At 49.9% G+C, this 70409-nt stretch overlaps 2 long non-coding RNA genes across 8 annotated transcripts; one reads left to right on the forward strand and one right to left on the reverse strand.

Moving 5' to 3' along the window:
• The first annotated feature begins 4804 nt into the window (after positions 1 to 4804).
• On the forward strand, positions 4805 to 18473 carry LOC102546393 (uncharacterized). Of its 5 annotated transcripts, none has more exons than XR_010060510.1 (6): positions 4805 to 6920; positions 7384 to 10562; positions 10640 to 10712; positions 11229 to 11444; positions 14294 to 17635; positions 17902 to 18473. It is a non-coding gene; the product is annotated as an uncharacterized LOC102546393 (long non-coding RNA). The 5 variants fall into 5 exon arrangements; XR_010060511.1 differs by lacking the exon at positions 17902 to 18473 and having other exon boundaries at positions 4865 to 6920; positions 7384 to 9782; positions 10439 to 10562; positions 14294 to 14380; XR_005496934.2 differs by having other exon boundaries at positions 6695 to 6920; positions 7384 to 8310; positions 10657 to 10712; positions 14294 to 14391; positions 17902 to 18395.
• Positions 18474 to 45588: 27115 nt separating this feature from the next.
• LOC102546589 (uncharacterized) lies at positions 45589 to 55546 on the reverse strand. Of its 3 annotated transcripts, none has more exons than XR_010060514.1 (3): positions 55309 to 55499; positions 47498 to 53744; positions 45589 to 45899 (listed from the first exon to the last, which is right to left on the reverse strand). It is a non-coding gene; the product is annotated as an uncharacterized LOC102546589 (long non-coding RNA). The 3 variants fall into 3 exon arrangements; XR_010060513.1 differs by having other exon boundaries at positions 47408 to 53744; XR_005496936.2 differs by lacking the exon at positions 47498 to 53744 and having other exon boundaries at positions 55309 to 55546.
• Between the last annotated feature and the right edge of the window lie 14863 nt (positions 55547 to 70409).

Consider the following 70409-nt stretch of genomic DNA (forward strand, 5'->3'; position numbering starts at 1 on the left):
TAAACTGGTGCAGATTTCATCTTCCTGGGTTTACACTTTAAGGTTTGCTTTTTTTAAAAAAAAGATTTATTTATTACATATTAATATATTGTAGCTGTCTTCAGATACACCAGAAGAGGGCATCAGATCCCATTACAGATGGTTGTGAGCGGCCATGTGGTTGCTGGGATTTGAACTCAGGACCTCTGGAAGAGCAGTCAGTGCTCTTAACTTCTGAGCCATCTCTCCAGCCCAAGGTTTGCTTTTTTTTTTTTTTTCCGGAGCTGGGGACCGAACCCAGGGCCTTCCGCTTGCTAGGCAAGCGCCCTGCCACTGAGCTAAATCCCCAACCCCCCAAGGTTTGCTTTTTTAAAGTGAAAACAGGCTACACTTTTTAATTCCCAATTACCTCTTTAATAAAGTCTGAGCATTGTGCTAAGTGTCTCTGTGCGCCTGCCTGCTCCTGATGGCACCTGTTTCCTCCTTAAGGTTCTGGAGTTGTCTGCATCCCATGGCTCACCTTCTGCACCTTCGAAGCCGGTGATGGCCAGCTGTCCCAGTTAGGGTTTCCATTGCTGTGAACAGGCACCATGAGCACAGCAACTCCTATAAAGGGAAACATTTCACTGGGGCTGATTTACAGTTTCAGAGGCTTAGTCCATAATCCTCATGGGGAGAAGCATGGCAGCATGCAGGCAGACATGGAGCTGAGAGTTCTACATCTTGATCCACAGGCAGCAGGAGACTGTGAGGCACATGGGGCATAGCTCGAGCATCTGAAACCTCAGCCCGCCCCCACAGTGACACACTTCCTCTGACAAGGCCACACCCACTGACAAGGCCACACCCACTTCAACAAGGCCATGCCTCCTAACAGTGCCACTCCCTATGGACCAAGCATTCAAACACATGAGTCTATGGGGGCCAAACCTATTCAAACCACACCACCATCTATACCATTTTTATGTGAAACCACACAACACTGACATTTCTACTGCACTCTGTGCCACCCAGGACTCTTCTCATTAAGGCCCTGGGTCCACCGGAAGTAGTTTTGGGTGCTTATCACCCAATGGTCGGTTGACAGCAGCTTCTATTCGATATGCCTCATGTCCCCTTTGGCCATGAGACCTGTCTGGCCACAGGATCTAGCTTCAGAGGTAGACACTTGGGAGCCTCCCTTTTGCCCCCACCCCCACCCCCACAGACCTCTCTGTCCACGTAACTCCATAGAGGGTCCGAGGGATGCGTGTACTGATCAGAAGCACTTGGGAAGCCCCTGGTGCTGGCTTCTCACTCTCTGGGTTTCTTCCCACGAATTATGTGTGAGGGGAAATTGTACCCTACCTGGTAATCACAAAGAAAAACTGAAAAGTAGTAAAGGCTAGTACTAAGCATGCGTGTGTGCGTGCGTGTGCATTCGTGTGGTGTTTGTGTGTGTGTGTGTGTGTGTGAGAGAGAGAGAGAGAGAGAGAGAGAGAGAGAGAGAGGGAGAGACAGACATACAGACAGACAGACAGAGGCAGAGAGACAGACACAGAGATAGAGACACTGAGAGAGACAGAGACACAGAGAGACACAGAGACATGGAGAGACACAGAGACACAGACACAGAGACACAGAGAGACACAGAGACACTGAGAGAGACAGAGACATGGAGAGAGAGACACTGAGAGGCACAGAGACACAGAGAGAGACAGAGACTGAAGACGGAGATTATTAATCTCCTGACCTCGGTTAGTGGGTTGACATAAAGAACAAGCCTGGGCCCCTGCTCACATCCCTCTGGCTGCCCCGCCTTGCTATGCAAATCTCTTTTGCACAAGCTGCTGCTCTCTGTCATCATCGTTCAGTAAAGTAGGCAGGACGCCCTCCTTCAAGCCAAGCAGTGGCTAACAATGCCTAGACCCCTGGAGCTGTTAGTGAAATGAACCTCTTTCTTTCACGAGTTACCAGCCGCACCCCCAGCCCCAGCTCCAGCCCCCACCCCCAGCCCCCACTCCATCCGGAGCTGTTATCAAAATGAACCTGTTTTTTTTTTTTTTTTTTAAGTGACCAGCCTCCGGTCATTTGGTTAGGTTGTTTGTTTTCTGTCCAGTCAAGTTGGGCTGCCTCCCAACAGAAAGGCCAACCCTTCGGCAGTTGGTCTGATTGCTGTTCGGTCCACTGGACTGTCTCTGCAGTCCCAGAGCATTCCTCATGAGCTGCTGATCTCCAGTTCACACTGCAACCCCAAAGGAGTCAGTTTTAACACTGGCAGAGGAGGACTATCTCAGCAACAGGAACTGCCACCGAGTGAGGGCAAACAGGCCAAAAAGCAAAGGCGGCCTTCTCCGTGCCCTTTTAAGTGGGCCGCCGCCAGATGACATGGCCTAGTTTTAGGGTGGATCATCCCACTTCGAATGACCCAAGCAAGACCCTCACAGGCGGGCCCAGCTGACGATTTTAGTTGATGTCGTCACAAGAACAAGGTGAGCGTCACAGCAGGGGAAACTGCTACATTGTAACTTTCCATGCCCAGACACGATCTTCCGTTCTAAGAAACTTCTGCCGATATAAAAAGTCTATGCAGGCTGGAGGGATGGCTCCGTGGTTAAGAGCACTGGTCCTGAGTTCAAGTCCCAGCAACCACATCTGTAAGGGGATGTGATGCCCTCTTCTGTCATGCAGGCATATGTGCAAATAGAGCATTCATATAAATAAATGAATAAATTAAAAAAAAAGAATGTATTGTTAGGCTTAGCACCTTGTGCAGGCAGCAAAAGCAGGGAAGAATCAGGACTGGGTTGCCTTAAAGCCCCCGCAAGGCTGGGCAGCAGCCTTGGGGCAGGAGGGGCCAGGAGTCCACTGATTCAGCATTTGGGCCCTGATTCCGGAGAAGACATCTCAGCTCAGGGCCAGTCCCTTCCCTTTCTCTTTAGATTTATTTTATTTTATATGTATGACTGTTTTTGCCTACACGTATGTACATGCACTCACATGCATGCCCGGTACCTGTGGAGTCCAGAGGAGGGCATAGGAACCGGAATTACAGACGGTTGTGAGCCACTCTGTGGCTGCTGGGAACTGAACCCAGGTCCTCTGCAAGAGCAGCCAGTGTTCCTGACTGCTGAGCTTTATCTTCAGTGCTGGCTGTTCCCTTTCTGTCTTCATGAAGTGGCCACCATAGGCAGCTCCTTGTTTACCCCCTTCTATGAAGAGTGTTCTGGAACTTCTCCATATATGGCTGAGAACCCCCAGGGTACTTCTTGTACCTGATGGGTACCAGTTATGTGACTCAAACAGTGACTAACACCTGACATCTTACTGGACTCTGTCTTCCCATTTCCAGCATTGTGAGAAGGTTTAGTCCCAGGCTGCTTCTGTGTAGACGTTTAGTGCCCCAAACAGGCAGCTTGTGCCATCTGGAGGCCTAGCTTCCTTCCCCTGGGGACCATCAGCAGCTGAGAAGACCATGACAAAGTGCCCAGGGCAAGATGGAGTTGGTTTTGCTGGCAGCTGTGAGGCCATGCTCCCACCCCGCAGGTTTTGTGACCTGTGAGAATGTGGTTAGAGCTGGGCAAATAGGGAGGATGGGACGGCTGCAGCAGCAGGGGCTGCATTCAGTCACCTAGATACAGGACGTAGTACATGACCATCGACTTGAGACTAAAGTGTGCAAGTTTTGCCATGCATGATGTTGTTTAATCACACATTGGTTTGGGTTCAGCTGTCCAGAAAAAGGCTGAATTCCTCCTCTTTAGGCACCAGACAGAGGCTTAGTTGCAACCTGAACATCTTTCATTGTTGTACCTTTGATAAGAGACACGTCAGAGCAGTTGGATGTCAGAGGGACATAGGCCAGAGGTCACGAGTTCCCCCAAAGCTGGACAACCAGGGAAAGTGAAACAAAAGACATAACTAGAAAGTGGTCGTGGGGAGAAAGATCTCATGCTTACTAAGAGTTGACAGACACCAGGACAGCAGAAGCCAGAGCAGGCATAGTGTGGATCAGGTTAATTCTGCAACATGTGTGGATCAGATTAATTCTGCAACCAGTCAGCTGGAGTTGGCTGGGAAGTGCTCTGGCTAGAGGCTTTCAGGCTCATGTGAGTCAGAGAGCTGGGGGAGGGGGTGGTGAAAGGGTGGCAGACACTGGGGTAGTCTCCTACTTCCTCCTTTCCCCTCCCCACTCTGTGTGTCTGTGTGTCTGTCTGTGTGTCTGTGTGTCTGTCTGTCTGTCTATCTCTGTCCTTCTATCTTCCTGCCTCTCTTTTCTTGTTGAGCAGCAAACCCAATCACTCTCTACTGTTTTCCCAAATGTATTGGGTTCTGGGCTGTGTGAACGTGTTTCAGGCTGGTATAAACTGAGGACCTCGCCCTGTTACTCTCTAGGAAGCAGTGCAATGGGAGAGACGTAACCAAGGTTTACGTTCTAAAACGGTGGGTGGTATCTGGGGAGGTAGACAAGAGGGAGTGAGCTAGCAGGGCAACCTCAGAAAATGCTGTGCACTGGATGGCCTCCGCTGAACTGCAGAGAAGCCTGTGCTTCCAGGGGCCATTCAGAAGAGTGTCACACTGGGCAGATGTGGTTCCAGAGGCCATTCAGAAGAGAGTCACACTGGGCAGAAGCAGCCAGGCATCACATTTGCCTGACCAGAGTCTGGCTGGAGCACTGGGGAGAGTGTGGTATTGGCACCCGGTGCTGCTTTCTCTTGGCAGGAGGTGGGCGGGGCAGGCCTGAGGACCAGACTCACCCGTGGTGACAATAGCAGCCATCCTGTGTCAGCTTTTTGTGTGTGCTCAACCATGCTTTCTGTAATTATTTGATTCTCAAGGCAAATTCAAATTTGTTTTTATTTCTGATACCCGAGTGACCTTTCCAAGTTCAACAATGGCTGGATAGCAGCCGCGCTAGGATTTCATCTAAGTCTATGCAATCATTTAAGACTAGAAACTCACTTTGCATCCTACGAACGGAGGTTACACATCAGCTCGTCCACAGCACCCTAAGCTCCGCAAGTCACAGTGAGCGAGACTCATTGTGGTGGCTACTCTCCTGCAGGGACCAGGCCAGTTTTCCCTGGGACCAATCTGTCAATCTGATGTCTGAGCGCTGGCCTCCACTTCCAGCTGAGCTGCAGGCCTCACGCCACCCCTCAGGTTCCAGAAAGCAAGGGGACATTTGGAGCCACTCGGAATCTGGGGAGCCTGCGCAGCGTCTTTGGAATTCTTTCCTGCCGACATGCTTCCAGCATTTCTCATCACGCAAGAGCCAGGTGGGCGCCCTTACTCTATCCTCGCAAGGCAAATGGCCCACTTGGGCTTACAGATGATCTACAGCACAGATGTTCTCTTCCCAAACATTCAAGGTGGAAATTTGATAGACACTTGGAGAATAGAGGTGACCATTAAAGTTTGAATCCCTTCCCTGTCTTCCTCTGATTCTTCCTGCCCAGTGATGAGAACCAGCAAATCTTTGCCAAGTTCAAGCATGGGTCAATGGCTACGTTCTGTCCAATATGGAGTTCTGGTCCAAATTCCCTCCTCAGGGGCTGTTGTGTTTAGCAGAGCTCAGGGTTGCTTAGAGTGTAGGGAGGACATAAGAGACCGGACCTGGGTCTGATGGGGATTCTAGGGGTGCTCTTCGATTGGGGGTGCTATCAATGATCAGGACATATATGTAAGCAGGAGGTGTTGTCTGACTGAAATTCAGGCTGCATTCTACCTGTGCAGTAGATCTATACATTCTGTTTTTCAAGTCTCTGTTTTCATCAGTAACCTGCCTGGTTGGTTACAAAGGCCAAGCTGAAGAACAGAGAGGCCAGGCCTCAATACGGGGCTCAACTTGCCATCTGTCAGTTCAGCTCTAAGTGTCACCAGCTCATAACTCTACCAGCTCATAGCTCTACCAGCTCATAGCATTGCCAGCTCATAGCTCTACCAGCTCATAGCATTGCCAGCTCATAGCTCTACAAGCTCATAGCATTGCCAGCTCATAGCTCTACCAGCTCATAGCATTGCCAGCTCATAGCTCTACCAGCTCATAGCATTGCCAGCTCAGCCTCGGGGACTTGCGCTCAATGGCAAGTGTTGCCACCCAGAGGAGGCTTCCTGGGGCCCTGTCCTTCAGCAGAAGACAGTCCAGAGGACAGACAGAGTCCCTACTGCCCTCCAATCTGAGGAAGCCAAGGTGAAGCTTGTAGAGTCTGAACTGCTTGCTGTGCCTGCCCCTGGAGCAGTTGACCTCGGGCATTCTGAAGGCAGAAGCTGCAAACTTTGAAGAAAGGAGATAGCAGAATGTAGTGGACCCCAACTACAGACTCATATCCTGCAAAATTCTTCTTCTCATTATGGACAAACAACATGGCTGGGAAATCAAGCCTTATTCTGTCTTAGACCGGAAGGAGGATTCTAGGGACCTGGCCATGGGGCCGATTGCAGAAAACAATGGCGGATGAAGCGAGAGATTTGTTGGAACCAGTAGATGGTCAAGCACTGGCTGCACTAGAACCTACTGAGTAGCTGTGTCAGGGGGCATGCTGGCCACTAGAAAGCCGCAGTGGGTTGGCCTGATACTGTGTATTCTAATGCTACACAGAATGGTTGTCCCAGAGAGGAGAGGAATAGAACCAAGTCACACTGTATGACCTCACTCTAAGCTGTTTCTGATTGGTAAGTAAAGATGCTGAGACAGCCAATAGCTAGGCAGAAGAGACATAGGTGGGGTTTAGGTTTCCCCAGGCTAGGGTGCCAAAGAGAAGAGAGAGAGAGAGAGAGACAGAGAGAGAAAAGAGAGAGAGAGAGAGAGAAACAGAGAGAGAGAGACAGAGAGAGACAGAGAGACAGAGACAAAGAGAGACAGAGAGAGACACACAGAGAGACAGAGACACAGAGACACAGAGAGAGACAGAGAGAGGAGGGAGGAAGAAGAGGAAGAAGAAGAAGTAGAAGTCATTATGGTGAGTCATGAAAACATGGCCCCGAGGGCTGGCCAATTGGGGTTAAGAGCAGCCCAGATGAAACACAGCTAGTAATAACTCAGGGTTATCAGTAGGAAAATAAATTCTAATAGCACAGAGGTAGACATCTGCCCTGCTCTTGTGCTGCTTGAGGCTCATTGTAAATATAAAAGTTGTGTGTGTCTTCGATCCAGGAGCTAAATGGTCAAGACGGGTTATTTAATCCCGGCTTGGGGTTAAATAATTTCAACAACAGGAGCAGCCCAAGGGGTGCTATCATTACCCTTGCTTATGGCTGAAGGAACATGGGCGCACGATATAAGGGCACCCACCCTGGGAACCACAGGAGGACCGAAGCTTCACTGGCTGCTTTGTGTGCCAAGCCTGTGGTCTTGGTGTCTGGGAAGGCTCTGCTCTGGGGTCGCTAGTAACAGAAACCCTCTCTGAAGACCTCTGTGTACAGCACAGGGAGCTTCGACCTACTGCAGCCCCAACACTGCTTACGGATTGATGGAAGAAAACTGCAGCTCTGCGTTCGGAGGACAGCAGCATCTCCCGTCACCCCTGGACACCTTCCATTGCAGAGGCTTCTAACTTCCTGAGCAGTTATGGAGTAAAGGAATACCAGGCCCTGTGCAGATCTGTCGTGAGCCTGATTATACAGCCCTCCTGGGAACCTGTCTTCTTGCTGCTTCATAAAGGCTGGGGCTTCTCTCTTTGTTTCCCATGTAGAGGTGGGGGCTTTGGGGCTGGCCCCTTCTCTGTGAATTATTTGCAACCTTTTCCTGCTCCCCTCACCCCACCTCCACCCTCCGTACTATGACCCTGGGAAGCTGGGAGGGGCTGGAGGGGTGGAAACTGGGATTCTTGGCAGCTCCTCGCTCCAGTGGTATGATCAGGTTGGCCAAGGTAGAGTACACCAGCTATGAGCTCTACCTCCCTGGTGGTAGGTTTGGGGCTGATAAGAACCCTGCTTCCTGCTGCTCTGCTCCCTAGAGCACTCCAGAGGCCCACTGTGCCCCTTAATCCTGTTCTGCGTTTTCAGATAGCTGCCGCTTCGTGACTAAAGGCCCTGAGGCATTTCTTTCCTAAGGGGAAGCTGACTGGCACTGTTAATGCCTCGCACACACACACCACACTGCCACCACCCCCTGGCTACTGTGTGTAGGCTGTCTGTGAAGTATGATAAAAAAAAAATCAATCAGAACCAAAGATAAAGATACAGGAGCAAAGAGGTTTTACTTGGAGAAAGTAGAAACAGAGCAACCTACACGTGTTGCCATCCCCCTCTAAGAAGAAAACCAGCCAGCACTGGTACACCACGCTCTCCTAGAGCTGACCAGACCCATCTTGAAGAAAGATGATGAGAACCAGGCACTGGGACAGCCAGGTAACGTGTATGCACTGCCAAGGGACATGGTGCGCCATTCCTAAACCATCCCTTGTGTGTAGACACCAGCATCCGTTAGGTGGTGTAGAAGAAGAGCAAAAGGAGCAGACCGGGAAGGACAAACATTTGGGGCTGTTGGCGGCTGCACCCATTCAGAATTTCTAGGGACTAAGTTTGTTCCTGTGACCCTGAACACAAAGGGGGCCTCTGTGGGCAGGACGGCTCTGAGCGAAGGAAATTGTTAATCCCACGGATTCAACGGGGGGAGACCTCCAACTGAAACCATGGCCAAATAAATTATTTTTTGTTCCTACATGAGCTGTCTCTCCCTAAAGGTGAAGTTCACAAGATCAGCTTTGGACATGGGCAAGTTCTTTTTTTCCTTTGTTGATATTGTTGTTTGTTTGTTTGTTTGTTTCTTTGAGACAAAGTTTCTCTATGTAGCTTTCCCTGACTGTTATGGAACTCCATCCTTAGACCAGGCTGGCCTCAAACTCACAGAGATCCACTTTCCTCTGCTTCCTGAGTGCTGGCATTAAAGTTGTATGTCACCACTGCCCAGGGTGTTTATAGTTTGGGAATAGGGGTTTTCCAAATGGGGGATTTGGCAGGCAAATAGGCTGGGTTACAGAAGCAGAACCTAAGTCTAACAAATTGGTCATAACGAAGACATGGTGGCTTGGTGGTAGTCATGACAACACAGTTATAACAAGGTGGTCTTGACAACACGGTTATAATAAGGTGGTCATGACAACACGGTTATAGCAAGGTGGTCATGACAACAGGTGGTTATAACAAGGTGGTCATGACAACAGGTGGTCATAATAACTTTGTATCAAAGGTGTGCTTGCTGTTTCCTGTAACAGACAGTACAGAACTATTTGTAGTTGACATAGTCCAATCCTTGAGAAACAGAAATTTAACCATAAACAGGAGTGAGCCTAGTTCGTCTCTACTATAAGATAGCTTTCAAGCCCGAGATGGAGGCAGCAGGTTGGCTTATCAAAACTAACAGCACGAGGTCCAGAAGAACAGGTGCACCATCATAAAAACAAAATCAGACTAGTTAGGAGAGGCTGCCTGTGACTGGGGCGGTTGGGAGCACTGGCTGCTCCTCCAGAGGTCCCGACCACCTTCCAGGCAGTTCCTCCAATGAGTTTTTCTTCCTCTAGGAGTTTTTTTAAATTGAGTCTTGTTACTTTCTTGTGAAGTTTGTGAATTTCCTCGGTTTCTGTGATGGAATTCTTATCTGGAGGAATTAGAGACATGATATCTAGCCCCACTGTCTCTGAGACCCTCAGGCCTGTTTCATCCAGTTTAATGCAGTTCAGCATTGTGGAGCTAGAGTTCAGCTTTGGTAATATTTTGCTTCTTAAAAGAAAAATTTCTTTCTAGGCCATCTGCCCTGTACAATGAAGCCTTGTTTCAAAAAAACAAAACTAAAAACCAGGGGTTGGTGAGATGGCCCCAAGGTAAACAGTGCCTACTGTTCTTCAGAAGGTCAGAAACTTCAAATTCGGGTCCCAGAACACACACTGAGCAGCTCAGAACTGGCTGCAACTTCAGTCCCAAGGAATCTAAAATCATATGTGCACACATGCCCACACACACACACACACACACACACACACACACACACACACATCATTCCACCATTCATTCGCTCTCTCTCTCTCTCTCTCTCTCTCTCTCTCTCTCTCTCCCTCTCCCTCCCCCTCCCCTCTCCCTCTCCCATCTCTCTCAATTCAAATAAGATTAAGAAAACTTTTATATCCAATCTAAGCTATTATAAGGACAAAACAGATTTTAGTTTTGTTTTATCTGTTTTTGATTTTTTTTTTTTTGAAGACAGGGTCTGTATTAGTCAGGGTTCTTTAGAGTCACAGAACTTATGGAATGTCTCTCTACATTGAGGGAATTTATTGTGACGACTTACGGTCTGTATTTCAACTACCCCAACAAGGGTAAGCTGTGAATGGGAAGCCCGAGGATCTAGTAGTCGCTGAGTCCCACAAGGCTAGTTGTTTCAGCTGGCCTTCTGTAGACGTAGCTTCCAACAGATGTGCTGGCACGTAAATACAAGTAGTGAAGACGAACCAATCTTCCTTCTTCCAATGTCCTTATGTAGGCCTGCAGCAGAAGGTGTGGCCCAGATTAAGGTGTAAAACACCACACCTGGATCTGGGACTTGCTTTGTCCCAGACTGACCTTGAACTCAGAGATTTCCTTGCCTCAGTCTCCTGGGATTAAAGGTATGTACTGCTTTGCCTGGACCTAAGCTTTTCATGGCCACTGTGCCTCAAGATCTCCATGCCAAGATCCAGGTCAGAAACTTGTGTCTTCTAGCCTCAAGATCTGGACCACAGGGACATCCGCCAATTCTGGATTGCAGGTCACTCCAGGTATAGTCAAGCTGACAACCATGACAGGGTCTCACTCTTTAACTCAGGCTGGCCCCAAACTTGCAATGACATCTGTCTCTGCCTCCTCGGTGCTGGGATGACAGGTTTGCAGCACCATACTCAGCTGGCCTAACAGCGCAGGTCCTGGTGGCCTTTCTTGACATAATGCTTGCTTCCCAAACCTGAACCCCTTAAGAGCTGGGCTTTACAGAATCCTGGTGGGAAATGTCATGGTGTCAGAAATGTTTGGCTAAGGGTCCTTTGCATCTGGACAGAAGACGCTAAATAGCCAAGAGCAGTGTTGTTATACACCATGTCACTTTCCCACGGGACATTCTGCCCCAACATCTGCTGATTTTATTCCACTCTGGCAACATCTTTCCCTGCACGGGTCCTGCTCCAGCGTTACTCCTCAGCCTCCATGCTCTGGCATTAGGTTCCCGGGTCCCTCAACTTGTGCAGGTGGCTTCTCGTGGCTCAATCGCTGAAAAGCCATCCCTGTCCTGACTGTCGCAGAGGCCAAGAAGCAGCAGCACAGGGGTGAAGTCTGTGACCAGGAGCCTGAGATCAGGGCAGCTCCCAGCCCCATGCCCGACATATGGCCAACAGACACCTGGTTTTAGTCACACCCTGTAAAACCCAGCTGAGACTGAGGGAAACCTGCCACCAGTTCCTGGATTAGAAGAGGGAAGGCTGTGATGTCTATCCAGTGGTTCTCCATATGAGCCTCAGGTATGAACGCTGTTGCCATACTTGTAAGTGGCATGGGCGCTGGGGGGGCATTGCAGGGAGCTGCTGAGGTGTAACTGCAGTAACAAAACTGGGCATTTCTTTAAAAAAAAAGATATTTGTATTCTTTTAAATGTGTGTTTGTGTGTGGGTATGTGGATGTGAGCCCAGGTGCCCACAGAGTTTGGAAGAATGGGGAGGGGGGTGCAGATTGTCTAGAGCTGGATTTCCACTAAGGCAGCTGGTGCTCACGTTGAGCAAGGGTCCCTATCTTAGTTAGGGTTTTACTGCTGCGAGCAGACACCATGACCAAGACAACTCCTATGAGGACAACATTTAATTGGGGCTGGCTTACAGGTTCAGAGATTCAGTCCATTATCATCAAGGCGGGAACATGGCAGCATCCAGGCAGGCATGGTGCAGGAGGAGCTGAGAGTCTACATCTTCATCTGAAGGATGCTAAGAGAAGACTGGCTTCCAAGGAGCTAGGATGAGGGCTTTAAAGCCCCTGCCCACAGAGACACATCTATTCCAACAAGGCCACACCTCCAAATCGTACCATTCCCTGGGCCAAGCACATTCAAACCATGACAGTCCCTTTGCCTCTGTCCTTAACCATTTAGTAGCCATCTGTTTACCCCAAGGTGGTCTCTTCCGATTTAGCGCCTTTTACTTTCTCAAACATAAGATAAGAAAGGCAGCACAGTCTAACCCACCATACAAGGAATGGAAGCAGGAAGGTCAGAGAGGGTAAAGTCAGCCTATGGGGTGAGTTCAGCCTTGGTTACATTAGATTTCATATATATAAAAACAAAAACAAAACATTTTTCCAAGTCTTGGTGAGTTTTTTTTTTTTTAACTAATTTGCTCACCGTTTTCAGAGAATGAGGCACATTTTTATTTTTGGCTCATGTCAAATGTAACATATTAACTCATCATCACAGTTTCAATTTTAGATGTATTTACACATTGCGATGGGAAAGTGTGAAATTTCTAAATAAGAGAAATCACAGAAGTTATTCTCTCCCGATATGTGGGGCCGTTGCCTCTTTTGAGGCATGCATTTATATGTTTATGGATTTAAAAGCAAAATAAAATGTGCGTTAAGTCCAATGGCAAAGTCCATCAGTCAGAGAAAACCCTACAAGAATAACAACACAGTATCAGTTTGTTTGGGTTCAGTTTAACCAGTATTTGCTGGTTGTTTCTTCCAGCTACATAAATTTCTGTTTTCTTTTTTTTATTTTTCCTCTCTTTTTCTCCTTCACCTTTGGCCTAAACAAGTTGCTATGTAGCTAGGGCAGGCCTCAACTCTGTGGCAATCCTCCTGCCGCAGTCTTCTGAGTGCTAGGCTAGGACTACAGGTGTACTCATCCTATGTGGGAAGGCACAGTTCTAGCCATTATAAACTCAAAGGACAAGAAGTCCACTCTTAGGAAGTCACTTTCCCCTGTGACAGGAAGCTGGGTGTCTTAGTCAGGGTTTCTATTCCCGCACAAACATCATGACCAAGAAGCAAGTTGGGGAGGAAAGGGTTCATTCAGCTTACACTTCCACATGGCTGTTTCATCACCAAAGAAGTCAGGACTGGAACTCAAGCAGGTCAGGAAGCAGGAGCTGAGGCAGAGGCCATGAAAGGATGTTACTTACTGGCTTGCTTCCCCTGGCTTGCTCAGCTTGCTTTCTTATAGAACCCAAGACCACCAGCCTAGGGGATGGCACCACCCACAATGGGCTGGGCCCTCCCCACTTGATCACTAATTAAGAAAATGCCTTACAGCTGGGTCTCATGGAGGTATTCCCCAACCGAGGCTCCTTTTTCTGTGATAACTCCAGTTTGTGTCAAGTTGACACACAAAATTAGCCAGTACACTGGGTGTGGCTTCCAGCACAGAGTGGAGCATACAGGACTGGCTGCAGGTGCCTTGAAGTGCTTTAAAATCTAGTGGCTGCTCACCTATCCTCTTTGGGCTGCTAGGTGTTACCCAAGGACCAAGAACACATTCTCATTGTCCTTTACCATAACAATGCAGTCCTCAACCTCTGTTTTTGTAGCAAGGGAGGGAGGAAAGGGAGGAGGAAGGATAGAAGATGTTGCAAAGCAAATTGTGTCCCTCAAACTCTTATGTTAGAATCTTAACCTAGCGTCTCAGAATGTGATCGGATTTGGAAGTTTTAAGTAGTAACGTTAAAATTAGGTCATTAGGGCAGGCCCAAATCCAGTCCCACCGGTGCCTTTGCAGGAGGAAATCAGGGCACAGTCACATACAGAAGGACAACCGTGTAAGGACAAAGCAAGAAAAGCAACCTGTCCTCACAGGATTGTGAGGTCGATTTCTGGGTCCAGGCAGCCCCACCCATAGCATCTGCAACGGCAAACCCCAGAAGATTACAGCAGAGACTAAGAGATGGTTCTCGAGCAAGACACCAGAGATGGAAGGGGGGCATGATTGTTTTGACAGGAATAGAGAAGGAACGAGATTGGGCTGAGCCAGGCAGGGCTGCCCAAGCTCACCACTTGAGGAAGAAAGGGGATGCAGGATGGAGTGGGCCTTATATAGGGAACTGGGAATATAAAAACTACATCCGTCCTGGCTGTGGAAGGAGAACCCCTGGATGACAAGGAAGGACTGACTGGACATGGGGACCTGGTTGGAAAAGACCAGGTGTAGACCAAGCAGGCTGTGGGCAGACACAGCTGGTATAGAATGTGGGCGGAGCCAGGCACATTGGCCAAAGGGGAAGAAACAAGGAAGGTTTGCACCAGGGTTCCTCACAGTGGGCCAGACAGATGTCTGAGCTGGAGCCTTGAGAATGTACAGCTGAGCTTTTCTTTCTTTTCTTTTCAACAGGGTCTCTTCTTAAAGCCTGGGCTGGCTACAAAACAATTCCCCTGCCTCAGTCCCTGAGTGTTGGCGTTATAGATATTTGCTACCATACTTGGCCTCAGGTGAGATTGTGTGTCACTCTGGGCAGAGTTCAGGAATGGCTGACCCTAGTCGGAGCATCAATTCATAGAACACCTAGTCTCAGAGTCACCAAGGGTCAGAATCCCCAAGATAGAAGCATACCACCACGAGGAATGAGAGTACCACATGAGATTTGAACTGTGACAGAAGAGACACTGTGGGTTTAGATACCGAAAGGGGTCTGGCGCGGGATAGCGTCTTCTGGCGGAAGTCTCAGGCAGTGTGTGCCAGCGCATGCGTCACGCAGATTGCCTATCCCACCTCTGTCATAAGTTACAAAGAGACGTACAGGCTGTAGCTCAGCACAGCCCTTCCACACCGAGAGCAGAAGCCTGGCCTCAGCTTCCCCAGGAAGGATCAGGCTCTGCTAGCACACAACAGCAAATATGAGGGGGGTGGCTGGCTCACTAATGAATTCACTTCTTAATCACATTGTATACTTCTTGCAAGCTGAACACACTGCCCTGTGGTGCTGTTGCCTCCAGGGTCCAGTTCTCCAGCAGCCATTGAACACTCACCATGACCTTGGGAAGCGAGCGTATATCAAAACAAAGCTGCTCTATATTAAAACCCCGCCCACAGGGCCCCGCCCCAACCAAGGTCCAACTCCACCCACAGGGCTCAGCCCCGCTCACAGGGCCCAGCTCTGCCCACAGGCCCCTTGCCCCACCCAGAGGACTCAGCCCCGCCCATAGGGCTCAGCCCCGCCCATAGGGCTCAGCACTACCCACAGGGCTCAGCCCAGCCAACAGGGCCCGGACCGGTCCACAGGACTCAGCCCCGCCCACAGAGCCCAGGGACAGCAGCCCTCCTGAGAAAAGATTCCATCGAGGCAAATGAAGGAGGATGACAACCCTTGGCCTCAGTGCTACCCTCCGTGTGGGAGCAGGGGCCACCTGTTAAAGTTAGGTCCGTTTCTTCCTCCCAGCTCCATGCTCCCAGAAATAAGACTCAGACTCAAAATAATTTACGAATACCTAGGTCACATAGCTAGGTTCCTCTCTGACTACGCCATAACTTAAAATAACCCACTTACTTTAACCTCGGTTCTGCCACGTAGCTGGTTACCTGCACTCAGGTGCCATGCGTCCGACTTGGCACATCTTCCAGTGAGAATTTCCAGCACCTGGCTCTATCATGGAATTCTTTCTGCCTCCCGGATGTCCCGCCTTTGATTTTACCCTTTCCTATAGGCCATAGACTTTTTAAATTGACAGGTGATGAATCCGTACAACACACAAGATATTCTCTCTACAGCTACCAGGGAGACCGGGGGCAGGGAGATGCCTGAAAGCTCCTCCTGGCCACTAACTAACCAAGGCTGATTTCTTCTGTGAGTCAGTTGGGAGCAAGCAGTATATAGGATGAGAGGGTGCTTGACTCAGTGGTCTTCCCCAAGTCCATGTCCTAGCTTGTGCCCAAGAAAAACAGAAAACTCCAGTTGAAGCACATTTTAAAAACATCTTCTCAGGACCCCCTCAAAACTGTCCAGATCACCCCCACAAACAAGGCAAGTCTGAGAAGTGGTCACAGACCCTAGGAAACGAAGGTCATGGGGACCCCGAAGGGACCCTGCAATGTAAGAACGACATCAGGGGGCTAGTGAGGGCTGATGCCGTGTGGACTCCTTCAGCAGTGACATACTCAAGTGACTTTGAACATGTGGCTCCGTGTTGTGAAATATTAACATAGAGGGTAGCTGGGGGTGGGGGTGGGGTCCAGAGGCTGTGCGTTCTCTTTGCTGCTTTTCTGACGAGTTTTTAAATGTGAGAAGCTTATTTAAATCAAGAAGGAAAAAGATCCGTAGTATTCCCACTCACAGAAGGATCCCATGGGCTCAGAGCTTCTCGTCCACGGGAGACTCTCTTGCTCAGTCTTACCACAAACATGACAAACGAAATCAGGCCTGCATTTCACAGGTAAGCAAAGTGGGCATCAGCTCCCATTACAGATGGTTGTGAGCCACCGTGTGGTTGCTGGAAATTGAACTTGGGACCTCTGGAAGAGCAGTCAGTGCTCTTAACACACCAGTTGCTCTCAGTCCAATCCAGTTCCTGGATCATCCTAGGGTATAAAAATGCCTTCTTGGGAATTGTGTTCCTGCCAAGTCTACACTGGAAAGACATAACATCTGGGGTGTGACATAAAAGGCCCCTACAGTTTGATAGAAGTGAGGGGTGAGGGTGAACTGAGTATATATCTAAGGCCAGACTCTGTCTTTAGGGGCAGTCCCAGTAGACCTGAGGCTTGAGTCAGGACTCTTGGTAGACACAACGGAAGACATGGTGCTGCCCTGCGTTCAGTAAGGAACCAAGCTTCACCAGATGAGAGGCTGCCTCCTTCTAGGACCGGGTCTTTTTTTTTTTTTTTTCTTTTTTTCGGAGCTGGGGACCAAACCCAGGGCCTTTACCACTGAGCTAAATCCCCAACTCCTTCTAGGACGGGGTCTTATGATAGTGTTCAAGGGGTCAGGAACCAGAATCTGAAAGAGTCTGCGGCGTTCCTCTTCCTATGAGCTCCCTGGAATGAAGCAAGACCTGCCAAGGTGAATGGCAGACAAGAGTGACCTCTGAGCTCCAGATGCAGTGGCCATGCTGCTTCCAGAGCTCTCTGCAGAGTGTTCAGTGGTGTCTTTCCCCTCGTCTGATCCTCTCTCAAGCCGTTCGCTGCCCATGTTCCCTTCTTCAGCCTGTGGCTCTCTGGCCACTTCTGCCTTCAACAATTAGCAGCCAGACTTGGTACCACCCTGTGCAAGGCATGCGATGTTTGCAGTGACCGAGTCAGTGTGGCCAGTGGCACAGAGACGGTCTTGTTGTTAGATCCTGCTACTCCCCTGGCCTCCAGCGTGGCCTCCATTGGGATTTGGGTTTCTTAGGGAAAGTTACCGAGTTGGATTCTTTATCACGAGGATGTAGGCACTTGGTCAAAGAGAAGCAGTGCCTAGCTAATCAGTGACTAAGGCTGGGACACATCCTCCCTCGGTTCTGTCACCTAAACCTGGCATCTTCAAGTTATGTCCACAAGCAGTCATCCGGCAGCCTCCTCTGTGGGAAGACATTGCTTTTCTCCGTGAGTGACTGCCTGAGAGCCACCCATGGCTGGTGTAGCGCCTCACTCCCCAACAAAGGTTTTTATAGCATCTGTGGGATCCCTTGCGACTGAGCACATCAGTCAGGCGCCGAGTGGGACATGGAGGTGACAAGAAGGCACACCGGCACTTGGCTGGTAAATCTCAGACGTCTCATTTCCCCGGCAGTCTGATTTTGCTTTGCTTTTGAAAACATTAGCATATGTGATTCAATTTGCTGTTCCTCCTCGTTAGATGAGAAGTTAATGAATTGCATTGCTATTTGATCTGGCCACAGGCTATTTCATTAGCTAAATACCGCTCCCATTAGTTTTATTGGCCTGGAGATTATAGCATTTGAGGACTAGAGCCGATGTTTAAATGGACAGTCCCCACCCATTCACTTCAGCTTCTGTTTCTCTAGAGAGGCCGCACGGCCCTTCGGGTCTCACCCTGACTAGACCGTGTCTTCGCTGTCTGGCTGTTCAAGGATAAGCAAGGACATTTCCTCATGGGAGGCTCCTGCGACTTAAGGGAGCTGAGGCTCCAGACAAAACCATCAGGGGTCTGAGGAATCCACTGGGACTCGATGGATGAATGAGCTGGCTCCTCCAACATTTGTTTTGCATAAAGGCCATTATTCAACTACACTTAAGATGCAAGCCGTTCTTTACTCCCCCTGCTGTAGCTTTAAGACGAATGGAAGAAATAATTGTTCTAACAGGCATATGAATTATGTGCTGAAACTTAAATTTGATTACTGCTTCATAGTTTGTTTTTGTTTGTTTTTCTTTTTTCTTTTTTTTTCGGAGCTGGGGACCGAACCCAGGGCCTTGCGCTTGCTTGGCAAGCGCTCTACCACTGAGCTAAATCCCCAACCCCTGCTTTATAGTTTTAAAACTTTTGAAATAAGGGCCGGTGAGAGAGGTCAGTGGGCAAAGGTGACCGCTACAGAGCCTGACAACCTGAGTTTGATCGGAACTCACATGGTGGACACGGGACCTGACTCCTGAAAATTGTCCTCTGCCCTACACACACACACACACACACACACACACACACACACACTCGCGATTTGATTGACAGGTATTAGCAATGTGGATTGCTCTCACTAAACATAATATGGATGAAAATAATCCAGGCCGAGAAGATACCTACTGTGTGATTGTCTTCGAATAATAATTTCCTAAACAAAGCATGGGCACAACTGCATCGCACAGTAGAAGGTGAATCAGGTTAGAGATGGGTGAGAGGGGAGTCAGACCTGGCCTGTGCAATCAGGTTCTGGGTAGAGTCATAATGAGCTATGTACTCTTTTGAATAAACAATTTGTATCTTTAGAGCTAAATTTAAGTGAACAAAAGCAGAGCAAATCACTCATGCACATGTATATTAACACATAACTATATACATAAATACACACCTACACATACATATACACACATACACATAAATATACATATACACATAAACATAAGTGCACACATACACATATATACACATTCACATGCATACACAACCACAGTATTTTTATGTGAATTATTTTATTTAACAAGATGAATTCTTGCACAGGCAAGTACACAGCCATGCCCTGCAGGTGCTAAGGGATCCTACAGAGCCACTACTCATGGCCGCCTGTGTCCTGAGACACGACCAGAGTCCCCTGTCCCCCGTACGTGGTGCACTGTGTCATCATCAGAAAAATCCAGGAAGCCGGAGGGAGACAGAGATCTCTTGGTGCTGAGGCTGATCAGGGGAAGTGAAAGGCTTGAGTGACCTCATCCCAAATCAGAACCGAGACATTGAATGTTGAGCCTGCAGCTGCCATGGATGCCCTCTCTAACTACACTGTAACCTGGGGGTGGTCACAGAAGCACAGGAGAAGATTCAGGGAGACATCCAGTCTTTGGAAACCGTCCCCATCCTGGGGAGGTGTGGGGATGAGCCTAAAGAGAAGAACCTGCTCTCTTCAAGGCTAAGTCTGGGAGTCTTGGAGAGCCCACTACAGCGAACAAATATCCATCCCTGATTGCCTCCCTGACCACACTGTGTGAATGACCCACTTCTACCAAGGTGTATTGCTTACTTTGCTGGTCGCCCCCAAAAATACTCAAGAAAAACAACTTATGGGAGGGCTTTTTAAAGCTCAGAATCTGACAGTGAAGTCCATGGTTGGAGACGGCGCAGGCCGCAGAGCTGCGTAATCCTGAAGTTAATATCAATTCTATATTCACACGCTGACGGGGCGGGAGGCATCTGGTTACGTTCTCCCTGAAGCAGAAAGCGAGGCACGCTTAGTGCCCGCAACACTTTCTCCTTCGCCCTGCATATTCAGTCTGAGACCCCAGCCTGGGCGATGCTGCTGCCTATACTCAGAACGAGCCTTCTCTCCTTAGTTAAACCGTTCTGGAGAAACTAGACACAGACAGACAGACAGACAGACAGACAGACAGACAGACACACACACACAGAGAGAGAGAGAGAGAGAGAGAGAGAGAGAGAGAGAGAGAGAGAGAGAAATGTCTTTCCATTGTGATCTTAAGTCCAGTAAAGTTGACAGTGAAGGCTAAGCCTGAGAGGAGAAGAGCCAATGTAGGTTTTTACCACTCACTTCCTGTCATTCAGAGCTTTGGAATTTCGGCTCTACTGCTCTGACGCCTGAGGACAGGCTAGCTAGAGCACATTATGGTTCTTTTTTGAGGCTGGGACTGCCCTCCCATTCCTCAGATGTGATAGAGCTTTGACACACACACTACACACTTCTACAGGATTCCATTTAAACTCAGAAGTGTGGCCATAAAAGGGTACCTAAGGGTACCAGTCATCCTGGGCAGACCCCTAGTGCCAACCCCAGCACGCGGCTCCAGACAAGCACCAACACCTCTTAGCTAGCAGACAGTCTTGGCTGGGCGTGCACACAAACACCTCTGTGGAAAAGAAAGGTCAGATTCAGGAGGCTGAGGCAAGATGAGAAGTTCGAGGCACCCAGGGCTGGGTAGGAAGACCCTGTTTCAAAACAAAAGAACAGGAAAGAAACAAACTAGCAAACAACTTGAAGTGAGAGACAAGGGGAAAATCTAGGAAGCAACACTGGGAGATAGGAGTTGGTATTCAAGAGCCGGAGATGTGGTTTAGCGATTAAGAGCATTGGCTGCTCTTACAGGGGACCGGGGTTCAGTTCCCAGCACCCACACAGTGGGCTCACAACCATCTGTACCTCTAGTTCCAGGGTATCTGATCCCCTCTTCTGGCCTTCTCAGGCACCAGGCACACACAGGCATGGAAGCGAAACGAAACACTCAGACACATGTTGCCAATAAACAAGTACATTTCTAAAAAGGAAAGTGTTTGTATCAATGCGACAGGGGCATAGGACTCTTTTGGAAAGCGTCAGAGGATAAGTAACATTTTAAAATTAAATATGACGGCAGAAGCACAAACTCAGAAGAGTGTGTTTGGTTGTTACCAGAACAGGGTTATTGGGAGACATCAGCAAAGCTAAGCCAAACGGGTTTCAGTGAGGATAAGGGCAAGGCACTCACGTCAAAGGTCCTGGCACAGCCAGGTCACACATGAGCCACAGTTAGGTGAGCACCCTAGTGACCACTGAAAACTCTGACACCTAACAGGGAGCCACAAATGCACTGGTTTAAACAGGCTGACATATACCGTTCTGACAGAACCTGGCTTAGGCATCTCTGAGCCAACCCAGCCTCTGCAGGATTTCATTCCTTCCTGGATGCTCAGAAGTCTGCCTCTTTGAGTGTCCAGCATTCGGGGCCTTGAGATGGCAGGGCCTTGTTTACTCGATGACAGTCAGCTGCTCCATTGTGTGGTACACCACAGCTCTGCCCGGATCACCCTAAGATCTTTTCCTGGGGTTTTCAAAGACAAAGGAATCTCTGATTGGTGTTTACTCCTGGATTAATCAGTTTTGTGACCCTAGGCAAACCTGGGTCTGTGCCCCGCTTAGATTTAGCTTTCTTTCCACACCTTGACTTAAGGATTTGATTCAAGGTCTAGCTGGCTCAGAGCTGTCAACATAAAGCAGACATCGTTGGGGGAAAACCCCACCCTCCTTCTCCAGCAGGTAGCTCAACTCACGCTATGCTGCTGCTCTTAAAAACATAACACAAGGGGCTGGGGATTTAGCTCAGTGGTAGAGCGCTTACCTAGGAAGCGCAAGGCCCTGGGTTTGGTCCCCAGCTCCGAAAAAAAGAACCAAAAAAAAAAAAAACAAAAAAAAAACGTAACACAAACCCCACATGATGTAAAGTTGCATTTAGTGGTTCTCTAACCACGTGCCTGGGAGGTCACAGGGCTCACAGAGCTTGACTGCACACCTACGAGTCCTAACTCAGGAAGGGTGCAACACAATTCATGTCTACCCCACACAAGTGTGGGAAAGCCTGGTACTGACTCCTGGGCAGCTTGGAGCTGATGCTTTTGCTCTATGCCACCTCCTAAAAAATGCATTACTAGATGAGATGGAGTGTTTCCAGAAACTCCCTCCCTGCCCAGGGACACCAATCAGGGATGTGTTCACGGAAGTGCGGAGACCCCAGGTCGATGGCTCACTGTAAATGGCAAGCTAAAAGTGGCACCAAACAGAGCTCAGAACCAGAGAAACTGAAGGATAAAGGGGTGGAGAGAGAGTGGGAGAGCACAAGCAGGTCACATGCACATGGAGCCACCAAGACGAAACACTGTCAGAAAATAACCCGGACACGCAACTGTGGAGCGTCTGTTGGGGAGAGGCCAGACTTGAGTGTTTCAGCATATCCAGTGCGAAGCCTGACCAGGAATGCTCACCCATCCCAGTGCAGGCCGTGCCCTCTGTGCTGAGACGCTTACTAAGGAAGATCACACAGAGAACAGTAGGCTCCTCAAGATGCTCTGCCTACAGAGGCTGTCTTCTGAGTTACCTGAAAACAATTACCAGATTACAGGGTCATATTACAAGAACAAAAAACGATGTTTTTCTCCACAGAAAGCCTGCCTTGTCTTCTACACAAGTGACCTTGTCAGGTGAGCGGCCTTCCTCCCTAATGTCAGCACCCCCTCCACCCTCCCCAGGATGCTGGAATCTACCATAGAAGTTCCCACTAAGGGTACAACCCAAGAACTTCTTCATGTGTGTCTGTATTCTCTGTGTGGACTACGTATGGATGTGTGTGTCAGTGCATGTACGTGTAACTTTAATTCTTTTCAAACCTTATTTTTAATGATGGTTCTTAAACGCTTTAACCTCCCTTGTAGCCCCCCAACCCACCAGAGATAATAGAAAAGAAAGGATACGGGGGTGGGGAGGAAAGTTTAGAAAGGTTCTTTGGAGCAGCTCCCATCTGTGTTGTCAGGACATCAGCAGTTCAGTTCACAGGTCAGCAGCGGCAGCTCAATCCACTCGCACGCACTTCACAGATACCAGCAGTCCAGTTCAGTAGAGTCAGAATAGCAGACACTTAGTGGTGGCACAGTCTAGCAAAGACAGCCAGGCCTCAGCCTCAGCACAAGTCAGCAGGAGGGGCCAGGAGGAATGCCAGGAAAAGTTCTCGGCTATGCCTCTCTCAGGGAAGAGATCAGTGAAGACCAACAAGTGTTGCTGCTAGCTATACCAGCAAGCCAAGTCCAGCCTCCCTCACTGTCCATAGAGTTCTTTTTACACGCCCTCCAAGCATCACGTGTCCTCCACAGGTCTCACCCCAGCGTGCACATCCGTCTCAGCTGACATCACTTTGCCAATCAGCTCAAGTCCTTGGAAGCTGGAGGAAACTGCATTGCACCACCAGAAGTTTCTTGGAGCATTTCTCCCTATGGAGTCCCAACAAATGGAGCTCAACTATGCGATGCAATACACGTGTGTCGTTAGCAAAGGCTCCTTCATCACGTGTCCTTTCACATACTTGCTTCAGCAGAATACCCTTTCTCCCGTGTCTGCTTCAGCGGAACGTTCCTTCACGACTCTGCCTTAGCCTTTCACACCCGTGTCCACTTCAATGAAACTACCGTCACGTGTTCGCCTTAGCCAAACATCATCCAACACAGCTGACTTTCCAAAGAACCCTTAAGTTTCCACTTCATGTATGTAAAGTGGGACTGCATCGTATATGTAGGAGTGTGTGTAGTGTGGGTGTGTGCTCTGTGTGTGACTGCATGTATTGTGTGTGACTGTATAATCTGCCTGTTTGTGCTTGTGTGTGGTATATAAGCTTATGAATTTGTACATTCATGTGTGCTACATGAACACACATTCACTATGAGTGTGTGTGTGTGTGTGTGTGTGTGTGTTCCCTGGGCGTGGTACATGTGTGCTCCATGTTGTCATTCTCTAGAGTGCAAGAGGAGTCTACTAAGCACTGCACTCTTCCTACCCAGGCCTGGGTCCTGCCCAGAGGAGGTCCCCAGGCTCCTCTATCAGGGGCTGAGGTGCTCTCTCATCTTGTCCAGGGATGAGGTTGGGAAGCTGAGGGAAAAAGAATTCTACTTTTCACTTTGACCATAGTGAGGAGGAGACTGGGAAGCTAGGCAGCTGAGCCGGATGCCTTCGTTAATACCTGGTCTAGGGTGTAACAGGTCCATCCTAAGACTGGAAAAGTCCACTCTCTCACTTCCCTCCTCTCCACTGTCTGCCCAGCTAACTGGCTCCCCAAGGTGTAGCCACCCCCCAAGCCTCCAACCCCTAACCCTCTCCGCCCCCACCCATGAACTCCATATTCCTTTGTGGCCTCAGGACTCTACTCGTGTCCTTAGAGGTCCTTGCATTCTTCCAGTCTTGCACAGGGATCAGCCTCTAGCAGGGCTTCTCTTCTCCCTTGAGCTGCAGTGCTGGAGCAGGCTAGCTCAACCTGCTCGCTCACACAGCACAAGAGTTTCTCCAGGCTTGCCTACCTGGACCTCGGGACCACAGCATGCTTCACCCTCATCTCTGACCACCACTAATGGAATCAGTTGGATAGCTGACCACCCCACCATCCAACACATGCACACACACACGTGCACATGCACACATGCACACACACGTATGCACACACACACATATACACACGCACGTACACGCACATGCGCCCACACCCACGCCCTTGTCTTCTCAGGTATCAGTCTCTCTGTTTTTGTTCTCTTAGATCCTTGCTCCCCATCTGAGCCTCAGCCCATCTCATTTTCATCAAGCAAGGTCCAGAGATCTCTTCAGAGTCACCGTGGCCAGGGCTAAGGCTCTCCCACGCCGAGTTAGCAGACCAGGCATTTGCTGTATGTATAGCCGTCATGCCTGGCCCTGAACTTGGACCTGAGCTCTGTCTCTACCTCTCCAGCCCTCTCCATCTCCTCTCCCAATCCCAAGGGCTCCAGGAGCTCTGATAGGTGCCAACAAATCCGGGTGTGAGGGACAGTGTAGCTACCATACAGCTTTATACCAAGTTTGGGATGTGATGGGGGAGGGTGTTGCCTGCCTCCTAGGTCTCCTCTATGCTCTAAGGTCCAGCTTCTCTCGAACCCAACCTCCTACAGGCTGGCCTCTCATCTTGTCTCCCTACCACAAGAAATAAAATCCCTCAGTTTGAGACAACATGAAAATCTGCCCAGAACCGCCGCACCTCATATTCATCCATGTATAGCAATCTTGGCTGCTCTGTTTTTCCTGTCTCTGACCTTCCACACAACTAGAACCTCAGCCGTTTCCCTAGAGGACAGACAGCTCCTTCCCCCAGAGGCACACTCCTGTGAACTCGGACTAAAGGTTCTCCCCACAGGCCAGAGTCAGGGACTCGGTCAGCTGCTGGAGCTACTGGGCTGAGTCCTGTCAGAGACTGTGAAATAGCAATAACTTCACAGCGCTCAACATAAAACAAATGCAGACGCCTAGATGATGAGTTCATCTGGATTATTTAGGGAAAATAGTTCCTATGACCGAACAAAAAGAACTTCATCAATAACGCAAATTATGCTTTTCCATGGCCAGTATAAGCCTTAAGGATACAAGGCCACTTAATTAGCCCAAGAAATGGCCTAAGAGTTGGAGTTCTAGGGAAATCTCTGAGATGAGGAGTCAGACTAAAGAGGAGGCATGGCGTGGGATTTCTCCCTCTCACTGAGCGTCGTGGTGCAGGGTGAGAAGGCAAGTGGGGACTGTGAAATCTGCAAGTTCTTGGAGTCAGAGGGAGAACAACGGCCCACACAGTTGCAGCTTCTTCTGCCAGCCCCACCGGCAACATCCCACGGACTTCACATATATCCCCCTGCATCTTGGCTGGTTCTACATCAGCAGACTCAACCCACCATGGATGGAAAACACCCGAAGAAACAATGTATCTGTGTTGAGCAGGTACAGACCTTACCTTGTCATTATCCCCCCAAGAATACAATGTAACATCTGCTCAGATGGCATTGTCCCAGGGATGGCTAGTCAAACAGGTGGTTTAAAAAATGTTGGGGCTGGGGATTTAGCTCAGTGGTAGAGCGCTTACCTAGGAAGCGCAAGGCCCTGGGTTCGGTCCCCAGCTCCGAAAAAAAGAACCAAAAAAAAAAAAAATGTTGAAGGATTTGCATAGGATACAAGCAAACACTGTGACATTTTATCTAAGGGACTTGAATAGTCACAGATCTTGGTTTTACAGGCATGGGGCAGTGTTGTCTTGGTTTCCACAGGCAGTGCAGGGAGAGGTGTTCCAGAACCATTTTCCACAGCTGCTGAGAGAGGCATGGCTCTTCTGAGGAAAGGAGCAAGGTTGGCTGAGCCAGGTCTTAACTTTTATATGTATGCTAAGTAGCGAAGTTCGAATCCCCTCGTGTTGTGTTTCCCACCCCTGTTCATTCTCTCTGGTAACACCCAAAGGGTCCAGCCTTGGGCTCATCTAGGGGTCATTCACTCTCTGGATAACGCTGACCTTCTGGGCCTCAGTAGGTGGTTGGTCACAGAGGCTGAGGAAGCAGCAGCTGTAAGCTCTCGAGCTTCCTCCCTTTCTGTACTTAGTGGACATCCTCATGCCCAGCCTGTTATGTAAGTGATGAGTCCTTGGCATGTTCACAGCGTGCCGGTTTCCAAACCAAGTACCGGAAACTTGCAAGTTTATAGGAAGCTGTCATGTTTTTGAGGCACTCACTTGCCGGGCCTGAGACAAGGGTCCTGTTGAGAAAGACCTTGAAACATCCTTTTCAGGAGTCCAGGCTCCATTCTGGATGCAACGGGACCTGGATCTACAGGCAATTTCAGCCACTTTGGAGTTTTGGTGCTAGGGTCCTGTGTGATTAATGTGGGAAAAGGCTGTGTAGAGGGCCTTCCTTGGAGGTTATGGGATATGACTGAAGGCACTGAAGACATCCTTCAATAGAACCCACCTGCTACGATGGGTTACAGGAAAAGGGAGGCTAAGAGTGGTCTGAGGAGGTTAGCTGAACAGCTGGGCAGGAGGAAAGGAGGCCCAGGAGTAGATGTGTCTGAACAGGAGCCTTTAAGCACCCCTCAGATGACCTTGGAGCTTGCTTCCCAAGAATGTTTTTCTGTGCTGCCTCCCAGAGCCCCACCCACAGAGCCTACAGCCTGCTCTGGGGTGCATTTGTAGCTCATGCCTGCCTCTGCTGGGGTCTTCCAAAGACTGTCCCTGTGGACATGGCCCCACATGCCCTCCACTCCCAGGCTTTTAGCTGCTGTCTAACCCTGCTCTTTCCTTTCCTGTGTCCTACTTGGGCTTCCAGAGCCCTACCCAGAGGCTCTGCTTGTCCGGATAAATAGGAAGATTAATGGACAGGAAAGAAGAGAAGAAAATCCTTTTTGACATGTTGGGCTCCAAGAGTGTGTGGGGCATCTCCGCGGATACCTCCACAGGGCAGATGGAGGGAGGTGTGGGGGAGGGGAGGGAAAACCCAAGAGACTAGAGAAGGACTGACAGTCCTCAGCGAGGGTACTCAGGACAAGGAAATGTTGAGCATTGACCTCTGAGCACGCCAGAGAGATGGATGAAGCATAAGAAGTGGGGTGCAGGAAGTTGGAGGGTGCAGGGGGGATAAGACCCATAAGAGAAGGAAGGAAGATACTTCTAGGAGAAAACTGGATAATAAATCAACACCTGTAGGAAATGGCTACACAGAATTAATTTTACTTAGACATTAAAGCGTCACAGTACTTAAGAACCTTCCTGGGTACCAGTATCAGCAACCTTTGTTCTAGTCCTGTACAGAAGAAACTTCTCTTTTACCAGTAGAGATGAGTGTAACTGGGTGATGACTTTATTACAGCATGCACACGGAGCTGAAAGGCAAATGCTTCAAGTCGGTGGAGCACAGGACAGCAGCGTCTAAGAGACAGCTCAGCCTGATGGGAGCTGAGGTAGACGATCTTCGGGGTTGACTGCGGGAGAGTCCTGGTGGAAGAGGCCTCCAAGTCCTGAGCGCTGGCAAATGTGAGCGCTCAGAGCCCTGTGACTCTGGATCATGTTTGGATAGCTCCCCAGGGCTTCACGGGATGGAGAGGAGGGGTCTGGCCATTACGTGAGTCCCTGTGCTCAAAAAGGAGTGCTGCTTTTTCTCAAAACCAGAAGCTAGGCAACTGGGAGTGAGATGTTCATGCTTAGAAGATGGGGATGAGTCCTTCCCACCTCTGCCAACCTCTGTCAACCTCTGGCTTCCCCTGGCCATGTCACTCCAAACTCCTCCTTGGCTTTGTCATCTCCTCCTCTTCCGCCATGTGCCCTGTCCCTTCATCTTTCTTTATGACACCAGTGATGACACTCAGGGCTATTCAGAGGATCCTGGACAATCTACTTCAAGAGCCTCAACTCAGCCACCTATATAAACTCCTCTTTCCAGTTAGGAATTATTACTGGGAGTTAGGGCTTGGGTATCTTTGGGGCTAGAGGTGGGTGTTGGATCTCCTAAAGGCAGTTGTGAGCTGCCAGATGTGGCTGCTAGGAATGGAACTCAGATCTCTGGGAGAGCAGTAACCACCATCTCTCCCAGGCCCTTAATACCATGTATGTTGATTTAATTTCCCTGTCATGCACTAAGCAGCCAGACTTGGCCTGGTAAAAGAACTGGCTGAGTCTGGATGGGACAAGGATTCACATAGAAAATCCCAGTGGGCTGGTTAGTCCTCAATGTCTCATAGGGTTCTGGAGAAAGAAACCCAGCCACGCAGGTCGAAAAGAACAGGCAATTTCAGTTGGGTTAGTACCTAAATGAGACCGAGCTAATCGGTGATACTAGTGGGCTTGCACGTGTCTGCTAGGATTATGGGGAAAGACGATACAAGTGGCATCTTAACTCTCAGCTGTTTTGGAAGGATAGGGCTTTTTTCCCCCCTCACACTCAATCGGAGGGCATTGAGTGGAGAGGGAGGAGACAGGAACTGAAAACGGTTTGAGGGTTTTGATATAGTTAAAAGGGTAGAGCATTTGCCTAGCATGCAAAAATGGCCCTATGATTCTTTCCACACAGACACACTGAAAATGTGTGTGTGTGTGTGTGTGTGTGTGTGAGAGAGAGAGAGAGAGAGAGAGAGAGAGAGAGAGAGAGAGAGAGGAGAGAGAGAGGAGAGAGAGAGAGGCCAGTAAGTACAGTGCTTACAAGTTGGCCCTGAGATGGGGCTCTGGATCCCGCCATTATGTACAAGGTAGGAGGTAGGAGACAGGGTGGTCACTGTAAACTCACTTTCTGTGTTTATGTGGCCTGGACTCACCAAGTCTGCCCAGTGTCTGCCCAGCCAACGCTACAGGCCAGGATTCTTCCTCAAGTTGTATTAAGGGGCTACAACCTTAGCAGGTGCTGTCTGGTGCCACCAGGTACCAGGGCTACTATTGATTAAAGCCAGAGCAGAAAGTGTCTAACCCAAGTTCTCAGAGCCATCTGTCTCTGAGATAATCTTGGAATAATAAGCCCTCACTCCCAGGGCTTGGTGTTGTAAGATCTGGGTCTGCCTGTCCTGCCCTTTGGCCTCAGACACTCACAGACCGGGGACTTCCAACACTGAAGAACTTCTCCTAGTCACGATTTCCTTCTGGGTAGAACAGAAGGGGCCCAGTCAGCTGACCAATGATAGCAGAGGCTGAGACACTGAGTCACGGTCACCAGGCACTGCCTCATACGCAGGGAAGGAGTCTGCCTGCAGGATCCCCCGTCGATGGATGACAGCTACCACATGGCTGTAGTGGGGTCAGGGGCCCCAACAAGTTCACCCCTCACCCCAGTGAGGGCCAGAAAGCAGTAACACAGCTTCAACCTTTGACCCGAAAAGCGTCTCCACTGTCAGCTACGTAATTAAAAGTGAACCACAGAGGCTGTCTGTTCTTCATGAGGACCCGGGTTTGATTCCCGGCAGCCACGTGGCAGCTCACAACTGTCTTTAACTCCAATTCCAGAGGACTCAGTCCTCTCCTCTGGCTTCTAGGAGTGCTGTGTGCACACGGTAGACAGACATACACGCAAGCCAAACATCCATACACATAAATAAATATTTTACATGAAAAAAATTAAAAGGAAGAATTACAGAGTCTGAGAAGGGTTAGCTCAACAGTTAGACACATGCTGCTCTTACAGAGGATCTAAATTTGCTTCCAGCGCTCATGATAGACAGCTCACCACAGCCTGTTATCCGGCTACACATGCACGCACACATGCACGCACACACATGATTAAAAATAAAATAGCCTTTAAAAATTAAAAAAAAAGATATTTTTCTTTTAGTTTTGTAGCCCATGCTGGGCTTGATCATAGCAGCCCTCTTGCCTCGACTCCCCAGGGGCTGGGGCTACAGGAACGTGTCAGTGTGTGGTGCGCTTTTCTTTAAAGGAGAAGTCTTTTAGGTACTGATCTCCAAGATTTGATTTTTCTGTGGCTGTGGTGGTTTTGTTTGTTTGTTTGTTTGTTTGTTTGTTTTTCAAATATAGTTTGCTCATGTGAAATCCAAGTCCTGTGGTCAGCCATGGTTGCACGCATTCCTCCAGGAAGCGGAGCGCACTCTAAGCTCACCTGAGCTTCACACAGCTCACCCCGGCTTCACACAGCTCACCCCAGCTTCACACAGCTCACCCCAGCTTCACACAGCTCACCCCAGCTTCACACAGCTCACCCCGGCTTCACACAGCTCACCCCGGCTTCACACAGCTCACCCCGGCTTCACACAGCTCACCCTAACTTCACACAGCTCACCCTGGCTTCACACAGCTCACCCCGGCTTCACACAGCTCACCCCGGCTTCACACAGCTCACCCCAGCTTCACACAGCTCACTCTAACTTCACACAGCTCACCCCAGCTTCACACAGCTCACCCCAGCTTCACACAGCTCACCCCGGCTTCACACAGCTCACCCCGGCTTCACACAGCTCACTCTAACTTCACACAGCTCACCCCAGCTTCACACAGCTCACCCCGGCTTCACACAGCTCACCCTGGCTTCACACAGCTCACCCCAGCTTCACACAGCTCACCCTAACTTCACACAGCTCACCCCAGCTTCACACAGCTCACCCCAGCTTCACACAGCTCACCCCGGCTTCACACAGCTCACCCCGGCTTCACACAGCTCACCCCGGCTTCACACAGCTCACCCCGGCTTCACACAGCTCACCCCGGCTTCACACAGCTCACCCCGGCTTCACACAGCTCACCCCGGCTTCACACAGCTCACTCTAACTTCACACAGCTCACCCCGGCTTCACACAGCTCACCCCGGCTTCACACAGCTCACTCTAACTTGACACAGCTCACCCCGGCTTCACACAGCTCACCCCGGCTTCACACAGCTCACCCCAGCTTCACACAGCTCACCCCGGCTTCACACAGCTCACCCCAGCTTCACACAGCTCACTCTAACTTCACACAGCTCACCCCAGCTTCACACAGCTCACCCCAGCTTCACACAGCTCACCCCAGCTTCACACAGCTCACCCCGGCTTCACACAGTTCACCCCGGCTTCACACAGCTCACCCCAGCTTCACACAGCTCACTCTAACTTCACACAGCTCACCCCAGCTTCACACAGCTCACCCCAGCTTCACACAGCTCACCCCGGCTTCACACAGCTCACCCCAGCTTCACACAGCTCACCCCGGCTTCACACAGCTCACTCTAACTTCACACAGCTCACCCCGGCTTCACACAGCTTACCCCGGCTTCACACAGCTCACCCCAGCTTCACACTGCTCACCCCAGCTTCACACAGCTCACCCCGGCTTCACACAGCTCACTCTAACTTGACACAGCTCACCCCAGCTTCACACAGCTCACCCCGGCTTCACACAGCTCACCCCAGCTTCACACAGCTCAGGTACACAGTTCACCCCGGCTTCACACAGCTCACCCCGGCTTCACACAGCTCACCCCGGCTTCACACAGCTCACCCCGGCTTCACACAGCTCACCCCGGCTTCACACAGCTCACTCTAACTTCACACAGCTCACCCCGGCTTCACACAGCTCACCCCGGCTTCACACAGCTCACCCCAGCTTCACACAGCTCACCCCAGCTTCACACAGCTCACCCCGGCTTCACACAGCTCACCCCGGCTTCACACAGCTCACCCCGGCTTCACACAGCTCACCCTAACTTCACACAGCTCACCCCGGCTTCACACAGCTCACCCCGGCTTCACACAGCTCACCCCAGCTTCACACAGCTCACCCCGGCTTCACACAGCTCACCCCGGCTTCACACAGCTCACCCCGGCTTCACACAGCTCACCCCGGCTTCAAACAGCTCACCCCGGCTTCAAACAGCTCACCCTAACTTCACACAGCTCACCCCGGCTTCACACAGCTCACCCCGGCTTCACACAGCTCACCCCGGCTTCACACGGCTCACCCCGGCTTCACACAGCTCACCCCGGCTTCACACAGCTCACCCTAACTTCACACGGCTCACCCCGGCTTCACACAGCTCAGGTACACAGCTCCAACCACAGTCTGGGCTGTTGTGTCCTGAAGACTCAGGGCGTATCCTGAGCAATGCTCTTGTGTGGGGTTGGCAGCCTTCTGCAAAAGACGACTTTTGATTTGTTAGGCCAGTTTGATGTACAATGAGTGTGTGTGTGTGTGTGTGTGTGTGTGTGTGTGTGTGTGTGTGTGTGTGTGTTCAGGATCAAAACCTCAAAGTGTCACAACATTCTTAGCTGAGCTATACTGCATAAACAAAAGGTGACTGCGTTTGGTCAGTAGGCCATGTTGTCCTGTAGGCCATGTTGTTCAGCCCCTGTTCAATTTTATCGCAGTGCAAGGATCCTGGAGTGAGGCTTTTCTGTGAGTCAGGTACCCTTAGGTCGGTGACAAAGCCACTGGCCCCTCTCCAATAGGCAGGCAGGTTACTTCTTGTAAGTCTGTTCTTTTCTTTCTCTTCCTTTCCCTCGCTTGCCTTCTCATCTTGATGTTCCAACTGTGTGCTCCCTTCCCCTGACTCCTCCCCTTTGCCCTATCCTCCTGGCCTGAGCCAAGCCACCGGCCTGTTTAGGAGAAGCTGGCCTTTCCCTTCCTGCTCCAAAGTCCTCTGGACATTGCTGTCCCACTTCCTTCTTATCAGTGAATGCCAGGCCCGTTACAAAAGCCTGTTTTGCAATCCTCCCACTCCACTGAGAGCATCCCACTGTGTCCTTTTGAGTCCAAAGGGTTAAACTGGGGGCTCCGAGGTGTGAGGTATGGAGGGATATTGCTATTGGGTCCACAGCCGTAGGAAGTGCTTGAGAGACTTGATCTGGGCCATGTCCTCGGAGACAGAGAGACTTTTCCAGCCATGAAGGTTCTCGTGAAAACCAAAACAAGGTTTTTGTCAAACCTACCGCTTGACACCTTTATCTTCCTCACTGTGGGCCCCGAGTCACTAGCGACTCCACTATCCACCATGCGGTTCAAGCCACAGTCCTGGCTGCAATGTGCAGTCAGCTTTCATTACCCATTGCAGTTCCGGTCTGCAAAGTTGCCACAAGCACTCGATTAGTGAATGTGCCACACTGACTCCTGGGGAGGCCCAGGGCTAAATTCCTGTGAGCAACTAGCCACCTTTTTTTAAATACCCCATCTACGTGTGACCTTGATGTGTGCTCTCTTCTGTTTAAGGCACCTCGTTCAATGGACGTTCTTGGTCCATTAACATCAGACTCTGCACTGTAACACTCGGCTGGGTAATGCTCACCCGACACAAGACAAGCTTATGAGTCCAATAGAACCAGGAGTTCTGTGTCTGGAAGAGACCTGTGCAACAGCAAGCCACGAACAAAAAGCCCAGCAGCTGCTCTGAAGGGAAGAGACGGTGCTGGTGTACAGCCTGCGAGAGTTTGAGAGCTGAACCAGAGGGCGGGTCACCGCTGTCCTGCCTTCACCGAGAGCATGGGCATCCAAGGCGACAACGTTAACCGCACTGTATTCTGAGTGACCGCGAACGTCCGTGAACACCAACTTTTGGCTTATCGATAGGTTTCAGTGCTTTCTGAATTTGCCAATAATGCAGACTGACTGTGTGTTTAACCTTGTTCCAAACCACAGCCCACTAGGGCATCACTGCGGTAGCGTCTGAGTTTCCTCACGCCCAACCCTCGAGATTTGATGTATATATGCATGCACACATCCATCTTTTGGACCTGGACCACTCTAGAGGATGGGTAGCTTGCTTCCACACTCCTACTAAGTAATTCTCAGTTGCCGAGTTAGCGATGGTTTGATTTCTACCCTTCTGTGAAGGGATAGTGATGGAGGGTGTGCAGGAGAGAATCAACACACTTCTCAGACATCAATGCCCTCTACATTCCTCTTCTGCCTCTGTCTGTCAATAATAACTCAGCATAGCACGGCTGGGGTGCTGAGCCAGGGCCTTGGTTACTGTGACTGTCCTTCTCTCTGCCACGTCCTCTGCCAGACATGGTGCTTTCCGGAAACAGAGCATAGGCAATCACTAAGTCCTGCATTGAATAATTCTTTCTTTCTTTCTTTCTTTCTTTCTTTCTTTCTTTCTTTCTTCTTCTTCTTCTTCTTCTTCTTCTTCCTCCTCCTCCTCCTCCTCCTCCTCCTCCTCTTCCTCTTCCTCTCCGTCTCCGTCTCTGTCTCTGTCTCCATCTCCTCCTCCTCCTCCTCTTCCTCCTGCTCCTCCTCTTCCTTCTTCCTTTTGAGTCAAGATCTCATGATGTCCAGGCTAGCCCTGAACTTGCTATGTAGCTGAGGCTGGCCTTGAAACCCTGATCCTCCCAACTCTCTGCCCATAGTTCTTCCATTGAACCCGTTGCAGAGTCCCCATGACCAAATGACATAGCCTCCTTCTCTCAGGCCAGCCCACTGCCACCCTGGGAGTGGCAGGATACCTACTTGCTTTGGCCTTCCTCTGATATGCATCCTAACATAAACATGGGCAAATCTGCCTGAGTGCAAGATTTGGGGTGAGGGGAGGGTTGAGGATTTGGAGGTGCTGAGCTTCTACACCTGGGCTACCCCAGCTAACAGTTTCAGTTCTGCTCCGGAAGTTCAGGCTGACCCAGTACTAGGTTGCAGCGCCCGTGTGTTCCGTGCCTCTCTCTCCTCCTGCCTATAAGCCCATCACTCATTAATCTCACCCTTGCAGAGGCAGGGGCCTGCCTGGCTCTCCCACTACTGCCCTGGGGTAGCCAGTTCTGTGGCCCATGGGATGCTTGGCCTGCCTTCCTTTACTGTCCCAGCAGGTCATGGGTCTGTCCCAGTATAAGCCAGCTGCAAGGGATGTCCCAGGACTCAGCCTTGCCTTACTTCAGCTGCTCTTTCTGTAAAGGAGAGGAAAGAGCTTCCTGGACAGTGTTGGCTGTTAAAACACTGGTGATCCAGTTAGGCCTCCACCTCCCCTGGGGCAGCCTTCAGCATTTTCCTGAAAGAGTAGCCTCCCAAAACAGTAAAAGGAACATTTGCTCTCCAAGCTTAGTCTCTGTCTACTTTTCCCTGATGCTATCTGTTTTCAGACCTCCAAGACCCCCTTTCCTTCACAGTTTGTGTTTCCTTGGCTGACTGCCTCGTCCTTGCTTGCTGTTTTCTCTCTTTTGATGATTGACTTAGGGCCATTCTGGGGTCTGTAACTAAATCAACACAGCCCCTGCCACTGCTGTAATTCTAAACTTACCACAAACACAAATGCATGGTGTCAACCTAAACACAAAAGCGTGGTGTCGCCAGTAAGACCGAATGATGTCAGAGCCCAACTGCACATGAGGTTCTCATTAAGTAGGGCTCTCGTCCCTGTCACTTGCACGTACAGGTGTGAGCTGGGCAAAGGAGGCATGGGAGAGGGTGCGGAATGTTGCTGCTCTGTGGACGGGACCTGCCCCTGTGACTTCGGCAGGTCCTCTCACTTCTGTGGACATGTTTCCTTCTCTGCGAAGTGGAGATGATATTGCCTGTGCACTAAAGAAGCCTGTAGTGCCTGAGGGGATTGAAAGCTGACTCATGTGAAGTCTCCAAGCTCAAAAAGGGTTAGGATGGCTTTGCAGGGGTCAGGCTAGATGCTGAGATGTGAGCAGCGCAGGGAAGAGTCAGCAGGAAGAACAGGAGGGCCTCTGTCTTACCCAGAGTTCCTCTTTGGGGTTGGTACAGCCAGCCGGAGAGAAGTCACTAGCATGAAACAGAGTTTAGGTCACTGAATTGTGGGTTCCAAGCGGTTAGGCGTCAGGGGTGTGGCCTTTTGTCTTTGTGGAAGACACAGAAGATGTGTGTGGTTTGGAGTTATCAGTGGAGTGTTACCCAAGAGCTTTAAAAATTGCATGAGGGGACTCCAGAGAGCTCAGAAAAGAGAGATGAGATGAGGGACTCGGGTGGGTCGTAGTAAGTGTTAGCAGCCTGGGTGTGACCCAGACTCCTGCTTCTGGGATCCAGGGGCTAGGTCATGTTCTCTTTTTGTTTTGTTTTTTTTTTGTTTTGTTTTTTGTTTTTTGTTTTTTTCACCAGAAGAGGGCATTAGATCCCATTACAGATGGTTGGGGGCCACCATGTGGTTGCTGGGAATTGAACTCAGGACCTCTGGGAGAGCAGTCAGTGCTCTTAACTGCTGAGCCATCTCTGCAGCCTGCTAGGTCTCGTTCTCCTGACTGTTTTCTATGCCTGCCTGACTCCCATCCCTAATGCCATGAAGTTTACAATGAACCATAAGCATGAATTTGACTTGAGAAAGCTGGTGAGGCCTGCCATGTTGAGTTTAGGGCTGGATGACATCTGGCCTGGCTATTCACACACACACACACACACACACACACACACACACACACACACACACACCCGCACGCACACACACACTTTTTTCCAGTGGCCACATGAGCTGACAAAGGGTTAGGGCTAATGGTTGGGCAGTTACTGTCACTTAGAAAGGCTCGGAAGCTGTGTGCTCCCACCTGATTTTCCACCCACCCTGCACCCCTGCCAGCTAAGATGGTTACATATGGTGAAATGGAGGAGACCGTGGATGTAAGGAGGTCGAGCGTCTGAGAGGCTGGTACACTGTCACTCACATACACAGTGGAGCCACTCTGCATAAAGGCAGGAATGGAAAGGCTGAAAGTGGGGAGAGCAGAGGGACAGAGACAGGAAGACCCATGGGTGACAGATATGGGAGTAGAGGCTGGCAGTGATCAACAACACCGAGGATGAAGGAAGAGAGGTTGTGGGAGAGCATATTTGGAGTGTTAGCTCCACAGAAAGAGGACACCACGATGCACCCTGCTGTGCCACCAAAGTGGTGTAGGTGGGGTTCAGGGAGGGGACTGTACTCATTTCCATGGTAATTCTCACTCAAAGCCTCAGAAAATCAAGCTGGAGGTGAGCCAGTGGCTACTCACTCCTTGGAGGACAGATGTCAGGTTAAGGTCTGCTTAAGGCATGTCCCCTTCATATAAGGCAGGAAGGTCGCCTCCAACAGCACTGGTCTATCCTGGACAGTCTTGACCCTCTCAACCTTGAAGGACAGGAAGAAGTAAGCTGGGTGGCTCCAGGTAGTTCTTGAAGACTCCAGGGTGAGGTAGAAGGTGCATGGCAGGTGTAGGGACTGCAGACGCCCTACAATCTCCCCCCTTGAGCATACAGAGTAAGAAGCATGGAGCCATCAGGCCTTGGCTTGATTGCTACAGGAAGGTGACCAGATTGGCCATCCAACCCAGGTTCTAGAGTCATGTGTAAGACTGTGCGTATCTCTCTGAGGTCTAAGCCTGTGGGACAGTTCATCAGAAGGGTTCACAGGGGGTGAGTCAAGTTCTAGGGGTCAGGAACTGCATCAGGTACTGGTGGCTCTTAGTAGGTTGGCAGACTGAGTCACTGCTCCCCACAGCACCTGTGGGGTCTCCTTTCCTTTTGACAACCAGAACAACCCTATGGAATGCTGGTTCCGTTATGGCCAGAGGCCTTGGGCTGTCTCAGAAGGCCAAAGCCTCCTTCTGAAGTGATGCTAGGTAAGGACAGATTCCCTGTACTGCAATGTCCCTAAGGAGACTGGGGGAACATGGGGAGGACAGGGAGAGAGGAGATCTGGTTCTCTGCAGATGAGTAGAGCTGTGGAGCTGGTAGAAAGCCAGCCCAGCAGAGCCTCAAGGCATCGGAAGCAGAAGCACTAGGAGCCAGCAGTTCCACTGGTGGGGATCCATGCTAAAGAAATCAAAGCGGGGACCCAGGGAGACACTGCCCAGTCATCTTAGCGGTGTTTACAAAGAGCTTTCCAAAGGTCTAGTGACAGTGGTCAGATAAGCAATGTGGCAATGCTCACACACTGGACTCTGCCTTGCAAAGAAAGGAAATTCTGGCAAGTGTCCCAGTCCGTGGGAAACCAGCCAGTCACCAGAAGATAAGTTCCATATGACTCCCCTTACGTGGGACGTTCACACGGTCTCAGTCTTAGACACAAGTGCGACCACTGCTGCTGGCAGCTGCTCGATATTTAAAGGAGCTAGAACTTCAGTCTGGGAAGACACGGAAGTTCTAAAGGATCCTGTGTGGTGACTCGGACCCTCTGGCCCATCGTGCAGGAGTCTGAGGCAGAATTGCTTTGGGATATGGCCAACCTGAGCTAGAGCGTGAGGCCCCATCTAATAAAAATAAATAAATAAATAAATAAATAAATAAATAAATAAATAAATAAACGACCAACCAACCAACCAGAAACACCGGAGATGGACCATAGTGGCAGTTACACGGGGTATGGGCTGCTCATCTGTCTCCTTAAAAATGGCTACTGTGGTGCGTTTTGTTACACGTATGTTAGTGTGATTAAAAACACGTCAAAGGAAGAGGAGACTGGAAAGGTCTCTAATAATTATTTAGCTTGAGAAATAGACACATGAAAACAGGAGTTTGGGAGGTACGGAGGAGTACGTGTTAATAGCTATTCAGTAAAACGTACTAAAGAGGTTTGGGTGACGGCCGCTCAGAGAATTAAAGCATCCACAGTCGGCTTGCCGGAATTTGCTACCTGGGAGGGATTTTTTTTTTTTTTAAAGATTTTATTTTACTGTATATGAGTACACTGTAGCTGCCTTCAGACACACCAGAAGAGGGCATCAGATCTTATTATGGATGGTTGTGAGCCACCATGTGGTTGCTGGGATTTGAACTCAGGACCTCAGGAAGAGCAGTCGGTGCTCTTAACCACTGAGCCATCTCTCCAGCCCCCTCTGGGAGGGATTTTAACGACAGCTTGCTACTTATGGGAAGACAGTGAATCCTCCTTTATGTTTTTTTTTTGTGTTTGTCTGTTTTTGGTACATTCCACTGTTAACGCTTTTTAAAACTGTGTGCTCATCTCCTGCTAGGCTTCTTTACTTGTTTATTATTGCTCATTTAAGAAAAAAAAAAACACAGATAAATTCTCACGTAGCCCAGGCTAGCCTCACGTGTACTAACAGATGACCTCGTCCTCCTGACCCTCCTTTGTCTGCCTCCACCGGTTTTTATTGTAGTTGTTAAAGTAGAAATGGTGACCCATGCCTGTGAACGCCAGCATGCTTGAGGTGGAGGCAAGTAGACGAGGATATCAAGGTCATTTCTTGACTCCATAGTGAATTTGAGCAAGCCTGGGCTACGTGAGATTCTACCTTAAGGGGGGGGGGGAACCAACAAGAAGCCGTGTTAGTAAGACAGATTCATCCACAGTCCCACATGCTGTTATAGCTCAGTAGATGATTGATTTATTTAGGACAAAAAAAGTCCCATGGTTTTTTTTTTTCCCTATGAATTTTTTATTTCTCATCCAAGTGTCTAGGATTAACAATGATACAGTTGGCGGATATTCTAATCCACCTGGTGTTCAGATGCTTACATTTGCTTGGTGTTGCTCTGTGACTTCAGGGCTGCCACAGATAAAGTGGCAATTAAACCTATTTCTTGTTTAATCCAACATTCTGCTGCCAGTGAACTCACCCATTCTGTTACTTTCCTGTTTTGTTTTGTTTTGTTTTGTTTTGTTTTTTCGCCCCAGGCTTGTCAAACTGTGTACACTTGTGGCCCTCAAGGGCCAGGCTCAGAGGCCGTCTTATCCAAGAGCCATGGGTGCCCTGCAGCCTTCTACATGGCCAAGCCTTCCCAAGCACCTTTGGACAAAAGCGTCAAGCTATTAACAACGCCTTTCCAGCGTGAAGCTCTCAGGAGTTCCCTTCCTAATGACAGAAGGTACTGAAGGTCCTTACTAGGCCAGGAGGTATCTTCCTAATCAGCAAGTTCTCTAGCCTCTTGACAGGGCGGGGCCCCTCCATTCCATGGCAGGACCATCTGCATTGTAAGGCTTCCGTTTGTACAAAGGAGTATTCTATGTGTATGACTTTTGCCTGTACGTGTGTGTACCATGAGTGTGCAGTCCCCACAAAGGTCAGTAAAGGGTGCTGGATCCCCTAGAACTGGAAGCATATGGTTGTTACCCTGTGAGAGCTGGGAGAAGAAACCGGGTCCTCTGTAAAAGCAACATGAACTCTCAGTAGCTGAACCGTCTCTCCAGCTCAGGACATGAGGGACTGATCTTCTGCGTAAGGTTGGAATGTGTGTTCTGTCATGCTGGGGTTAGCTTGTGTTTGCCTCCGGGTACAACACTGCTCTTGGAAAAGGGGGTAAGCACCACCCTTCTCTCCTTTCTCTAGTCCATCCTGGTTATTCATGGAAGGCCTGAGCAGTAAACAAGTTAAACTAAGGAATGTTTTATAACCGTCTCACTAAAGCAGAGAGCATCTGGGCCCTTGGGTTGAGCCCCTCTCCCAACGTAAATTACATCAAGGTGCTCCAGGCTGGGGAAAGGGTGAACCAACACCCTGGCATTTAATCGGGGGAATGTCATGACACGTAAGCTTATCGATGTGTCCAATCCCAATTGAAAATACCAACCGCAGGGTATGAGAATCACTCATGGCGTTTAGAAGGGCTTGCCGTGGTAGGGTTCGGTGTCTTCTCGATTGAGTGTGTTTTGGTAGGGCCTGTTACTCAGGGATACCCGTGTCCCGAATGGAGAGCAGCACGCAGATGCAAGGCTGCAGTAGCAGAGGTAAGGGACATGAGACCCCCGGGTCTGGAATGCAGCCATCCAGGACCGCGTTGCTGCATGTATAATTTCCCGCTAATTAGGTGCTTTTGATCTGAAAGTATTATTTATGGTGATCATCTGGAGGGAGGCCTGACCCAGTCGGTAGTTGGAAGAGAAAAATCCGTGTTAACTGGTTTGACTGGTTCTATTCATCGAACAAAAACCTATTCTGTCTTACTCTGTGCTGTAATAGATGCTAGGAGCCAAAATTACAGCACAGGGGTCCTGACGAGGAAGGAAGGAAGGAAGGAAGGAAGGAAGGAAGGAAGGAAGGAAGGAAGGAAGGAAGGACAGGTAAAAAGTGCCCCAGGGACCTCCAGAGAAGGGTGGGCAGACCAAGCTGGCCCTTGGCAAAGAAGCCCTCACCTACGTTGCCCTGAGTCTGAGTCTGGGGTGGGCTGTAGACAGCAGGATCCACAGACGTGAAGATCAGAGATCAGAGTCCCCGGGGGAAGCACGAAGACTCAGCAGGAAGGGAGCAGAACCGGTTCAAGAGTCAGAGAAGGGGGCTGGGGATTTAGCTCAGTGGTAGAGCGCTTACCTAGGAAGCGCAAGGCCCTGGGTTCGGTCCCCAGCTCCGGAAAAAAAAAAAAAAAAAAAAAAGAGTCAGAGAAGCCCGACTCTTCAGATGTTCTCCTCAGACTCCCTAATGAATCCCTTATGGCAACAGAGGCTGACAAATGACCTCACGGGCTTGGCAAGAAAATGTTAGCCCGCTTTGTCAGGTGACAGAACTTGGTCAGGTGGTGCAGAAAACTCCACTGACTTCTGGGCATCACTCTCTTACTTTGGGTTCTCCTACGGATTGGCCATTAAAAATAAAGGGGGAGGGGTGTCAGCCCTGTTTGACCAGAGGAGAGCGGGTTTGGAAGGAGGAGAGGCTCCAGATGAGCAGGAGCTGCGCCCATACATTTGCCAGTCATCCCCGTGTTAAGTGGACGTTTGGATGAAGGCAGTGAACAAGGGCTTGAGCTTAAAGCCGAGCTTGGCGAGAAGAATTGCCTTCTTCCACAGAGGGGCTGATAGGCAGAAAGGTGCTCGTGTCTCCCCCCCAGTGCGGCCAGACCCTGTGTCAGAGAAACTGACCCACAGAAGCAGCTGAGCAGGCAGAATGGCTGTTCCGTGTCTCAGGGAAGAACATCTCTGCTCTGGAAATTACCAGAAATGAAATCACAGTTAGCCAACGAATGCAGTCCTGAGAATAGAAAAGTCAGGGGTTAGGGGGAACCCTGTTCGATTCGATCACTTTGCTAGAAATAGGGAGACCGGCGGGTTGAATGAAGATCTCTATTGGACAATTATCTTGGCCAAATCTGGTGACCCATACCTGTGATCCTGGGACTTGAGAAGCTGAGTCAAAAGCATCGCTGTGGTTTGAGGCCAGTGTAGGCATCACGATCAAACAAACCAGAGCTAAGCACCAAAGAAAAAAATCTCATTGTGTAGACTGCATTCTACCGACACAGATGTGGACACTGCAATGGCTCTGTGGTATTTGCCTTTGACCTAAAGCTGCTTCAGGGAGATTCCCAAGGAAGTTATTCTTATCTCTTCTCTACTCCAAAGAAAAGGTTTCCAGGTATGCATTCACACGAGGAGAATCACTGGCAACAATTGTGAAAGTTCTGGGGTCACACACAGCTGTAGACCAAAAAGACAGAGAAAGCGGAGAGAAGGTGGCAGATGGCCTGATAACTCAGACCCAGCAAACGACACGCTGGCGAGCTCCCAGACTGGCCAGTTTGTTCAGATTCTCGTTGGGGTTTTTCTTGCCTTGTAAACACCAAGCGTGGAACCGAAGCCAGCAACTTGGAAAAGCTCGTGAGCACAGACCAAAATATTCCCATCGGAAGCTCGCTCTCTCTGTTAGAGGGCACGGGATGGTGAGAGGCAAGACTCAGTGACCTCACTGCCTTAGTCAGGCACCAAAGGGCGTGGTGGCCTCACCCCTCCCACAAGAGAAGCCAAGCAGGGCTTCTAGACTTCCCCACAAACAGGCTGCCATGGTCATCAGCTCGAAAGCCTACAAAACCTCAGAGCTCGCCTGAGCCTCTGTCTCCAGCATCAGGCAGGGCCTGAAGCCCAGCTGCATGTAGTCCAGAGCGGTGACTGACCAGGGCTGATGGCTGCCTGCTCCCCATGGCTCCTCTTTAGACTCTTGGGCTCTTCAGTTGTCTTGCTTCCTTCAGTGACTTTCTTAAACATGGACAGTCTTAAACATCCTCTCACAAACAGGCACACATACACACATAAAAAGGATTCGATCTCCAGGGGCTGGAGAGATGGTTCAGCAGTTAAGAGCACTGGCTGCAGGGGTTGGGGATTTAGCTCAGTGGTAGAGCGCTTGCTTAGGAAGCGCAAGGCCCTGGGTTCGGTCCCCAGCTCCGAAAAAAGAACCAAAAAAAAAAAAAAAAAAAGCACTGGCTGCTCTTCCAGAGGTCCTGAGTTCAAATCCCAGCAACCACATGGTGGCTCACAACCATCCATAATAAGATCTGATGCCCTCTTCTGGTGTGTCTGAAGGCAGCTACAGTGTACTTATATAAAATAAATAAATAAATCTTTTTAAAAAAGATTCAATCTCCAGCTTTTGAACAGGAACCCCCTCTCCTTGGGTCCTCAGTACTGAAAGCTGAGGATTGCCTCTCGGAGTTCATGGGACAGCATTAGGCCCGAGGCCCTTGTACCATGAGCCGTCACACATCCCACGAGATGGAAATTGTGTTAGGAGAAAGCGGTTAGCCATGTGTCGTGAGTGGGATGCTGCCTGGAACGTCGGCTCTGTCACTCACTCACGGGGTAACTCTGTAAATCTCATCTGCAAAAGGAAGATGTCAGCGCGCCCATTTAAAGGAGTTGGGAAGACAACGTGAGGTGACACAGGTAAAGAGGATAGTAGGTACTGGACGCACAGTGCACAGAGGTTAAGTTGCCAGCTAGTAGTTAATACCAATGTTCTAAATAACAAATCTATGTGTAATCAGCAAAATTTTACTTAACCCATAGACTCATCAAATTTATTCCTTCCTCCCTCCCTCCCTCCCTCCCTCCCTCCCTCCCTTCCTTCCTTTCTTCCTTCCTTTCTTCCTTCCTTCCTTCCTTCCCTCCCTTTCCATCTCCTCCCCCTCCTTTTTATGTGTGTATGTGTGCCTGTTTGTGAGAGGATGTTTAAGAATGTGTATGTAGAGCTGGGTGGTGGCATGTGTCTTTAACACCCCCCACACCCCCCCACACTCAGGAGGCAGAGTCAGGAGGATCTCTGAGTTCGAGGCCAGCCTTGTCTACAGAGTGAGTTCCATAACAGCCAGGCAGCCAGGTCCACAGAGAGCCCCTGTTTCAAAACCCCACCCCAGCTCCAAAGAGTGCGTGTGTGTGGGTGTGTATGTGTGAGTAGGAAGGCCACAGTCAACTTCCTGTGTTATTCCTCTGGAAACATCCACTTGTTTTTAGGGACAGCTTCTCATTGGCTGGCGCTCACTAACTTAGCCAAGTTTGCTGACTGGTGAGTCCCAGGACCTGCCTGTCTGCCTTCCTCATACTGGGGTGATAAGCATGTACTAACACACCAGACTTCTTACATGGGTGCAAGGGATTGTGGCAGGCAGTTTACCAACAGAGCTGTCTGCAGCCCTTCTGTCTGTCTGTCTCTTTGTTTGTTTTTAACAGTCTTGAGCAGCCCAGGCTGGTCTTGGACTCCTACCTAGCTGAGGATGACCTTGCACTTGTGTTCCTCCTGGTTCTACCTCCCAGCTGCTTTATGTGGGACTGAGAATCGGACCCAGAATTCCATGCGTGCTAGGCAAGCACTCTCTCAACTGAGCTATGTTCCCATTCCCTATTTGTCTGTTTGTGACTTGTCGGTCTGATTTTATTACAACCAAAAAGCCCTGCAGGGGTCAGGCCCACTCCTCCTCATGGAACCCCACACACAGCATCTTAGGTCAGTTGTCAGGAATATATTCATGGCCGACACAAGGCAGACAGAGTATCACCTGTCGTCATAGGAACCAGTACACTGTGCAGAAAGACGAAACTGCTCAGAAGAAATCAGAGACCCGAGGAAGGGAGGAGCAGCCCCACAGACTGAGAAATCTGTGCGAGCACAGATGTAACACAGTGGGACACCTGGGCAAGGAAGAGAGCATGCGTACGGCTGTGCCTGGGAGTCGTAGTTCTCTGGACTGGACTTGAGATACTGCAGCTCTGTACACAGAAACATGATAACAGAGCCAGGCAGAGCAGCGCTGGGGAGGAAAGTGTGATTGGGCTCTATCTGGTTCCTGTTTTCCCCGTGGGTAGACTGGGTGAGTGGGAGAATGGAAAATGGAGCAAACCAGACTGAGACTGGCAGCCTTTGCCTGCTGATACCAACACGGGCGTCTGCATCCGGAGGACCACAAGGATTTAAGCTTGCGAACCCAGCACCCAGCGTCTGGAAGCTTCGGGGGGAAACACAGGGGATCAGAGGGCACCGGGGTTCAGAGCATTCTCAGGTCCCCACAGGCTGTTGTTAGCTCTGTCGTGTTGAACAGGGAATCTGCCTTTTGACCTCACATCTCCATCGCCATAAACTCAGAGTAATGGGGGACAGGACACCGACTTTTCTATTCGTTACAGCGCAGTCACGTGAAAGTCATCAAGGTATAGTTACTATTGTCTATCCAATAGCAAATGTATTTATTTCATGGGAGCTGGGCTGTAGATTTTTTTTTAAAAAGCTTGCTTTACAGCAGATGCCAACGAATAATACAGAGGGATGAATTACAGAAATGACTTCCTTGAACTTTCCTCAGCAGCTATAATCAAGTGGTGACCCAGACTTTGCTTGAAGAAGCGGGGGCTATTGATTTTAGGGGATGGCAGTTCATCAAAGGAGGTGTCCAGGCATTGCAGACCAGTCACCAGAGGAAGAATCAGGAGGCTTTAAGGAGAAGGGTTACTGCCCAAGAAGCCCTGTAAGACACAGAATACATGTTATAGCCTAAGAAGGTAGGATAAGAAAAGAGGCAGGGGGCTGGAGAGATGGCTCAGTGGTTAGAGCACTGACTGCTCTTCCAGAGGCCCTGAGTTCAAATCCCAGCAACCACATGGTTATCTGTAATGGGATCTGACGCCCTCTTCTGGTGTGTCTGAAGACAGCTACAGTGTACTTACATAAATAAATAAATAAATAAATAAATAAATAAATAAATAAATCTTTTTGAGGAAGACAGGAAACAGGGTATTAATGGAACTGAGACCCAAGCCCATGGCTGGCCCACTGGGCTGAGCTATGGATCTCCATTAGCTTGGCCTCAGAACCTCTAAGCTGGTTGCGGTGCCCTGCCGGTTACCAGAGGATAGGCAGCTAGCTATGCGCCTCCCTCTGGCTGAGGCGAAATTGCCTCCCACCGGAGCAGGTCCTTCTGTCTGTCCTGACTTTGCCTCTTAACGTAGAGCTCACACGGAGTTGGACACACAGGAAACCTTCCAGTTAGATCTAGATCCAGAATGCACAGACTTCATTGGACCTTACAAGAAAACCAACTACGAGGAACTGTGTGACCCCACCCTGGGAGACCTAGGAAAGGCAGTGGGGGACATGGCTGCCTCCTGGTAGGGAGGAGGGAGGCCTGCAGCTCCAAGCACCATCTGTCCACTGAGTCGTGTGTGCTTAAAGTATGACCATGCTTTTGTCAGCTCAGAGCACATTGGCCCTGCCCTGCTGGGTTTTGCAAACAGAAACCTAAATAAACACTGTGGGGCTGAGGCCAGGCAGAGCCCTGCTTCCGAGTAAGTTCCTGGGCTCTGGGCTACGAGCCACTCCAGAGAAGCTCAACTTTTGTTCTGTTTGAGATTCGCTAGTCACCATTCTCCTACTCTGGGATTAGGCAAAGGAAACGGAGGATAAACTTTGTCCAATCTACTGTTCCAATCACAGCCATCCAAGACCCATGACTAGCAGAAGGGCTCCACTGCTTCTTGGGAAGCCAGGCCAGCCCTGGGACAGCTGTCCTCTGTAGAGAACCCTGTCTCAAGTCCTCATCTTGGGCTTTAGTCTCTGGGTTTTATGAGATTCAGTTCAGAACACCCAGATTGTGGTTAACAACGCGGTTTTATTGGGTGAGAGGCGTGGAGCCCCTGCCTTCTGCTCTCAGTCTTATAGCTCAGAAGCCATAACACTGGCCACACAGTGCCTCTCTCAGAGGTCTGGGAGAGCTGTAGCCTGACACCCTGCCCTTTAATGTCAGACGCATCTCATCTCGCAACTCTGACCTTACTGTAACAGTAAAACTGCTATTCCTGGGTTTAAGATCTTTTCTAGAGACATAAAACTATTTCAAAGTTTCAGATTCACAGAAAGTTAAAGGCACCCTGTTCCACTTGCGATGATTCTGACCTCTCAAACAGAAAACACCAGCGACCACACGGCCACACTGTTAACCATGAAGCCTGAACTGCACAGGCCTCTGGATTCTTACCTCTCGTCCTTCCTGAGTTCACCCCGTGGGTGTATCCACTGTCTGTCTTCATGACCTCACCATGTCTAGTGTCCCTTCTTAGGTCCTTACCACATCCAGTGTCCATCTTCAGGTTGGCACTGTGTCCACGTCTATCCTCAGATCACTGTGTCCAGGGTCCATCCTGATGTCCTCACTGTGTCCAGGGTCCATTCAGATGTCCTCACTGTGTCCAGGATCCATCCTGATGTCCTCACTGTGCCTAGGGTCCATCCTGATGTCCTCACTGTGTCCAGGGTCCATCCTGATGTCCTCACTGTGTCCAGGGTCCATCCTGATGCCCTCACTGTGTCCAGGGTCCATCCTGATGTCCTCACTGTGCCCAGGGTCCATCCTGATGTCCTCACCGTGCCCAGGGTCCATCCTGATGTCCTCACTGTGTCCAGGGTCCATCCTGATGTCCTCACCGTGCCCAGGGTCCATCCTGATGTCCTCACTGTGCCTAGGGTCCATCCTGATGTCCTCACTGTGTCCAGGGTCCATCCTGATCTCCTCACTGTGCCCAGGGTCCAACCTGATGTCTTCTCTATGCCCAGGGTCCATCCTGATGTCCTCACTGTGCCCAGGGTCCAACCTGATGTCTTCTCTATGCCCAGGGTCCATCCTGATGCCCTCACTGTGCCCAGTGTCCACCCTGATGTCCTCACTGTGTCCAGGGTCCATCCTGATCTCCTCACCATGCCCAGGGTCCATCCTGATGTCCTCACTGTGCCCAGGGTCCATCCTGATGTCCTCACTATGCCCAGGGTCCATCCTGATCTCCTCACCATGCCCAGAGTCCATCCAGATGTCCTCACTGTGCCTAGGGCCCATCCTGATGCCCTCACAGTGCCCAGTGTCCATCCTGATGTCCCCGCTGTGTCCAGGGTCTATCCTCACACCTTTACTGTGTCTACTGTTCATGCTCAGCTCCTTGCTGAGTTGGCTGTCCATCACAAACATGTAATTCAGCAGTCCTCAGGCCAGAGTCAGAATCCTCCTCAGGTTCCTCACACCATAAAAGTTTCTCAGACTTTTTCTGGGTTTTGATTACCTTGCCGGGTTTGCTCCTTCCCTTTCCCTCCATTCCCCACTCCCCTTGCTGCCTCACTCCCTCTGCCCTTTCCTTCCTTTCTTCCACCTTCCGCCCTCCCCTCTTCCTTTCTTTCAACCACATTATTATGATCCACTTGTGTTTCTAGTGCTACAGCAGGCAGACACACAGCAACTCCGGTGAGCGCTCAGGAGTACCTGGAGGGCTGGGCCCTCCTCCCTTGCTGCAATACCACTAGTCACACATGAGCTGAAAAGAGCTGGAGCCTGCCCCAAAGCAGAGAAAGAAGAAAGCATCATCACAGCCCTGCAAGCTCCTCTGTGAAGAAAGCTTCTCCATTAGGGTCGAATCTTGTTTGTATCTCCCTCCCAGCTCCCCTGTGTGCATCTGCAAGAGCAGGATCACAGCTGCCTCCCCACCCCCAACACACACACACACACACACACACACACACACACACACACACACACACGGACAGATTCCTACAACACTCCTCGCACTACACTGTCCTGAGACTCAGTAATTCAAACTGTTTTTGCACTGGGTCTTAGTCAGGGTTTCTATTCCTGCACAAAACACCATGACCAAGAAGCAAGTTGGGGAGGAAAGGGTTTATTCAGCTTACACTTCCACATAGCTGTTCATCACCAAAGGAAGTCAGGACTGGAACTCAAGCAGGTCAGGAGGCAGGAGCTGAGGCAGAGGTTATGGAGGGATGTTACTTACTGGCTTGCTTCCTCTGGCTTACTCAGCTGCTTTCTTACAGAACCCAGGACCACCAGCCCAGGGACAGCACCACCCACAATGGGCTGGGCCCTCTCCCCTTGATCACTAATTGAGAAAATGCCTTACAGCTGGGTCTCATGGAGGCATTTCCTCAAGGGAGGCTCCTTTCTCTGTGATACACTGTACTAAGAGAGCTCACTACCAGACACTATTCTGGATGCCCAAGGCTGGTTTTTTTCTTTGTATACTACAGTGTTTGCTTTTTTTTTTTGTTTTTAATCTCTGTCTGTCTGTGTCTGTCTGTCCGTCCGTCCGTCCATCCATCTATCTATCTATCTATCTATCTATCTATCTATCTATCTATCTATCTATCTGAACAGGGTATACTTGAGGAAGGACAAAGACGGGACTGCCAGACCCACCAAACACCTAACGAGACAAGAACAAAGAGCATTCACTAGAGTTGCCCAGGGTTAAAGCTTTAAGAAACAAGAGAGACATTCACTCCTGTGCAAAAATCTAATGAGGACCAAAACCTCAGAGATCCAGATAAATACCATTTTAGTGCAACCTTTGAAGATGCAATGTATTTTTTAATAAAACTCAAGTTTCTAATAAGCCCAATATCAAAATTATCTTTAAAAAAATTTGTCTTTGTTTTATGTGTAGGTGTGAGTGCCTGCATGTATGTATGTATCTTGTGGGTAGGCCTGGTACTTGTGGAAACTAGAAAAGGGACTAGGCTTTCCTAGAGCTGGAGTCTCGAATGGTTGTGAGCCACCATGTGGATTCTGGGAACTGAACACAGGTCTTCCGCAAGAGCGGTAGGTGCTCATGGCCACTGAGACATCTCTCCAGCCCCACGATATCAAAATTATAAAGAAAGGCAATTTTTACTCTGTTGCATAGCATGACTGACAACAGTCGGTTTTCAGTCAGGCAAGGGACAGGTCACGTGACTATGTGTAACAGTTGATCTTGTCAATTTGGTGGGATTCGGAATCACTTGGGAAACACACTTCCGCATGTGTCTGTGACCGAATTTCCAGAGAGGTTTGGCTGAGTGGTGATGAGCTGCTCTGAGTGACGGCAGCTTCCTCTCATGCACTGGGTTCCTAAACTGAAGAAAAACAAGGAGCAGAGCTGGTGAGCAGCATTCGTTTCGCTCTGCTTCCTGACTGGAGATGCCAGGTGACCAGGCTCATCAGCTCCCACCATGCTGCTCCTACCGTGGTGATGACGCCATCGCGCAAGTGTGAGCCAAAACAAACCTTCCTGTCCCCTACTTGCTTTTGGTTCTTTTTTTTTTTTTTTTTTTTTTCCCCTCCCGGAGCTGGGGACCTAACCCAGGGCCTTGCGCTTCCTAGGTAAGCGCTCTACCACTGAGCTAAATCCCCAGCCCCCCCTACTTGCTTTTGTCTTGTGTTTTGTCACAGCAGAGTAAACGGTTAAGTACTGCTCCGTGCCCATTTCTCCGGAGAATGTGCAGGATTGTACTGCAAACACTGGCCGTGCTGCTTACCGGCTTAGGGTGGCTTTACGATTTCAGACGGTCCAGCTTCTGGGACCCCTTTTTGCCCTAGCTCAGGATTCGAGGATGTTTCTGCAAGTTTGTCCTGCATTCAGCTCTTCAGAGGCAGTTTCCCAGCTGTTAGCCTGGGGCTCTCAGGAACACCAGTCATGGAGCTGGGCAGTTCAAGATTCTCTAACACTCAAGACTCTAACCGTAGGCTACTGCTGCCCACATTGAAGAAAGGTCTTCCCTCCTTGCTCAGGAAGCTCACATGCCCAGAGGTATCCCCGTGAAGGCCTTAGACGTTTATTAACCCCGGTCAGTGGGAATCAGCCATGACAGCCAGCTCAGCACAGAGTGGCAGATTACATCTTCTGCTCATACCTCTGTCTCCGTCACTTCCTCGGTTGGGTTTAACACTAGCAGAATCCTTATCTACGTGAGGGTCTGTGCTTCCGTGGTGTATGTGAACGTTGTGTGTGCGCGTGAGTGTGTTCGGACCACGAGAGGATTCAAAATAGAGCATGCTGCTCATGGCTTGCTTCCCTGTGCTTACACGAGTGTATACCAATGCATATGTACTCATACGAGTGGGCGTGTCTGCATGTATGTGTGTGCATATGGCAAGGTAGTGCAGGGGATACAGCCCCAAGGAAGGCAGAGACTGCTCTGGACCGTTATGTCTGTCTGTCTGTCTTCTGACTAGTGGGTCTCAATAATCCTATCAGGCTGCCCAAGGAGAGATTTATTCTTCTGCATCAAGTGAAGAAAGACCAACCCGTCCTACTTGTCCTCCTCCTCAACTTCAGAAGGAAGGAGGTGCAGGTCCTTTGCACACGACATAGTAGTTGCAACGCTGAGGCTGGAAGGATAAACTTGGTGTCGTTTTGGTAGAGCCTGGTTTGTAGTTTCTGGAACAAGATCCTGAAAGCCCTGCATATGGGCCAAGAGATTCCCAAAAGGTATGCTAGGATTGCTTCCAGGGAAGTGTTCCCTGAGATGGCCTCTCCCCAGCCCACACCCAGCACAGCCATCACAGAAGCTGCCGGCCTGGTCTCAGTGCTGAACTTTAACAATGGCGGTCTTTAATGGCGGTCTCCAAACCAGCAACTCTTGGCACTTTTCCAGCCTGTGACAACTTTACTTACAGGGTCCTAATAGCTTTGAAAGGACAAGACTCTGCTGCTGGGCAGTCTGTTATATTATTGAGTTTTCTAGCAGTACATATGCTCATGGAGCCTCCAAGACATTTTTTTTCTAAGTATATTGCTTCTTGGCCAACACAGCAACTGAGGCAGGTGAGAGACTGTGGTGGCCCCCATGACTCTTCGAAGAAGCCTTTGTGAATGCCACACAAGACTGCTCATAATGTTGAGGGGGTCTAGTGGTCACCTGAGGTCAGGCCCTGGAGCTGTGCACATGCTCAGAGTGTGCTGATCCTGGGATGCATTTGGGGAGTTTTGGTGAGAGTGAAGAGGTAGCCATGCTTCAGAGAAGGGCAGCCAGGGGAAGCCAGCTCGGGAGAGCAGTAGGTGCAGCCGTTGGAGCCAGGCTTCTCCGAAGGTTCTAGAAGATTCCGGGTGGATGTACGTACCCTCCCCTCAGCCAGCAATTCTGATCGCCGTGTCATCTTATTTTTAGCCTGCTGTATCAACTGAAAGGGAGCTGACAAGTGGTCAACAACAATTTGGGTAATGTTTATTCTCAACGTTCTGTTGTCCAAGTTTCATTGAACTCTACACAATGATGCCTGTCCCCTGCCTTCGTTAGAGCACACCATGTCCGAATCTAATGTTTTAGGCCAACTTACCAGAATGCAACTCAAGGACAATAAAATTCTGCAAATTCTTCCCTAAATAAAGTTCCGAGTCTTGCCACCATATGCATTTCCACTTCTAGGCTCCATGGTCCTGTAAACCCTCCTATGGGAAGAGCCTCCAAGGCTGTCCCTATAGGCCGCTGCTTAGATCCCAACTGTCCTTTAGAACCAACCCAAATTCCACATGCCAGTGACAACCTGGGACAATGTCACCACTACCATTTGCCAAATCACAGGCACTCGATCAGGTGAGTGTCCCACGTGGCAAGACCTTGATGCCCACCTTCCTTCCTGCTCCGTTCGGTGAGGTTCCAGCCTCCTCCCGGGAGGCCTGCTCCTGGTATGGAGGTTACAGCTTTCCAATCTAGTGTCCCACACCCAAGCACCTGGGTTTGTGGGGTCCGGAGTCCACTCAATGCCCACAAGTCCCCCCGTAGTGCCTACCTGCCCATAGCTCTTGATGTGAGTGTGTGGGGCACTCGGAGAAAGAAAGCCACGTTTCTGTTCCTCCTTCACCCCGCACAGCTTTTGCCTCAGTGTGCCTGTCTCCTCCAGAAAAGGGAGACAGACTCCCCAGGGGCAGTCTTTTTTCCCTGTTCCTCCTCTCAGCTCCGGTCAGCTCAAAGGTCTTGATAAACTGGGTAACTTGTGCATTTTCATGACCCAGAGCACGAGGTCCTGCCAGGCAGTGAGAGCAGCCTGTATCAAGGTGCACACTCATCCTCAGGTTTCCGTCCGCTTGATGAAGTCTTGGCAGGCGTGTTGCAGTTTCTCAGAGGCCCCTGGTGTTAACAGGAGCACAAAGTCCCACGTGGTGGTGCGGCTAATGAGCACACGTGGTGTTTTATTGGGTAGTCACAGGTCAGTTTTTGCTTCCGTTTGTTTTGGACTGGGGAGGGTGTCAGGACCACCCAGCAGCAGTGAGGGGCTCCCACCTGCTGGGAGCCCCCACTTCTAGACCCCCATGCCGCAAACAGCATCAGCAGAAGGAAGGGAGAGACTACAACTGTGCCACAACTTGAGCTGGAGAAATGGCTCTCGGAATTCCTTGGAGCTGTGTTTTGCTTTCCTGAATGAATAGATTCTGGAGGCTGAGGCCTCCTAACATTGGGTGAGCCCTGGGCAGTAAGTGGAAGTTCATGTTGCAAAGGTCTTCAGCAGCGCTCGCTGTGATGCGTATTAAACGCAGGGATTCCCATAAGCCCTCCTGTCAAACAGAAGCCAACAGATGCTTGTTTCAGGTCTAGGGGTTACTTCCAAGACAATGTTGGCCTTTTGTTTGGTGGTCCTGTGGGGCTCCTGGGAATTTGCTGTGCCCTTCTGTGACGTGTGGGTCCTGTGAACCTTCAAGGGGTTCCCATGCTGGAAGGGAAGAATGCCCCTGCCAACATGCTAGGCCTCTTCAGGTCAAGAGGCCTGTGCGCCCTGATGGAGAGTACAGCAGCCTGGCCCCCTTGCAAGGTGTCCCTCGTGCACAGTGGCGGGGGTGGGGTGGGAACAGTGTTTCAGAGGTGGGAAATCAGAAGGCTGGGAGGCTAACGGGGAGCTGACTCTGGGGCACTGCTCCTGCCTCTGGGCCTCATCCACTGGGTGACTTGGACCTGCCCAACACAACCCACACTTCAGCCTGTTAATCAGTTAGGGGTAGGATTATAGATACAGGACCATCCTGAACTCCTGAGCCTCGGGAGAACCCAGGCGCTTCCAGAGGCCCATGATTTAGAGTAAAGACTTTAATGCCGGGAGGTGGGTTGTGGGGCAGCGATAGGTTCCCTGTGGATTCGCCCTGGGAGGTGGGGTGGATAGAGAAATAATTGGTACAGGAGCGAAGGAGAAGAAAGACTTGGGGAGTCTGCTGGTCACGCGGTCACATTCCTTCTGCAATCTACTGAGCACACTGCCCCCATCGTACAGTGAGGGCCTCAGTCCATCCCTGCTGACCAGGACTGGCCAGGAGATGCCCACCCTGTGACTGGGCTCTCTCAGCCTCTTGGCTTTGCTCCTTCTCTTTCCTTTCTAACGTATCCCTCCCCCTTTCCTCCCCCTCCCCTTCCCTCTCCTCCCCTATATTCCTCCTCCCTGTCCCCTGCCCCTCCCCTCCCTTCTATTTTCCCCTCCCCTCTCCTTCCCCTCTCCCTGCCCTCTACCTCCCCCTCCCCTCCCCTCGGACCTTCACTTCTCACCTGATATGCTGCTCAATACCCTGTTTACTTTGAGTTGGAGCCAAAATGACCTCAGGGACTGGTGACTCACACAGCTGGCCGGAGAACACAGCCCGGGTGACCCTGATGTAAGGCATTCCTATCATCTGAGGGTAGGGCAGGGCCAAGCCAGTCCACTCTCCTCTTGTTAGAAACACTCTGTGGTTTTGTTTGGACTCCTGTAGCTTAGAGCGCTAGAACCCTGGGCAGAGAGAGCCTGCTGCTTTTGTCCTCAGAGCTGAGTGCTCCCCTGGGGTCACTCAGCTCTAACTGCACTGAGTGGAGACCATGGCCTCCATCCCCCTCCACCAGCAGCCACACAGGCCTGCTTAGTTGTCAGCTTGCTCATGCTGACAGCCGTCAGGCCAACAGACACTCCCAAGAAAAGATGGCTTGGGAGATCTGGGGTCTCTGTTTGTTTCCTAGCTTCCTCCCAGCATGGGACAGTCACTGCTCTAATGTCCTGACCTAGCACAGGCAGGGGGATGAGGTGTCCAGGCCCCATGGGGGACATTTTCTCCCCGTTCCATGGCTTGGTCTGTTCCACACTGTGCTCTGTTTTCTTCTTACCTCGTCAGCAGCAGGGGCAGGGGTTGCGGCATCCTCAGCTGTCCCGGAGCATAGGTGAGGATGTTGGATCTCAGAGCTGGAGCAGCTTGATTAGGACACATCCCACAGAGTAACCAGAGCAAGGCCCTCACCTCCGGGCTTAAAGCCTGCTGGGTGCTTCAGTCCAAACCGCTGGCTCTGCTGTTTACACAGTGAGGGCTCAGCACTCCAGAGCTGGGCAGAGCTCACTGCTCACAGTGAAGGAGGGTGGGGCTGAGGAGGGTCGACACAGCTGCATGATTACTCTCTCACCTATTGGAGGGCTCAGGGCCAGTGAGTGGGCAAAAGACACTTGAGAACCACCTGCCCGAGTATGACTGACATGTTAGCTTGTAGGCCCACACCTAACCCAAAACCCCCATGAAATGCTTCCGAGGCCCCTAAATCCAGAGCTACTTATGTGGAAGGCATGTCTTTTGTTCTGATGAAGTACACACACACACACACACACACACACACACACACACACACTCACACACAAAACCAAACACACACACACTCACACTCACATACACTCACACATACACACAAATTCACACACAACAAAACCAAACATACACACAAACACATAAAACATTAAAACATACACACACACACACACGCACACACATACACACATACACACATACACATACACACATATGCACGCATATACACACACATACATACACACATACACATACACACATATGCACGCATATACACACATACATACACACATACACACGCATACACACACACACACACACACACACACATTACCACTATCAATGCTTTGGCCTAGCTGGTTGCCAAGGGAACCAACCAAGGATCTGTAAGTTGGATTCTAGCCTGCCCCATTAATCACCAATCCAGTGGTGTTGCCCATCCTGACTGCACAATGGAACGTCTATTAACATCTGTAAACAGGGATGGAAAGATGGCTCAGTGGTTAAGAGCACTGACTGCTCTTCCCAAGGTCCTGAGTTCAATTCCCAGCAACCACATAGTGGCTCACAACCATCTGTAATGGGATCTGATGCCCTCTTCTGATGTGTCTGAAGACAGCGACAGTGTACTCATATAAAATAAACAAACAAGGGGTTGGGGATTTAACTCAGTGGTAGAGCGCTTGCCTAGCAAGCGCAAGGCCCTGGGTTCGGTCCCCAGCTCCGAAAAAAATAAAAAAAAAAATAAACAAACAAACATCTAAAACCAGGTTTCTGGCACTTTCTGGGGGCTGGACAGTGGCAGTTACCAGAAGGGGAGACTCTCTTGGAATTCTGATTCTTCTGTTTTGCCTTGTCCTCAGCATCTTTTCAATGATGTTCCTCACAGAACTCTTGTCTTTTGTTTTGTTTTTTCAGAAAGGAGAGGAGGTGAGCAAGGTCTTCTCTGAGTTCTCCTCTGTCAACTTAATCAAACCCAACTCGAGGGTGTGGAAACCCCCACTTACAGCCACCAACCATAAGCTCGGGTGAAACCAGGAGGTTTCAACGGGTGCGTAAGGTGCCCTGGTCTGAGGTGAGGGCACAGACTGTGGTTCTACACCATCTCCAGGTGGTCAGAAGCAGGACTGGACTGAACCAGAGAACTCCAGGTGACGAAGGTAGAACTGCCTGCTGTTGACTGGGTGAACCCACAGAGGTGACCACAGAATCTGCTGTAGACAAGAGTGAGTGGGGATAGAGGTATCCTGTATCTGACAGGAATTCATGGTGCAACAGACTTCGGACTGCAGATCTGGCCACAGCTGCCATTCCCGTCAACTCCGCCAGCCTTGAGATTTTTCTCTGTTTTATCAAATTGAGATGACGTCACTTGGGGAGACTTTCAAAGCTTCTTAGAATGATGAGCTTTCTCTCCATCCCTGCTGATGCCACCACACCCGGAACAGGATTCTGTGTGTGTGTGTGTGTGTGTGCGTGTGTGTGTGTGTGTGTGTGTGTGTGTGTGTGTGTGTATGTGTGTGTGTGTTCCTGACAGGTGAGTGTCTTCCTGAAAATTGAGCCAACCAGCCTGCTTAGATAGCCAGGAAGGAATGTGGCAAGGGTATTTGCACCAACCATGGTGGTCCTTTATGGGATTGTGCTTGTACCAATCACATGGCTTCTGTTGGGCACACTCTCCCCTCATGTCCTGGCAAAAATGGTGGCCGGAGTTCACTGAGGCTGTGGTGGCCGCAAAGTCCTGTACAGCTGCTTTACTAAATGGTTGCAGCTGCAACGGTGCCATCTGGAGCTGAAGCCAGGCGGCTGCAGCAAGCAGCTATGCTCAAATGTAGCTTCCTGGAGGGATCCCTGCAAATGTTCAAAGCCACTGGACTGCCCTGTTGGCAGTCAGGCTGGCTGCTTTGGCAGACTGACCTCTGCTTATGGTGGCTGAGGTACCAGGTCTAACAACTGTCGGTTGCAAAGTCGAATCTCTGGTTTCTGATGTCTTAGTAGATGGAGGTGGAAAGGAGATATTTATAGGGGTATTCATAGCATAGGCCTGCCATTAACAGTACCATGCCCTTAACAGTGTCCTGCTCTTAGTCAAATACACTTGGGAGAAACTGGGTCGCTTTCTTTGTCTCAGAATGGCATCTATCCATAAAATTATTTCTGTGGGTGCCTGTTTTCTATTTTAGAGACCATTGTGTTCAAATGAACTTTAGGGGGGGGTGTTCGTTCCTCTGAAAAAAACCATCTTTTCACCCCGACGGGAAAATACAAAGGTGAGAAAATCATTTTGGCAGGAAGAAAGAGCCGCTGTGAGCCCTTCCCACGTGCAGCTGCTCAGCCAGGGTAGAAGCTCCCGTTTCTTGTTCAAAGACACAAGTGCAAAGGTCTCTTCTGCATGGTGGATTAAAGCAGGCACAAGAGCAGTTCGAAGATTGCTTAAAGCTGGTGAAGGGCAAAGGAGCTAAGGTCTCTCAGGAGCCACAGTTTAGGAGAGAACAGTGGGACAGCAGAGCAGTCTTGGGTGAGAACTGTTCTCATTGATAACAGAAGCCCTGGCCACACCCTGCTCCGAGACTAAGACTCTCGAAGGGTGTTGTCTGATTTATGGCCATCACAGACCAGACGCTGGGGGCATGCAGGCACAAAGCACTTTGTCTCCCTCACACAGCAGCTCCCTGGAGCTGTCCCTCCAGGATGGCAGGGAAAGAACCCTCAATACCTATGGCCTAGAGACAGCTGGAGAAGGAGGCGGTTTCTGTAACTGCTGGGGGATTGATTAGCAGGTCACATAAGGTTCTTTCCTCTGCCCAGGGTTCAGTCTCCTCCTCTCTTTTCAAGTCTGGGTCCCTGGGAGGAGAGACCAGCTTTTCTATAGAGCCATCCAATTTAAGGGTTTTCTTTCAGTAACACAAAGACCACCCCCCCAAGCTTTTAACTGACAGTCAGGGGCAGAGGCTGGAAGGAGTCAGGGTGCCCAGAGCTCTCTGTGTAAGTCAGGTAGAGGATTTGCTCTCCTGTCCTGTGGACACTCCTGTCCCATAGCTCCTGGTCTCTGCTGTCATAGGGACCAGTGTCTCTTTAATAAAACTTTGCTTTCATGGGAGACACCGTTAGTTCTTTTTCTCATTGCTGCCACAAAAATACCCAACGAAAGCAATCTCAGGAGGGGGGGGGTTAGTGAGGTTCACTCTAGCCATCCGGGTGATGGGAACATGAGGCAGCCCATTACACTGTGTAACAGTGAAGAAGCAGAGAGAGAGAGAGAGAGAGAGAGAGAGAGAGAGAGAGGTAAAGGTTTAGGTTCTTCTCCCTATAGAACGATGTCATCCATAATTAGAGTAGGCCAGTCCACCTCAATTAACTTACTCTATTATAATGGTTCTCAACCTGTGGGTTTCGACCCCTAGACCAACAGGAAAAAAAGATATTTATATTATCAGTAGCAAAATTACAGTTTTGAAGTAACAACAAAAAATATGTTGAAGGGACTCAGCATAGGAAGGTTGAGATCCACTGCTCTAGACATTCCCCCGTGGACGTGCCCAGAGATGTGTCTCCTTCATGATTCTGGATCCTGTCAAGTTGACTATGAACATTGGCCATGACACTGACTGTCTTGTTTTGTCCCCGCCGTCAACTTGACTGTGTTAAAAGATGCCTAGGACCGGTGAAGCACACTGGTGTACGTCTGTGGTTGTTTCCAGATGACTGACTTGTGGGACAGTGATTAGAAATAAATACTCTCCCTGAATGTAGGAAGCACTTTGGATGGATGGGGAAGGATCTTGGGGGGAGGCTGTGGCACACGCCTGTGAGATCCTTTGTTATCTGAGCGTGTCTGCTGCTACCAGATCCTCCACCCACCAACATAGCACTCCTGCCTCTCCTAGCTTTCAATCCAGACTCAACACCAGCGACTCTCTGGGGGCTTTCCCAGACTCCGCACCGTCAGCTCTAGGTTAGCTCTGCTGAGGCCTCCAGCACCTTGGACTGCACAGCTACCAGATTCTCAGTCACTCGAGCATGCAGAGCGCCTCTGTTGCCCTGCCCAGAGCATGCCATGTAAGCCAATCTACTGAACGCCCCTTTACAATGTATGCATACATCCTATCAGTTCCGTTCCTCTAGAAAACTGTTACCAATAAGGCATCATCCTGTACTTGTCTTTCGGCTATTCCGGTTCAGTTCACGCCTTAGAATATTTGGTCAGGTGACCTCTAATAAGACACAAGGAGGCCCCGGCCACTTGGGTCACAGGAGTGAAGCCATGGAATCAGGAAACCACCTCACACAGCACTCTTCATAGAGAAGCTAACCCGAGCTCCAATCCTTCTGGGTCCTGAGGCCACCCTACGCTCTTGGCAGACCTGTTGTTTTTTAACCAGAGGCCTACAAGAAGGGCAGTGCCCTGTTGTGTTTGGATAGCTCACAGATTCCCAAAGATGTAAGGATCCAGCATGTGCCCAGCTTAGCTGGCAAATGAATTCCTGAGGTGCGCTGCGTCTCCCAGACAGTTTGTGAACAGACGACTTAAACCAGCACAGAGAGCTTCCTATGCGAGCGAGTCCTCTTGGGTTCCCTCTGAACATTAAGGAACTCTTCACAATATGGAAAATGTGAGTCTGGTTAGTCACGGGGGTTATCACGTTTTCTCAGTGGGCCTGGACACGGCGCGCAGGGGAAGAACGGCAGTGGCAACGGGAGCTGACGTTCAGCAGCTGCTTCCTGTGCCCCATGAGCTGTAGGGAAAGACGTGTGTCATCCTACATAGGGTTGGGGGAGGGTTCTGGCATAAATAATCAGACTTACTGACACCAGGTCGTCTTTTCTGGGCTGCATTCTCATTGTGTTTGACCAAGACAACAACATAGTGCGTGTTGGGACAAACTTAAAGAAAGAACGAACTAAAAGTTCAAGTAGACATAGCATAGACCTAGATGGGGCATTGTGTGTTCTGTCGGCAGGTATGTGTGTATACGTGTTTGTGCTCAAGGCCGGGATGTACATGTATAACTGAACTTCAGGAGCTTAAGATTTATTTTATGCATATGAGTACACTGTAGCTATCTTCAGACACACCATAATAGGGCATCAGCTCCCATCACAGATGGTTGTGAGCCACCATGTAGTTGCTGGGATTTGAACTCAGGACCTCTGGAAGAGCAGTCAGTGCTCTTAACCACTGAGCCATCTCGCCAGCCCCCCAAGAGCTTAATCTTAACCACAAAAGACATATGTGGATGTGTCACCCTTAGTGAAAGAAAAATGACCTGGCTGTGGAGGTGCCCGCCTAGAATCGAAGCATTTAGGAGGCAGAGGCAGCAAGATCAAAAAGTCGGGCTACAGAGTGGAGCTCCATCTCAAGGGAATTTTCAAACAAAAATAGAAAGAATTTTAAATCCTAAAAGAATGATTAACCCAAATGAGCAACCCTGCTTCTGTCCAAAAATGGGCTATTTCATGCTCCCTTTACTCCTGAGGGCTATCTCATGCTCACCTTACTCCTGAGGGCTAGCTCATGCTCACCTTACTCCTGAGGGCTAGCTCATGCTCACCCTACTCCTGAGGGCTAGCTCATGCTCACCCTACTCCTGAGGGCTAGCTCATGCTCATCTTAATTCCTGTTTTTCTTCCTCATAGAAGAGCAGCATTGTTGTTTGAAGGAACAGAAATGGAGGACGTTGAACATGCCCTTTCTGCTCCTTGACATCTAGGTTACGTGCACAAGCATGTGGTTGCGCAATACCTTAACTTCAAAAGTATTTTCGGTGTCTTTTCTCTTGCAGAGCTGAGCACTGAACCCAGGGCTTTGTGCATCATCAGGCAAGCACTCACCACCGAGCTGCACCCCTGGCTTCTTTTTACTTTTTACTTTGAAGTAAGGACTCTGTAAGTTGTTCAGGTAAGCCTCGAACTCATTTTGTGGTCCAGGAAGTCCTTAGACGTATAACCCTCTTGCCTTAGCCCCCAGTAGCCAGAATCCGGCAGGCCTCCGCCTCCAGGCCCATGCTCAGGGCTTTGTAATCCTGTGGGCTCTCATGCTCTATTCTCTGTATTTGGTAAGAGGAGAGCCCCTTTCCTCACTCCTCTTTCCCCGTTTCCCTTGTGGCCTTCCAGGCAGTGGGAAGCTTCCCTTGGAGATAATGAGCCAGCTCCTGGGTGAAAGGATGAAAGGTCACCTTCCACAGGGACAATCCAAGTCATCAGTACCCCACCAGGGGTAAAAGGGAGCAGAGGGCTTGGCACATGCCCTCTTACCAGGTCCTGTTCAGTTGGTGTGGTTGTGAAAAGCCTTTTGATCCCAGCGATGTGTATCCCTATTCAGGATAGTTGGTGTCCAGGAATTGCCTTGCAAGCCACTCAAACACCGATCTCAGTCAGACAGGGATGGTTTATTGAGCATCCGCCCCAGGACTGGCCAACCAGGGCCCTGGTCCAGATTCAGGAACTGAACCGTGACCCCAAGTTAAGATCTTACAGGGTTTTAAAGTCCAAAATCCATAAACATTTGTGTGCTAAGTTTTTCCACCAATCAAGATTTAGGCTATGGGGATTTCCTTATAAACCTGCCTTTGTTATACATTTACCTTGCTCCTATTGGGTGGGATATTCAACTGTGTAAGGGACTTGCCTTGTCTAATATGCATGTCCTAATTTGTCTAGCAGGATGGGACTTGTCTAACATTCATGTCTTAACTTGCCAACCAGGATGTCAGTTCCCAGGGAGGTCTTGGGAACTTGAACATTACTCCAACCATTACTCAAAATGGAAGTCTTAATTCCAAATAGTTTCTTATATTGGGGCAGGTGTCTCTCTTATGTTGGGGTCCATTCCAGGGGCAGCTTATACCACCGAAGCCTATACATGGGTGCAGGAATTGTCCTTGGGTGGTTGGTTCTGTTAGGTGGTTGTTTCTTTGGGTGATTGATTCTGTTGGGTGGTTGGTTCAGGTTCAAGCTTAATGTGAGAAACTACGTAAAACAATTCTATTGACTTTTAACGTGATTGGTCTCCAAGGGCACAGGACATAATCAATTATGGCGTTAGAAATTTTTCTAGTAACAGCAGAAACGTGAGGAAATTTCCTTACCCTGGCAGGCTGTTACCTAGGCCTTAACATTTCACCTTGGCCTTAACAAGATTGCTGTGGGAGATTTTCATTCAAGATGGTGGAGATTAATCAGAACGTAAGATCCACCGTGTGAGCCAGCTAGCCTCTGGATCACCCCACGTTGACTCATAATTTTAAAAAGCAATCAGAAGACCCCGCTGCTCTCTGTTAAGCATTTTTATGGCTTTGCAGGCAGTCTGCTCTTCTGTGAACATGTGCGTCTCTTTGTGACATATGTAGCTTCATGCTGAGTACAGAACAAATTTAGAGCCTGAGTTGTCTGATGAGCTGGTTGGGGCCTTAGCCAGCGAAACCGGCAGACGGCCATCAGTACACCCTCTTCTGCACCCAAAGGCAGGCAAGACAGCGCAAGCCCCAAGTTAGGAAGATGTGTGCTCCATATTTGAGATAGAAAACAGAAGCCCCTTAAAGGCAAGTTGTTTGTCCAAGACGACACAGCCAGCAAGCAGCATAGTGGTATTTAAACAAACGGGGGTTCCCTCCATCCTAGAAAGCCATCCCAAAAGACCCTCTACAATGCCAAGGCCAGTAAAAGAATCTCCACTTGGCCCAGCCACGCCTCCTGCCTGCTCTGTGCAGAGGAAGGTCATACTCGGGTGAAAATCTCCATTTCTCAGTCTAGGGGTAACTAGATGAACACCACGCGATAACCTTCAAATCGATACTAACCTGATGCTTAGGCTCGGGTTTCCATAGCAACCCTCCCTTGGGCTTCATCCCTTCCTGAGCAACGCCTCAGCACCTTCTACCAAGGTACTGTGAAAGCTCACCATCTCGCGCCACCATTAACAACCAGAGCCCAGGTCTCTCCTGCGGTCCACCCTCAGGAACACCAGGCTTCGACCTCTACCCCACAGCTCTAGACAGCCCCCTCCTTCCCCCTTCTCTTTTCTTCTTTTTTCCCTTAACAATCACCATCCTGACGGATGCCAGATACCGAAGGCTCTTTGTGCGTTTTGATTTACATTTTCCAAATGGTGCCTGGTGTTAAGTTTCTCTTCGGGAGTCACTATGCTTCCTCTTCGAGCTGTTAACCGTGTGAGTGTGTGATCTAATTTTCACAGATGTGTGAACTTTCCAGTTTTCCTTCTGTTGCTGCTTCTGGCTTCACGGCAGAAAAGATTCTAGCCAGGATGCACATCTTTTAGCGTCTACTAGGGTCTCAGTTGTGACCCACATTGGTGTGGCTGGGCAGAGCCTCCTGTGTTGTAGTCTAAAGCTGGTTTGCTGCTTGTTTGTTTGTTTGTTTGTTTGAAGTTTCCATGGGGTTACCTTTTGCACCCCAAATGAAAACCTTGTACTGTAAGTTTATAAGTACATACTAAATCCCCAGTTCATGCTACAACTGGGTGGTACGCTCTGCCCGGTCTAGCTAAGAACTTGTGGTTTCACAACCCATTTCCCTACTCAGTCATTGTTCTGAAACTTGTGGAGAGTTCGCTATTAAGGTCTCCGGGCTGTAGTGGCCGATGCCTTTAATCCCTGCACTCCAGAGGCAGAAGCAGGTGGATTGAGGCTAGCCTGGTCTACAAAATGAGAGTTTCAGGTCAGGAAACACTACACAGTAAAGTCCTGTCTCGAAAAACCAAAAGGAGAAAAAAAAAAAGAAGTCTCTTTATGCTTCTGCGGCGTTGCCACAGAAAGGAGGAATCTCCCTTCGATCTGCCGGGTTTTGCTTTTCTCACTACACTGGCCGGTTAGGTTCCTAGGCCCCTTAGATGTCACTCCTACTTTTTGGATTGAACCTTTCACTAGTTTAAAGAATTATTTATTTATGGATGTGAGTACACTGTTGCTGTCTTCAGACACACCAGAAGAGGGCTTCACATCTCATTAAAGATGGGAGTGAGCCACCACGTGGTTGCTGGGAATTGAACTCAGACTTTCCTGAAGGGTTCCCTCTGCCCATTCTGCACATCCTCACGTGGACACCCCTTCTTGGTCCTTCACTTCACCCCTCACCGTGGCCTCCAGCCTTCAGTTGTTTGCAGATAGCAATCGGTTGGACCCTGGGTTGCCTGTCCACTTTGCCAGTCTCTAGTGTTTGCCTGGAGGATTTAACCCACTCCCATTTGAAGCCCCCTGATGAGGATGCATGGACTCCCGACTCTCGGCTCTGTGTCTATCTGCCGTGCTGGGCTTTGATTTCTCTTGTGCATCACAGAGGCATGGGGTTGACTTTTTTCCTACTGAGCCTCTCAGTCCCTCTCATTTCCATATAGTCTGTAGCTATTCTTGAGGTTTCCATGGGGATTACATTTTACAGCCTGAAATGAAAACCCAACACTGTAAATTTATACCAACCTGTCGCCAACTACACATAACATCCCGGCTTCTGTACCCGTTCCAGCCTACCCAGTTTAGCTTCCGATGTCCAGAAACTACATGTTTACACATCAAGCCTCCACAAACAGGCCAGCAATCTCTTCACGCCTTATCTCCCCAGTCGTGGGTGCGTGCAGGAAGCAACAGTGGGGTCACAAACCAGGCTACCAGCTCTGTAACTACTCACACTCACCAGCGCCTGAGCCCTATAGCTCTCCACAGGGCTGCTGGTCTCTGTCCTGTAAGCTCTCATTGATCTGAAAGTCATGGGATTATCCTCTGTTTTGATCTGAAGGTTTTTCTCTTCTACATAGGATTATTGTCTGTTTATCCCTAGGAGTCTGTTAACTGGCAATGTCTGAGTCGTCCCCCGTCCTGCCCCCATTTTGGAGGACAGTTTGTAGTGAAGGCGTGTGAGACTGGCAGGCTGTGTTGTGGCCTACCCTTAGAAGTTTTCTAAATTAAAACTTGGGAGAACAGAGAAGTGAACAATGGTGGGGTCAGGGTGTGGAAGACATAGAACCTTCTAGAAGGAGAAAGAGGCTATCTATTCAAAGGAAAGGCAACAGAGCTGTGGAACAAACCTGAGAGAGCCCTGGACTGGAAAAAAGGCCACCTTTCCAGTGACCGTGATGGGAGAGTGACAGGCCCAGTGAGACACTGGTGTGAGTGAGGTGGCTGCTGGGGCCATCGGAGGGGTCCAGGAGAAGGACACAGGTAGTGGGACTCTAAACACTTCCCCTCAGGGTTAAAGGTCCATACACTTGGCTGGAGACAGATGTAGAGTTCACCTGAGCAGCCCATGGCCACGTTTCTAGCAGAAACAACTGAAGACTCACCTTGTAAATGTTTCTCAATGAATTGTTCCTGTCTTGAGAATCCCCGCTGTGAGCTGTACTGTAGGTGTGGGTAAAAGCAAGTCAACCACACGGCCTGCTCAGTGTCTGGCCTCTGCCCATCAGGTATCTGGGCTGCAGGTAGGTATGGACGCCAAGGCCCTGACTCTTCCCTCCGATGGCCTCCAGTGGCTCCGCAGCAGCTCCTCAATACTGGCGTCCTCTGAAGAAAGGAGCTGAAGCCTTGCTTTGGGGTAAAAGATGCCAAGTTCCTGGCACACCTGTGCTCTCTCTCTAACCCAAACTGCTTTTGGTGAAGAAACAAAGAAAAGAGAAGAAAGAAGGTAGAAACACTGACAGCCATTGAGAGGTTTGCATTCGCCGCAGGGTGAGGTCTCGGTGGTTCGGTAGGTGGTCTTGCAAAGGAAACTAAACGTTTAGGGAGGAGCCTCTTCTCAATCTCCAATCTCCAGAATGATTACCAAGCATGGGTGTTCGTGTGTGTGTGTGTGTGTGTGTGTGTGTGTGTGTGTGTGTGTGTGTCTGTGTGTCTATGTGTGTGCCTGTGTATATCTGTGTGTGTGTTTGTATCTTTGTGGGTGTGTGTCTGTGTGTTTGTGTGTCTGTGTGTGTGTCTGTGTATATCTCTGTGTGTGTTTGTGTGTCTATATGTGTGTCTGTGTATATCTGTGTGTGTGTTTGTGTCTTTGTGTGTGTGTTTGTGTCTTTGTGTGTGTGTTTGTGTCTTTGTGTGTGTGTTTGTGTCTTTGTGTGTGTTTGTGTGTCTATATGTGTGTCTGTGTATATCTGTGTGTGTGTCTGTATATCTGTGTGTATGTTTGTGTCTTTGTGTGTGTGTCTGTGTATATCTCTCTGTATATGTGTGTCTGTGTATATCTGTGTGTGTGCATGTGTGTGTGTCTGTGTATATCTCTCTGTGTATGTGTGTCTGTGTATATCTCTGTGTGTGTGTGCATGTGTGTGTGTGTCTGTGTATATCTCTCTGTGTATGTGTGTCTGTGTATATCTGTGTGTGTGTGTGTGTGTGTGTGTGTGTGTGTGTGTGTGTGTGTTGGGAAGGGGTTGTACCAGGCACTACTGTTGGGAGCAGGTAGCAGTAACATTGGCTGCTGAGCGTACCCAGCTTAAGAGCCTACTGAACTGATTGCACCTGGATGACATCATTAAATACAGATTAACTCTTCATTTTATAACTCCTGTTTAGAAATAAGGCAGAGTGGAAAATAGATAAATAAGAATATCCAAACACAGTCAAAATGGATCCCATCAGAGCATCTGGGGCCGTGCCACAAAAACAAACCTAACTGTAACAGCTCAGAAACATCTGTGTCTCTGTGCTTTAGCAAATTAGGACTTATTAACTAACAGATCTATGGATACTTAAAAATATCTACGCATGCTTATGACACGGTGCAAGTGGTTTGGGGGGAATGTACTACATGGTCTTGACGAAAACAAGCCAAGTAATTACGGGGCCCATGTTGAGGGTCTATTGTAAGTAGCTCTCATGCTAATGGAGGGAAGCAGAGTGAACACCAGTCTCCAGATCTCTCCTGCATGAGCTAGACAACTGCAACACAGCCAAGTTCCAGACCAAGCCACTTTGAGTCTGGATGGACGCAGACGGTCCTTGGGACGTCTCTGTGAAGGGGAGCAAGCATGAAGCTTGAGGCTAAACTGCAGCTGAGGAGGCTGCTTGGAGCCAGATGGTAGGCATCCGTGACCCGTACCCTCCTGTATCTGCCCATACGGATGGCATCTTCAGGGAGAGTGGATGTTTTCGAAGTTGAGACGTGCCGGGCCACACTGCATCTTAAAATGAACCTATCCCTAAGCTTGAGTTATAAGGAGAAATAGAGGAAAGAGAAATCCCATTTCTGATTAACTCAGCTCTTAGGGAAGGGAGGGAGGTGGGTAGGGCTTGCCCACCCCCTCCTCTGGCCTCTTTGTTCTCATCAGTCACCAGATGCTGTCGATTCCCTGTGGAGCCCAGGCCTTCCTCATCTGTGTCTGCGTAGACCACAGAGCTCTGTGCCAGAGGTTATAAGCTCCGGGCTCCAGCTGATCAGTCAGCCCTGCACAGCACAATGAAACTCGCGCCCCACCAACGCCAACGTCAGTGTTCGTTCTCTCAGTGGGGGCTTCGCACATCAGCGTGGGACCCGTCTTGCTAGTCATTGCCCACACTCCCCCAACTTCTCTACTGCTCAGGGCGTAGGAGAGGCTGCAACATTCTGGTCGAGAGCCAAGCCACTTGACCGAGACAAAACCTGCTTCTTTTTTTCTAACAAGTGTCTGCTATGGTGGGTATTATCCAAGGAAAGTCGAGAGAAACCTAATGGTACATGTCATTAAACACAACCGCGGTGCCTTTCTCCGCTGTGCTAAATAAAATGCCAGCTCTGTAGCTAGAAGGTGGAGTCCGTCCAGCTCAATGGGGGATCCTGGCGAGTGACTTAATCCTGTTTCTGCCTCTGTCTCCCCATTAGCGCAATGAGAATAATAATAGACATTGACCTAATCCTCTCTGAGAGCCAGGCACCGTTCCAAGCACTTAGAAGTCTAATGTGTTTAAGACGTTGTCACATTTGTCCTTTGAGAAGTAGGCACGAAGTGAAGGAAGCATGCGCAGAGCTTTCTCTCAGGTTGCCGGGAAGACTTCAGGATATGCTCAGGGCTTTGGGGCACGGGAAAGTTCCTGCGGGTCTGGTTCATGTGCTGGCTGACAAGGACAGTTGGGCAGCAGCTGGCAGGGACAGGAAAATAGGAGGAGGTGTCTTTTACTGTGCCTAGGGCTGGTTACCTAACAGGAGCTGCCCTTCCCCTGTCAGGAGGACCTAGATGTTGAGGCATAGGGAATAAGGTCCAATTAGTCCATCAGGTAACCAGGCAGTTTTTCATGCTTTTGGTCTCTGGTGTCTGGTCTTGGCTGGAATACTGCAGAGTGATTCTAAATCCGTTTCCCCAAACGAGGCTGACAGAACAATTCGTCAAGTTCCTCCAAGAAGTGGGTTAAAGTGCAAATCCTGCGGCCTCATCCCAGACAGAATGACATTCCTAACAACAGTCTGGAGCCTACATTGGACCGGTTTCCTGCACTCGAATGTACTGAGAACTGCTGCCCCTCGAGTCTGGCGACGACCAGCTCTGAGTCCATAGGAGGGCAGACTGACTCCAGGCAGGACTTCTCAGGGACACGACACAGGGTACCCTCCCCACATGGCTCCCCTTAGCACAGAAGAGACAGAACACCAAAAGGCTTCCTACCTTTCTGACAGAAAAGGAACTAATAGGGAGATTGGTGCAGCTAAAGTTGTGGGAGAGCACAAGCCACCGAGTGAGGGCTGCAGGAACACGCCGGCAAGGCACCCTGTCTGCCCCAGCTTTCATTTCCCAAGTGTCCCACTGCTCAAGTCTGAGATGCGCTCTTACCCCAAGTTTCAGCTTCAGGAAGCCTGGCAGAGCTTTTGATGTTTGAGGAGACTCTGGGTTGGAATCAGTGGTCTCCGAAGCCCATGGTAGGAAAAAGGAGCCAGAAAGCGGCTAGGGAACGGCGAGGGTCTCAGGAGCCACGGAATTGTACCGTGCTCTGTGGCCTGGGCCACATCTGGAGACAACAGAGTCCAAGGGGACCAAGGGAGCATGATCTGAATGGTAGCTGGTCCCAAATCAGTAGGGCCAGTGGGGCCTTCATATTGGAGCGTCTTGGGACTTATGCCAGTCATCCTTCTGAAAGGTGACTCGCTGTCTCAAAGATGAATCCCCTTTTACTCCTTCAGAAGTCCCAGCAGAGAAGCCATGAGTTTCGGAATTCGACTTCCTGCAGGGTTTCAGGCTTTTGCCTCCTCTGGGATTCTGGGGGTCGCCGCTATCCTGGGATAGCCCTTGTGGTGTTGCCAGCTCTAGGGAGCTCTGTCATCTGTAACCGAGAGAGCAGCCCACTCCAACCACTGAACTACCTGCTGCAGTTAGTAAGGAGCTGCCGAACCACACGCAAACCCCAAGTGTGCCCTTAAGAGAAGAGCTAAACGTAGCTCTGGCTTTTCCTAAGCCTCGATTTCCCCTTCACAACCCTCAAGGAGGGACCCGCACTGGTTTCGAGATTCCTGAGCAGTGCCCTTGCACTAGGACTTTGCTTTGGGAAGGTTAAAGTCTGAGTTGCGGTGTGGAGCACAGGTCGTGAGCCTCTCTCCGGCTTGCTGTGCTGCTGTGGGTGAGCCTTGTTTTCTGGAGGTGAGGCACAGTGTACCCTCCCCACCTGCCATTGAGGGGTCTTGAAAGAGCCAAAAACAGCAAAAGGAGCCCTGTCCCTCCATCTTTCT

Source organism: Rattus norvegicus, chromosome 19, assembly GCF_036323735.1.
Source record: "Rattus norvegicus strain BN/NHsdMcwi chromosome 19, GRCr8, whole genome shotgun sequence".
NCBI classification, from domain to species: Eukaryota; Metazoa; Chordata; class Mammalia; order Rodentia; family Muridae; genus Rattus; species Rattus norvegicus.